The 70948-nt window shown below is 47.7% G+C and overlaps 1 protein-coding gene across 2 annotated transcripts; it reads left to right on the forward strand.

Annotated features, from left to right (window-relative positions):
* Nucleotides 1-16291: 16291 nt before the first annotated feature.
* On the forward strand, nucleotides 16292-39729 carry CD34 (CD34 molecule). 2 transcript variants are annotated; one of them, XM_025878151.2, is made up of 8 exons: nucleotides 16292-16625; nucleotides 26713-26895; nucleotides 27563-27816; nucleotides 29056-29136; nucleotides 36598-36748; nucleotides 36990-37042; nucleotides 37361-37525; nucleotides 38090-38227. In XM_025878151.2, exons 1-8 carry the CDS (start codon nucleotides 16547-16549, stop codon nucleotides 38102-38104), a joined length of 981 nt encoding a protein of 326 aa, XP_025733936.1. In that variant the 5' UTR covers nucleotides 16292-16546; the 3' UTR covers nucleotides 38105-38227. The 2 variants fall into 2 exon arrangements, with proteins under 2 accessions (XP_025733936.1, XP_025733935.1); XM_025878150.2 differs by having other exon boundaries at nucleotides 16293-16625; nucleotides 38224-39729.
* The last annotated feature ends 31219 nt before the right edge of the window (nucleotides 39730-70948 follow it).

Raw genomic sequence — 70948 nt, forward strand, 5'->3', positions numbered from 1 at the left:
AGAGAATTAGTGGAATTAGTTGAATGGTAAAATAGAAATGAAGAAATTATCTGAAATGCAGCTCAAGTATTCAGAGGTAGAAACTATGAATAAGAAATGGAGAGACATAGAGGACAGATTTAGAAGTTCTAATAAGTATTAATCAAAGTTCCAGAAAATAAAGACTGAGGTAGAGGAAATATTTGAAGAGCTAATATCCGAGTCTTCCCCAAAACTTATAAACAGGGGCACCCATGCTGGAGAGCAATTTGTGAATACATCCTAAAGTTGAGTGTGTGCATTTCCCAACAGCCCAGCAATCTTACCCCTAGGTATGTATATACCACCAATAATTTCTTGCACATATGTAAAAGGTAACATGTGTAAGAGTATTCATAGTGTTAGCATTTGTAATTGGAAAATACTGGAAATACTCGTCAATATGAGAGAAGATAAATTATGATATATCCACATAATAGAATACCATGCATCACTAAAAATTAAGAAGCTACGTATGTCAACACAAAGAAATCTTGCAAAGGTACTGAGGGATAAAACCAAGTTAAAGAAAGCATACGGTACGATGCCATTTATTTAAAAGGTACAAATGTGTAATACAATAAATATCACTCAGAGATAAATACAAATGTATTTGTATAAAGTATAAGTATAAAGAAATGCTCAGAAATAAACACCAAACTTGGGATGGTTATTTCCTGTGGACAGAGTGGGGAGAGGCAGAGTTATGACCAGAAAAGGAGAATGTAGGGGTCTTTAATTGTATTGATAACATTCTGTTTCTTAAAGAGAGTAAAAGGCTCACAAGTTCCTTACATCAGTCTTTATAGCCTTTTATATGCCTGAAATATTCCAAAATCTATTTTTAAGCAGCTGAAGGCCTTTGAGATATAACTGAGGATGTCCAAGAAGTGGGGCTATTTTAACTGAAATGTTAATATAAAAGTTTCTAGAGACATCTAAAGATTCATAAAATAACAGTTTATCCATGGGTTATTCTTGACTCTTCATCTTCCTTTCTCCCCTGGAAGACACTGAATTTCCCCTGGACTGGCAATATCATATATCTTCATGGCACGCATGTTCTCCTTTCTCCTCTCTGTGTTCACTGTATCCTCGGCTTATAAACATTCTCAAGCTTCTACTGTCCTTGATAAATAAATAAGGAACTCCTGTCACTTACACCTGCTGTGAACTCCTTGCCTTCTCTCTCACCCAGAGTTCTTGGAGGAGCAGCTTAAACTTCCTACCTCCAGCCCATCACTTTTACTCGCTCTGTAAACCATTCCTATCTGGTTCTTGTCCACTTTGCTGGAAGAGCTCACACTTGGGTTACAACAATCACTTGAAAGTCAAATTCCAAATAACTTTTCAGTTTAATAGACAGCGGCTGCACTTGACATTGCTGATCTCCACCTGCTCCCGAAGCTCTATCGTCCCCTTGGTTCTGCGATCCTCATCGTTCCTTGTTCTCCTCACACCCCTTATTCCCCTTCTGTTTGCTTTAGAATCTCTGAGTTAATCACTTTTGTTATAAATCAGGTGACCCAATGCGCATGGGTGGGTTTCTGAATTCTTTGTTCTGTTCTGTTCACATTCTTGTTCCAGAACCACACGATCCTTTTTTTTTTTAAGATTTATTTAATAGAGAGAGAGAGCGAGTGAGCGAGAGAGAGAGAGCGAGAGAGAGAGAGAGAGAGCGCGCAAGGAGAGTTGAGAGGGGCAGAGGGAGAGAATCTCCACACTTTGCGCTAAGCGGGGGAGCCCAAAGTGGGGCTCGATCTCGCGACCCATGAGATTGTAACCTGAGCTGAAACCAAGAATCAGAGGCTCAACTGACTGAGCCCCCCAGGAGCCCCCAGAGCCAAATGATCTTAATTTACTACATCTTCATAATTGACCTTAATATAGGATAATATAAGATCTCCAGCTTTGTTTCTCTTCAAGATTGTCTTGGTTATCATGAGGCTCTTTGAAATCTTTTTTCCCCTAGATCTGTCCCCAAAATTTTTTGGAAATTTTTGAAATTCTAAAGTCTAAGAATATCTAACTTAGTTATTCTTACTCAAGTTAAGGATTAATTTAAGGGGACAGCGTCTTCAGAAACCTGCTTATCTTCCCACCACATGTGGTTTAAGTTCCCATCTCACATGTACTCATGATTCCCAGGGCACTTTTTTCCTAGAGATATTTTTGAGAATAATAATGATTATTTATGTGCTTATTATAATTTTTATTCAAAATCTCCTGCAACCCCTATGCATCAGATATTATTAATACATCAGAAAACTGACATAGCGAAGAGTAAACCTACTTGCCTTTCACACACCTGGTAAATTTTAAAGTTGGCATTCAAATCCAGGTCTGTCTGATTCCAAGGCCTGGTTTTGTTTTGTTTTTGCTTTCACTAATATACTCTTCCTCTTCCAGGGACACAATATAATAATCACAGAATTTAAACTCAAGTTGTTAGAGGTTTGCTGTTTATTTGTAGGTTATTAACTTTACAGCACATAATATTCAACATCCGTGAGCCTCGTAAGGGCTCACGAGGTTCTCTTATTCTAAATAAAAAATACTGCTTATTTTTGAATTGCTTATTGCTGACTAACAAATCCCCCCAGAACGTACTGACATCAAACAATAAGCGTGTCATCACGTTCGAGAAATCTGTGGGTCAGGGAAAAGCAGGAAGGCCTTGTGGGGCCTCTGCTGGGGACCCTAGAATAGCTGGAGTCTCCTGCATTCATACTTCCAGCACCTGATCTGGGGCTCTGAAAGGCTGGGCTCAGCTGGGGCTGTCAGCCTGAGCGCCTAGATGGGGCCTCTCCGTGTAGCAAGCAACGGCGGGGTTCCAGGAGAGGGAGCACATCCGGAGAGTGAGCATTCCCAGAAAAAGGAGGACACTGCAGGACCCTTTCTGATCTAGGCTCTGAAGGGCCCAGCAGCTCTGGCATCATCTTCTCTTAGTCAAAGCGATCACAAGCCAGCTCAGAATTTTTTTTTAAAGATTTTAGTTATTTATTTGAGAGAGAGAGCATGAGTGGGAGGGGCAGAGAGAGAGGGAGAGGCAGAGAACCTTAAGCAGACTCCGCACCCAGCACGGAGCCCGAGGCAGGGCTCCATCCCACGACCCTGAGATCACGACCTGAGCCAAAACCAAGACTTAGACACTTAACCGACTGGGCCACCCAGGCACCCCAATCCTGCTTAGATTTAAGGGGCAGGAACATAGAACCTGCCTCTCAGTGGTAGGAGTCTCAACAAGTTTGGGACCATATCTTAAAATCACCAAAGTTTATAAAAATATCAAGACTTTAATCATGTTTTTTTCTTTTATTTCTGCTCCCTAGTTTCTCTCTTTATGGCTTGTATCGGGTCTGGGAGTGATGCCTTCACAGTACGCATAGTTCTGTAGCATCTCACAGTGTCCACAGTTAGATATATTCTGCAGGAGGGATGTGACATTTCAATGGGTCCCCATCGCCCTGCACATCAGAAAGATGTGAGGCAGTATTAGACACAAATTCTAAATCTCCCATTCCTCTCTTCTGGAATTTTCCCATTGTCATGAACCATGAAAAAACTGGCATCATATGGTACCCCCAACAAATGTAACAGGGAGAGTTTCCCTGGCTTAAGAAACTTTATTTTAGGGGCGCCTGGGTGGCTCAGTCGTTAAGTGTCTGCCTTCAGCTCAGGTTATGATCCCAGGGTCCTGCGATCGAGCCCCGCATCGGGATCCCTGCTCCACGGGAAGCCTGCTTCTCCCTCACCCACTCCCCCTGCTTGTGTTCCCTCTCTCACTGTGTCTCTCTCTGTCAAATAAATAAAATCTTAAAAAAGAGAAACTTTATTTTAAATTATGAAAATAAGTAACGTATGGGGAGATACTTAAGTGAAAATAAATATTTTAGTATTTCATTTGAATAGTAATAGGGTACATTTATGGAGTACTTAACTCACCACTTGTCAGTACCATGCTCAGCACTTCTTTGATCTTTTAAGATTCTATGTCCTTTCTCCTCAAAGTCCTCAGACCAGCAGCATCCACATCACCTGGGAGCTTGCTAAAAACGCAGAATCCTGGGCCCCAGCCCAGACCTCTTGAATCAGAATCTGCATTTTAAACAAGATCCCCAGGTGATTTGTGCACACTTGAAAGCTTTAACATACTGCTTCATGAAGTAGGCACTATTACCATCTGCCCACCTGCCTGAAGAAACTTGCTGAATGAGCCCAATTTTGAGTTAGCTGAGCCAGAATCCAAATCCAGGTCTGACCGACTCCGAGACCCCTGTGCTCCTGACCACTACTCCCAAAGGCCTCACAGTAAATTCCATCATCCTGTTAGCAAGGGTTTTGCTCTATGGACAACTGCCAGGTGTTTAAAGGGAGGTTGTGAAAGTCTTCCAGGATTCTGAAAACGAGGCTCTAGAACAAGTTTCTCCACCAGAGCAGCATTGCTCCATCACCTCGAGAACTGTTCAGCCCTCTGTTTCCCCTGAATGATTGAGAATACCTTAAAGATGGGACCATTGCCCTGTTTGTTTTCACATCTCCAGAGATTAACACAGAAGCTGGCACATAACTTAGGATCCGCTCCTTACACGCTCATTAATGAATCAACAATAGACCTGTTTGTTCAAGTGATCTGTATAGATTGTGGACAGTTAACTGGAAGCTGATGTTATTTTGCAATAAAAGAAGGTGCAGGGGCTTTCTCTGGCATTTGTTAAGAACCCAGAAGTTCAGCTGCAGAAAACCAAGGAACGAAGCTGCCCTTGGCTCATCAGCGCGGCTTATCTCTCCATGCAGGCGGCCCCCAACCTCAGCCAAGCGATGGAACTTCCTGAGAAACATGCCCGTTTCTGTCTCAGCTCTGGAGCGCAGCTCCTCTGTGGCTATAATTAAGCTCCATCTGATTTATGAAGGACAGCACCTGTGAAATGCTGGGACGCTTGACCCCCACGTTTCTGTGGTCCCACAACGTTTCTCCTTCTCCTTCTTTCTTCTTCTCCTTCTCCTTCTCTTCTCCTTCTTCTTCTTCTTCTTCTTCTTCTTCAGTTAAATCTCATCTCTTCCTACCGAGAAATCTAAGGAGAGGAGAACATGGACATGCAGCAGTGGTTCGTGGTTAGAGCAATCAGACGTCCTGGTTTGCCCAGGATGGACTCTTGTTTATGCTTGCAGTCCTGGCGTAGTTATTAAAAACATCCTCTTTCGCTGTCAGAAGCGTCTCTGTTTGGATGATAAATGAGGTGGTCACCGGAGTCACTGGGACCTAGTGATGGTCCTGAAGTCAGCTCAGGAGCCAGAACAAGGAAAGTCCCTCATGCAGGCATCTGCTTTCTGGATGGGCACTTCATCGGTGGTTGGTTATTTCTCCAAGTGTTGTCCTCAGGCCGCCTGCTACTGTCTCTGCAGAGCTGCCTGGTCCCCACCTCGGCCCTACTCGGTCAGAAGCAGGAGCTTCCTTTCCTCCCTTAGTCTGACACCCTGCTCTCACCTTAGCTTCCCTCAAAGACCCCCTGAGGACCTTCTTTCCCCCCAGCCCACGTCCTCCCTACCCTGGGCACCCAAATTCTTAGTTTTCAGTTGCAAGGCCTCCAGCTTCCCACCATCCTTCAGCAGTGGCCTGAATACCGCCCTTGTCTGCACACCACGGTGCTATTATTAGGGGCTAGCGTCAGAAACTCAAACTGCAATCCCTGGCGGCCCTTTGATCTCCCCCCACCAAGCGGAGGAGAGAATCGCCGGAAGGGACAGCCCAGCCTGAGGTTAGATAGTCCGGTGCTCTTTCGTCTGGGCTCCAGGGTACTGCAGGCCAGCAGGAAGGAGCTGAGCTATTCTTAGCCAAGGTGTGGGAGCCTGGCAGGAGCTGCAGGTGTTGCCCCAAGGGTCAGAGACAGGAACTGGCCACCCACTTTGCCTGCTCCCCCTCCCCCTTGGCTGCCCTTCACACGAGAAAATGACCACCACACTCCCTCAACCCAGCAACAACTAGGGCTCAGTCTCAGGCCACCCCCTCGGTCCCCTCTGCAGCAAGCATGGCTCATCCTCCCTCTCCCCGGTCAGTGTGTAGGTACAGTTAGCCACCATCTCGGTTCCTTCATGGAACCCTATCATTCCACAGATGCCAAGGCTGAGCTCCAGAATGAGGATGTGATTTGTCCGGGCCCCCTGGATATTCTGGGTCTGACCCAGAACTCTAACCAGTGTCCGGCAGGGTCCTACTTTGTGGGAGCCATAGGGTTGGGCTAAGGTTTCCCAATGCCAGTCAGAAGGCGTGGGCTGTCTGTGACAACATCCTCTTAAGCCCTTGGGAAAATGATGAAAAATAAGATAAGATCACCAACTGTACTTTTATAGAAAAGGCTTTCTTTTTAGTTTATGCTCTCCTCAACTTGAGATTGTAAAAAAAAAAAAAAAAGACCTTATTTTTATGAAAAGACTACACTAGTGTATGATAATACGCTAACATGAATACATCTTTGACTGATGTGTGAAGTGAAAATATATCTGTGAACCAATAAAGCAGAGAATACCGACAAGAAAATAAAGCCACAGTTCATTCATTCATTCATTCAGGAACTATTCAGAGGGTCTCCTAACCGGCCTGCATTGCATCAGGGCACAAAATACACATGGTTCTGCCCTCATGCTGCGGACAGCCAAATGGGGATGACAAGTGACAAACCAGTAAATGTGGGACTGGAAAATGTCATAGGTGCTACGAATGAGTTTTTTATTTTTTATTTTTTATTTTTTATTTTTTTAAAGATTTTTATTTATTTATTTGACAGAGGGAGAGATAGCGAGAGCAGGAACACAAGCAGGGGGTGTGGGAGAGGGAGAAGCAGGCTTCCTGCCGAGCAGGGAGCCCGATGTGGGACTCGATCCCAGGACCCTGGGATCATGACCTGAGCCGAAGGCAGACGCTTAACGACTGAGCCACCCAGGCGCCCCGAATGAGTTTTTTAAAGGACCGTGCTGGAAGACAGAATAGAAGGGACTGGGAGGTCTTAGTTTCAATCGGTGGTCAGGGAAGACCGGAAGAGGAGGAGCTTGCTGACAGAAAGTCATCAGGGGAGACGAGCAGTCAGGCAAAGGGACAGCTTGGATGGAAATCTGAGGTTGGAAGAGACCTCGGCAAGATTTAGGAAGCTGAGACAGCCAGTGACGGGGAGAGTGGACCAAGGGGCCAGCCTCAGAGCGGAGGCCGACAGGCAAGGTGAAGCCCAGCCCCTTCAGACCTGATTGGCCAGGGTGAGCAGTTTGGATTTTATTTTAGAGCAAAGGGAAGTCACTGGAAGGTTTTCGGCAGGGGAATGAAATGGCCCAGTTTTCATTTTAAACATCTTATCTCTGCCTGTGGTGTGAAGAATGAACAGGGGAAACTCCAGAATGGTCAGAGGGAGACCAGATCAGAGGCCACTGGAATTCCAAGTGAGAAATGCAGGAAATACAGAGAAGTGGTAGACTTTTCTCAAGATTATGTTCTACTTGTAAGCAAACACACACACACACACACACACACACACACACACACACACACACAGTGAGTCAGATTATTTGGCAAATTCAATAAAGTCATATGTCTGGACACAGATTTTTGGAGACAAGAGCTGAGAACCCTCCAGGACCTTCCCACTCCCTCTTTAGTTCTAATCCTCTGGCTTGACTATGGGGTCTTCACATGGTCGCTGTGCTTGCTCCCCTAGGTCAATACATCCTCAGAGACCCTGTCCCTGCTGTCTCCAACCAGTCCTCCCAAAGTCCCCCAGTTTGGATGTGGCTATCTCTGGAGAAAACACACATCTGGGAAACAGCTTTTCTGGCCACTCTCACAAAATCATCTTCTAATCCAGTTGAAGCTGGAGTGGAGTGAAGGCGTGGAGGACTAAGGAAAAACACGAAACCTGTCCAAGATGGGATCTGGGTAGAGTGTCAGGGGCACCACCCCATCTTTGGAGACATGCCTCCAGGGTAGCCCTTGGGATTTCAACTGGACTTTGTGCTCTGATCCCTGCAAAACCAGATGGGTCCCACAGCTGTGTACCATCTGCTACCCTCCACTCCAGAGGAAGCTACAGTTTGGGGGTTAAGGAAGTGAGGGAAAGACAGTGACTCTTCTTTAGCTCTGGAGGGCGAGTTGTAGGAGCGAGTCTAGACTTCCCACGAAGTAGGCAAGTGGCCTGGAATCCATCTGCACAGTGGCTCCCCCAAAACTCTCTCCTGGCATGGAAAAAATGTTAAAGGAAACTCAGTGTCCTGAGGCTTCCAAACTCCTTTCCTACTGAATGGTTCATAGACTCTGGCTTAGAGACTTCATCTTTCCTGTTCACTCTACTCCCTGCCCCTCCTCCTTCCTGCATACCCCAAGCCCTTGCACCCCAAGTTTCCAAACCTGGATCATTACAAGTCTGACAGCATCTAGTCAGGCTGACATGCAATCCTCCCTAAAGGAAGAGAACTGTACTTCCATCCAGTAGATGATGTTATCAGCCCCCTCCCTGAGCTCAGAAGTTTGGTGCAGCCCAGACACATGGATCTTTTTAGAGACTCATGCAGTTTGGCAACCCTGTTTCACACCCTCCGAGCCCTGCTGTTCTGACACTGCTCTGCTGGGAGTGCACCAAGAGAGGGAATGAGAGGATCTGTGCAGGCTCTGTTATTCTTGTTCTTCTCTGGTCATTTCTCCTGGCAACTCTCTACTCAATCTGGAAAACAAGAATTGTTTCTTTCCTGGTTCAATCTTTGGCTGAAAACAGAAAGGAGCTAAATGAGAGAGAGAGAAAGAAGGAGAGAGGGGCAGAGGGACAGAGAGAGAGATGAGAGAGAGAACACAGAACTACACTGGTCAGTTTTCCGAGACAAAGACTGGGAGCTCCTCGACTAGCTATATACTCTGCCTTGCTCCTCCTCCTCTTCTCCATCTCTGGTCACTCCAGGGAGAGCTATTTGCATCCCCCAAATGTGTGTGATTGGTGCTGCTGGATTGTGCAGTGCACAGTCTGAGCACTATGTACTTCAACCAGGCCTCCTCCATCAGGTAATCCATCATTCCTGAGCCTCTGGTCAGTAAATTCAGCCTTGCTCCATATGTTCTAAAATGATGAAAAATTCTTCTGCGGAGACAAAACGAGGTCTCTGAACCTTTTGCCCCCCTTTCCCAGCTAGACCAAGAGGCTGGCCTGTCTTGGAGGAAAGGGAACTTTCTTGCTGCCCCTAGAAGAAAGAATGACTTCTCTGCTCAGAAAGCAACAGCCCGACCTGCCAAGGAAAGTACTCTGGCGCTCAGAGGTCTTCTCCCAGCGTGAGACCTCTGGTGACGCCCCCCCCAACCAACCAGGGAGTCTGTAAATTTTGAACCCTAAAGGGTGAGGGCATCTTGGATGAAGATGCCAAACTAGGAGGGATCCAAAAATTCACAGGAGTCGGGCCATTCTGGAGCCATTTCCCCACCCTCTGCCTCCCAGGTGGTCTCTTCCGGGCCCACAGAACCAACGCAGATGATGAGAAGCGGGAGAAATGAGAAGTGAAGAATGCCTTGCCTTTTTCTTCTAGAGCCAGGCCTGGACCAACCACCTTATTTTATTTTTGATGGTTTCAAGACAGAAAAGACCTCTACACAAAGCGTAAGAGTCAATAGCTTGGGACAGATGTTTCCTTTCCAGCCACATTTTCCTGCCCTGAGTTAAAAATAGCCACCTTCTTTGCTTTGGCTTCCATAAGATGTATGTTATTAACGCTCTCCAGTTGGGTTTGCAGAGACGAAGATTGATGGGTCCCTGGATTTAAAGCCTATTGGCCTATGAACTAGATGCAATATCGGGTGCAAGATGATCCAGCCCCTGGAGGGGGGTCCTGGACCCTCTTGTGAGGGAAACTGCTTCCCTACACCTACCTTCAAGTAGCACCAGACAGAATTTCTAAGTGAAGAAGGCAGTTTGCTAAGTAGCTCCTCTTTTGTTTCTCTATAAATCCTTCATCTTGGAATTTTCTTGAATCAATTACACATCAACCCCCAGGGTAGTCTGGACCCCCTTTGATACTCCGGCTTTAATGGAAACATAAATGCTATCCACTAGCATTCATGAGCAATGCTGAGATAGGTCTGCACGGTCAGGAAGATTTATTGAAGGCCTAGAACAGACACAAGGGAAATGAGCAGAGACAATACCAGAAGTACAGCCACACTCACAGTCACAAACAATGGATGTCTGACCCATTCTCAGAGCGCTGCTTCCCGGGACTTAAAAGATCCTTATCCAAGTTGGCTTCATCACAGACGTGTTCACCCTTTTGCCAAGCTGTGTTCAGCAATCACAAGGCCGCTCCCAGAAGACACCCCAGATCCTGACAAAGACAAAGGGAAGAACTATAATCATGAATAATTGCCACACCTTTCATCTTCTCAAAACAAAAATAGCTTTGCTTGTTATTTTTGTTTGTAGAAGTAATGCACAGCTATTGTAAACACCAAATGCACAGGCTGCCTACAGAAGTGGAGAAGAAAGTGAAATACAGCCATAACTTCACCATCAGAGACAATCCTTGTGCATGTACAGGATGCATGTTATCATTTCACAAAGTAAAATAACATCACACTGTGACACGCTGTTTTCCCACTTGCATATCACCAGCTCTTAATAGGTGCAGCAATGCACAGAAAAGCTGTGGGTTGTGAGCAAGTCTAGCTGAAATGCCACAGCCTTTCTCTCTGACTCAGGAGCTTGTCCCTTAGGAGCCAAACTGAGATGGTGGCCCTAGGCCAATGCTTGGAGGGGAGGGGGAAATGAGACATTACATTTTATGCTTCTTTTCTAATCATCATTACATTTTTGCCTTTAATGATATCCCAAGGGGCCTGTGAAACGTGCCAACAGATTATCTTGGGCGCCTGCACTGGGTGGTCAGCCCAAGCTCACTCCCATCTAAGGAAGAGCCCCACCCACTCAAATGCAATGAGGGATGTTATCCCAACATATAATTCCTGTATACATACATATACATCCATGAGTAACATGAAAACTCGTATAACTTTAACATTTGTAACAAATTAAGACACAAATTATTCACGAACAAGTAATGATATGGATTAGAAAGGGGACATACTCCAGATAAAGCACAGATTAATGAGACAGAAGGAATTTTATCAATAACAATTTGAAAACTTTGATAAATATTTAATTGCCTAGGAAAATAATAACACTTGCTCAAGGAGAAATTTTTTTAAACTGAGAACTCATAACAACTAATGGAATCAGTATTTTAAAATAGTCTCACACTAAATACTGGGCCCAAATGATTTCATAGGCAAGTTCTAACAAATCTTTAAGGAAGTAATCATCCCAGTCTTATAAAAACTTTTCCTGAGGATAGAGAAAGAAAAAGAAAAGAAATACTCTCCAACTCATTTTATAAGGACTTTATAACCCAATACCAAATCAAACAATGACATTGTGATGAAGAAAAAATACAGGCTCATTTCATTTGTGAATACAGAAGCAAAAATCATAAATAGAAAATTGGGCTCGCAAATTAAACTCTACAGTGTATAAAAATGACAATAAACCATGACAAAGTTGGACTTAATGCAAAGTTGGTTTAATGTTAGAAAATCTATATATGTAATTCACTGTGCTACCATATTAAAGGAAAAAAATATATATCATTTCGATAGATCTAGATAAGACATTTAAAAATCATAGTAAGCTCATTATTAAAGGAAGAAATATTTTAGTAAATGAAGAATAGAAGGGAATGTGTTTAGCATGATACAGAGCACATATAAAAAATAAGCAAACATAATCCTAAGTAGGAAAACATTAGAATATTAGCCTTTAAAACCTGGAATAAGGCAAGGATGTTTAGGATCACCACATTTTTAATCCCTGCAGCAGGTGTTCTTGCCAGGACATTACCTCAAAAAAAAAAAAAATAATTCAGAGGGAGAAGGATGGGAAAGAAGAAACAAAATTATCACTATATGCAGCTGATATGATCATTTACATAGAAAACCCAAGGAATCTACAAACACTTAGGAATAACAGGAGAGTTTCACAAGGGAGCTCAACAGAAGATTAATACAAAACAATGAATTATTGTTTTATACACCAGCACAAAAATAATTAAAAAGAAGATACGATTTACAATAGCATTAGAGGACATCCATCATCTAGGAGTAGATCTAACGAAAGATGAATTACAACCACTGCAGGAAAAATCAGAAACTTTAAGGAAGACCCAAACAATGGAGAGCTATGCCAAATTCACCAAAGGAAAGATTTGGTTCTCTCCGTATCAATCAACAGAGAAGTTCTGATTGAAATCTAAAAGGCTATTTTGGGGAAGAATCTGATAAGCGGATTCTAATACATATGGAAGAGTAAAGAGCAGAGAAGAGCCAGGCCACTTTTCTGAAGAAAAGTAGGGTCTTCACTTGCCCTACCCATATCAGGACTTACCTGAAGCTGCAGTAGATTAGACAACGGTAAAGGCACCGGGGTACACAGGGTGACCAGAGGACAGAGTCCAGGAGCAGGCCCACATTTATACAAAATGTTGGCATATGACAGGATGGCATTTCAGATCAGTAGGGAAAGCAGAGACTACTCAGTAAACAGAGCAGGGAAAATGGTTTTCTGTATGAAAAATATATGACACTGTCTCAGTGCCAGTTATTCACCTTGAGTCCCTCAGTTCCAACCCCACATTTCTAGACTCTTCTCTACAATGCCGGGGATAGTGTGTGTTTGCTCCGTTATGTGAGAATATTCGATTCTTCTACAGAGGCCAAGAAAAGCAAACAGGATGGGCAAAATTCTTCCACTGTATTTGCTATAGACAATAGGTAAACAATCAGCAGAATTCAGATATGCTAAAAAGAGGTAGCAAGTTTTTAATCTGCAAAGACATGAAAAAAATAAAATAAATGGAATATATTGTAAAAAGAATATAACGAACAAGAGTATCACTTATAGGTGGAAAGGGGTAGAAAGATTAAGTCACTACAAGGTAGAGAGCATATCACCTTAGGGCTGACAGGCAGGTCATTATCTACCTAAATTTTCTACCTATTGGTGACACCATTCTGGTCCCTGTATGCTCTGACCCTGAAATGCTGACAAAAGAGATGGTTGCACAGAACACTGACGAGCTGTGTGAGTAGACCTGTGACCAGGCCTACCTGCCCTTGCACCCCCCCCCCCACAGAGCAAGCATTGGTTGCCACGTTGGTTCCAACCACGTTCCATTCCTTACTTAACTTCAATTCTGGTCCTTACAACCTTGCTTGCTCCCTATCCCAAGCAGAATAACCTACCCCAACTCTTTCCTCGTCTTTCTGGCAGTATATTTTAAATAGATTCAATAACCTTTGTAATCCGATCATCATAATTTGGCCTGGGCCTTCTTGCTCTGTGGCCTCTATAGCTTGCCTATGGCATATCTAGAGGCTACTGCTACATGGAGCTCATTTCCTACCAGACACTGGGGCTTGGAATCCACATGCCATATTTCCTAGACCCCTTTTTCAGGGGGTTTCCAGTTAGGTTCTGTCAAGAGAAGGCACTGGACAGAGATTGGGAGGCAGGAAGAGGAAAGAAGGAACTGACTTCTGACTTCAAGGACTCATGGCCTCCCTGTGGCATCCAAACATCTCTGTCGCCAAGGCTCCCTCCCTGCTCAACTGGGATCTGAACCATGAGAGTTTTCAAAGAGCCAAAACAAGTTTGCAACGTGGGAAAATGGTGCTGGTTCTAAAATATGAAATTGGAAAATCAAAATGAACAAAAGTTGTATTTACTGTCTATAAAAGGTAAACTTAGCCAACTTGTAAACCACAATTCAACTCTAACAGTTTTATATAAACATAATAAAGTTTGAATTACAAGAACCAAATGAAGAATACACTTCAAAACTAAAAAATTTTTTAAATCATTTCCCTTTCTTTTCTTACATCAAAGAAGTTATATTTAACATGGGATGAAGGTCTGTTTTAAATTGATCGATATGATGTGTGTGTGTTAGAGCTGAGGTGGGGCGATGTTCCATAGTAAAGATAGTCATAACCTAGAAGATCTATAAAGGGCCTGACAGGGCCTCTCACTCTGGATCTTTCTGTTGCACCCTCCGCTATGTGCCGTGCAGTTACCACCCTTTCTAGCACCAGCTTATGTGATGAGCTGGTGGGGGGGGGGGCAGAGACACCAAGGGGCAGCTAAGAAAGGCTGGAGCTTTGAAGAGACTTAAGAGCTCACCTCTATCTGACTGTGAGGAAACATAAGGTGGGGGCCCCAGGATGGACTCATCTTCAGTGGCCAGACTGAACCTGAGTTTGTGGGTGGTGGGGGCAAGCTTGTGTGTGCTTGAAGTGGTGAGTCTCAATGACTCTGGAAAATAGGAAGGGTAGCCAGTTAACACCTAGTGGCACAGGTGTGGTGCAGACCGGAGAAGAACAGCTCTGGTTTCTCAGAGGAAGAGATGTACCGGTTTCCCATCCCTCCGCTCCTAATTTTCCTCCCTGAAGTCTGCCCTCCACTTTGCACCCAGCGTGTCTTCTTTCTAAACTAGGGCTTCTTGAACTTAGTGTGCATAAGAATCACGGACACTGCCTATGAAAAGTGCAGAGTCCCGGACTCTAACCTTGATTCTGTGTAGACCACATTCTGAGAAGCTCGGCACCAAAGCTAGCTAAGAAATTCAGACAAGCTCTTTCCTGCCTCTTGTGGTCCAGCTAGGGCAGACAAATGGCATTTGAGGTAACCAGAAGAAAAGACAAAGAATGAAGGATGAGCCATGTGAGCCAAATTAGTTTTCCTACCTAGCAAGGATTGGAACCCCACATTTTGTTCATGACCTCTCACTGGCGGTGAAGCAGCCCAAGCTCCTGGAGCGGACAAAGTTGAGGGGGAGCTAAGGAAAGGGGTGGGGGAGGAGCTCCCCTCTTTTCTCTATTAATTGGGAGTCCCAAGGACAAATGCCTGATGTTTAAAATGTATTTTTCAGCCTTTTCTGTCCCCAGCTGCAAGCCTTTGAGATCACAACGTGGTCAGATCCACATCACCATTTACACTTTGAAACAGATTCATTCCATACCATTGTGTTCTATCAGATTTGCCATCTTAAGCCTTTGGTTTTATTGTGTGATGAAAGGCATTGTTTCCTATTTAAAGGAAAGTTAGCCAACAAGATCAGAATAGAGAGCTTCGGATTGTGTTTTTAGACCTGGGCCCACTTCTGTACAAACCAAGTAACAGTAGATCAGAGAAGGACCATAGAGATAAGTCTATTTTCATGATGCTAGGGAGTCTGTAGACAAGTAAATCAGGAAAGATCAGAGGGAGCTGGTCTGACCTTCCTCCCCATTTGGGCTGTGGGTCGCCCACATCATGGAAGACAGCACACTGGGTATTTGTAACCCTGTGATTCCACTGAGGACCTCGGACTGGGCCTTGTCTTATCCCCTCCCTGGTGCCATCATCTATCTGCTCCTGCCCGCCCCTCTCTCCTCCAGCCTCTACCTCCCCCATCTGAACCAATCTGTGACTAGGCTGACCACCCAGCTCAGAGTTTCTGCAGTTCCCTTTATCAACCTCTAGAACAACTAACTAGTGAGGAATAGGGAGCTCCAAGGATCCCTCAGGTAGTAGAGGGTGGGGTCAGGGGCAGTCCTTTTCCTGATGAGAGAGCAAGATAAAGCCTGTAGACTCACAGATCCAGAGCTGGAGAAGGGGTGCCTGGAGAAAGGGCCGCCTAGGTGCCCGGAGAGTCTTTTGTCTTTGTGATGATGGTGATGGGCTCAAACTATGTGGAAAATTAGGGACAGTCACAAGAAAATCCCCTCCAAATTAACACAAATAGATCCTGCAGGGGAAAAAAGTGAAAAGAAAATCGACAAGGATGGTTCCGACGGGTAAAATGAATAATTAGTCATTTATGTGTCCTGCTCACTCTTTATGCTTCATTACCATGCAGCACAGTCTCTGGTGTGACTGTCATGAAATGCATCAGATGGGGCATGTGTTGAGTTTTACCTGATTAGCAAAATGCTCACACTTGTAAACTCGGGTCCTAGAGTCCTTGGGCAAGATTGTTCTTGGCTTAAAGTTAAAAATAAAGAAAAACAAAAAGGAAAGAACACACAGAGAGAGAACTCCGAGGAAACTTGCCCCTCCCTGCCACTGGCCAGGCTGACACAAAGGGGTTAAAAGTTAAGTGGAAGTCGAGCTTGAAGGAGTAAGACGGGGCCTCTATATAAAGTTGAAGGAGTCCTCTGGAGCCCGCACAAACCTCCACCTTTTTTGGCCTCCACGGCGGCAACCCCGGCCCCTGTTAACGTCCTCCGCCTGTGGGACTGAGCGGGGAAGCTCACGGTAGTGGCGGCCAAGGAGAGGGGCCGGCCTTGCCAGGAATAAAGAGGGAGGGGAGGGGAAAAAGCCAGCTCGCCCACCCCGCTCCCGGGCGGAGGGCGGGGGCAGCGCGTCCCGCGGGCCGAGCGCGTCTCGGGCTGAGCGCATCTCTCCGGAGCGGCGCGGGAAGGATGCTGGTCGGCAGGGGCGCGCGCGCGGGGCGCGGGATGCCGCGGGGCTGGACCGCGCTCTGCCTGCTCAGTCTGCTGCGTGAGTACCGGCCGCGCGCCCGGGCGGGCGGGGAGGGTCCCCGCTCTCCCGCGGCCGAGCGCGCAGAGCCCGGGGGCGCGGAGGGAAGGGACCCCGGCCCCCCACCCACGCCCCACGCCCACGGCTGCTCCGGGCTCGGGCGGGACCCGGGCCCTTTGAACCGCGCCCCGCCGAGACCGGCGCAGTCACCTGGGAAGCGGCGGGGCGGACGGGAAGGGCAGGGCGGGCCACCCCGCCGCCAGGGTCAGCCAGCCCAGGTGTCAACCGGGCGGCGCGCCCCGGGCTTTCCGGAGTCAGAGCGTGCGACTCGTTGGAGTTGTCTCTAAAGTAAAGGGCTTCGAAGATGCCAGTCTGTTCGCGTGGCCAGAGGTGCGGAGCGCAAAATCGGAGCCAGAGCCAGGAGAGGGGAGGAGGGAAGCAGGAAAGTTTTGCGCCTGGGGGTTGATGCCGAAAGCCCCGGCCTGAGCCCCTGCTGGGAAAAAAGTGCAGGCGCCCGCCCGACCACCGGGACAGGGCAAGCCCGAATTGGACCTTTAAGGAATGTGAGCGAGGCCAACCTGGGACGGGGCCCGGCTCCGACGCCCAGGAGGCCCAGGAATCCAGCTGAGTTAGGTGACCAGGGGAGTGTGGAATGAAGAAAAGGTCCGTTTTATTTTTTTTTTTATTTTTTATTTTGTATATACTGCAAGTTTATTTGAAAAGGTCCGTTTTAGAAAAGATCCTTGCACTTAGGATCGGAAAGCTAAATTACAACTCCCTCTTCCCACACTCACACCCAGTCCGTGGGAGAGAAGGTGGCGGTAGATGGGGTTTGTTCTGCGCCCTACCTCTCTCTCCCCATCGCCCTACCCCCCCCCCCCCCCGGGCACTAACTCAGACTTGTTACATTTGGGGGATTTCTCCCCTTTCCCCCTCCAAGTTCTGAAACTAGTGAATAGCTTAGCAGGCAAGTGGACGCTCTTCCAGTCACACACACTTGCCCCTACTCCTTAAGATCTTGCTCTCACTTTGGTGAAGAAATAATAGGCGCTCAATAAATATTTATTCTTAATTGCTTTCATTTGGGGATAGCATTCTCCATCTCATCTCATTGCCTTTAGGTTTTAAACATTGTCCGTTGTTCTCCCTTTTGCTCAAGATTCTGCTTCCAGCCCTCTAGGGCACCCAACTCCCTATTCTTACTCCATCCGAAAGGCCGCCCACCATGGTCCCACGGAGTGACCTGGGCCTGCCAGTTAGGCCCCTTTGCTCTCATTGTCCTCTGCTGTCCGCCTCTATGCCCACCCAGTGGGAGAGAGACTCCCGGCTTGAGAAAGCTCTAAGTAAGGCTCTGGTTTGACCACTTTGGCAGCCGTGGATCTGTCCTCTGGGGCAGGGAAAAAGCTGTTACTGAGCTGTCGAAGCGCTAGACGGGGGAACTCCCCTGGGTGCTAGAGGACACCCTCCTAACAGCGGGGAGTTGATGAACAGCTGATCAGATGTTCCACTCTCCTTTGGCTACACAGCTTGTGATGACCTGGTCCCGGGCCGAGTGAGGCCCACCCTTTTTTATTTCCTCAGCTGGCCAGCTTCAGTCTCGCCTTGGCCTGTAGCAGGAGGTGGGGGGAGCAACTGACCTCCTGCAAAATCTGGGCCAGATAGGCTGACAATTCCACTGTTTCAGCTTTGGGGGTGACAGCTGCGGCATGGACTACTTGGGCCAATCTGGAGCTTTACGTCTTCCCTGAGAACTTTCTAGGGTTTGTTTATTTTTTTAATGCTAGGAGTCATTTTCTGTCCTGGTATACATCGTGGGATAAATAAGTGAGTGACCGTATCTTGAAATGCTAACGTAGGGACATTGCAGGAATTCCGTGCTATTACTACAAAATGTAGGGCACCAAGGGTTCGCTGGTTTTCGTGTCATGTACACCGACAGAGAGCTTTGTTCTGGGAAGTTCTTTCTGTCCCCGTGAGAAGTTGGCATAAGGATGGGCACAGCAGCGAACCGAAAGTAGACTCTTCTTACTTCAGATGGGGCTGCTTGGGTGGTGACCAGAGTCAGAGTGGGAGCTGAGAGGCCACCAGGGAGGCCTGCCATGCCACCAACTAGGAGGAGACGCCTTTCAGGTTATTAGGAAACCCCACTTGTCAGGCTCAGGCTATCTGTTCCCTCCAAGACCTCCATGGCCTATCTTTCCTCTCACCATAAGGACACCCCCACCCCCATCCCGCCCCTTCACATTCCTCTTCTTCCTTTGGGTCCTTCGTGCATGCTGACCCCACACCCATATCCTGTCTGGGGCTACATGCAAGGGGGGGAAAAGAAAAGGGAAAAGAATTTTATCAGATATTTTCCAGAGGAGAGAGGACTCCACCCTTTGAATCTCTGCCACATGGCGACTGAGGAGGAGCAGGCTTGGGGACCTCTGACTAACTCAGCGGCCCCCAGTGGTCCCCTTTGTAGGGGCGGTCCAGCTGGCAGCACCTTTGCAAGTGGAAGTCTTCTTCGGCGGCATTCCTGTTTGACTGAGGGAACACGCCTGGGCATCTTTGTTCTTACCCCTTTGGCTCCACCTCCTGGGCCTCCTTGCTCCCTTGTCCTTACCTCTTTCCTTCTCTGAGTCTTCGTCTCCAAAAGCTCAGGGCAAGGAGCACCAAACTGCAGCAGATAAACTCGGGCGCAGAGTCGTACAAAAACAAATAGAAAAAGGAGGAACAAATCCCACTTCACACGGCCTCACTGCCCGATTTCCTTTAGAGGCCGGGCAGGAGGGCCTGGGCTCACTCTCGGAGCGGGAGGGTTGCTCAGCTCCCCGAGGACGCCTGGCCTCCCTCTCTCGGTGGCTTTGCCTGATCTCACCAAATGGCCCCGAGTGTGGAGAACTGAAAATGTGAAGGTGTGGAAAAAGAACAAAAGCACCACCCTCCAAGAGAAAATGCTTGGAGTTGCCAGGGCAGAATTTCCTATTTTTCTGGATTTTGACTTCTCTAATGAGAACATTCTCTTCCCTCCTCAGCTAAGAAATAAAAACACATTATCTATGCTGTTTTGTTCCGACAGCTGCTGACTTTGCTGAGGAGAAAGATGCATGCATCCTGGGGGAGCGAGGTGCACAGGAATAGGGATGGACTGAGGTGTACTGCGTAGCCCCTGTTCTCTGCCCCGCCCCCATCCCTGGATCAATCACTTCCCTTTGGATGTAAAGGAGAAGGCCTTTTGGCTTAATTGGGAAGTCTGCTTCTTCCTGATTTGGGGGAAAAGACTCCAAGAACCCACACCTGATAGCTTGTAGTGGAGCGGCATCTCTAGGTGGCCAGTTGCGTTGTTAAAGAAAATGCCTTAAAGAATCTCTGGGTGAAAAAAACCAGGCCTTGGAGGTGCAGGGGCAGACAGGAGGTTGAATTGCTGAGCATGATAAAGATAAAGTGGAACTTTATATTTGATGGGCCCAAGAGATGCAGGCTGTGGGAATCCAGAGGCCAGAAGGAGGAGAGAGAAAGGAGGGGTGCCTGGAGCAGCATGGAAACAGTGGTGCCTGAGGGTGGAAAAGACCCGGTGAGAAGAAACTCTTCATGGTGTGGCAGGGGTGCTTAGCACAGTGATGTCTAAGTGGTTCAAGCTTATGCCGGTGTCTCTTCTGGGCTGGGCTGTGATCTGGTGCCATGCTCTCAAACCTTTGATAAACACACACTCGCCTGGTATTAGTGTGCTCTGGAAGAAAGGACTGGGTGCTTGGCTGGCCCCCGGTGAATCGGAAGGAGAAAGGCAGCAGCCTGAGGACAGGGAGGCACAGAGCTGCAGAAAAGGGGTCAGTGGCAATGAGGAGAATGAAGGAAGAGGGGACTGGGAGAAACATTGAGCCCCCAGGGGAAGCTCAGGAGCCTGGGGTTCCAGCGTATGTGGATGGGGGCCAAGACCAGCTATTTGCATATTAAAGAGGAGTCCCAGTCCACTGGTAGCCTCGGACCACAGACACTTGGTTTATGCTCACATCACAGCTTAGGTTCAGAGGAACCATCAGAAGGCCAACAAGCCAGTTCTTTGTGCTAGTCCAAGATGCCCAATCTCAGCAAGACGCATAACAAGGACGCTTCCTGAGTGCTCCCAGAAAAGACGGGTGGCTCACCACTTCCCAGAGTAGTTCATTCCTTTAAAAAACAAAACAAAACAAAAACATGTTATTTACAGCTTTTTTTTGTATTACAATGAAGTTAGCTTTCTTGTATCTTCTAATCATTAACTTTAAATTCTATTCTTAATTAGAATCAGTTAATCTTCAGTAACTTCTTTTTTTAAGATTTTATTTATTTATTTGAGAGAGAGAGCACAACCAGGGGGAGGAGCAGAGGGAGAGGGAGAAGCAGGCTCCCCGCTGAGCAGGGAGCCCGAAGTGGGGCTCCATCCTGGGACTCCAGGATCATGACCTGAGCCAAAGGCAGACTCTTAACCAGCTGAGCCACCCAGGCGCTCCAATCTTCAGTAACTTCTAATCTAATTCTATTCTTGGAACTACCACAGAATGAATCTGATATTTCTTCCTGACAATCCTCACTGGATCTGTCTGGTCCCACTAGATTATAAACTCCTTGAGGACAGAGATTTATTTAAGTTGGGACGACACCCACACCACACCGCAGGAAGGAGTCTTCTCTTACTCTGTGCTCCCACAGCACTGAGCATGGTCCTTTGCACATCACTGGTGCTTATGACAAAAAATAAGAGTGAGTAAGTAAGTGAAATGAGTCTTGAATAAAGTTATTTATTCTCCCTCCCCAGATTCTTCTTTTCTGGATCAGAGGTTGGCAAACTTTTTCTGTCAAGAGCCGCATAGTAAATATTGTAGACTCTGGAAGCCATATGTTGTCTCTGATGCATAGTCTACTCTGTTTTATTTTACAACACTTGAAACATGTAAAAGCCCTTCTTAGCTCACTGGCCATACAACAAATGGCCTGTGGGCGGATTGGGTCCACCAGCTGTTCGCCAGCCCCCGATCTAGATGAAATAACTCCAGGCCCTCAACCATATGGGACTTGGTTTCTAGAACTCTCCTGATTCTGGTCATCCTCCCATGGTCGCTCCCTAATTTAATAAATTCCCTCTTAAACTGGAGCCCTGAATGAGACGGCTGTCCGTAGAGGCGGTTGGCGTGCATATGCCTGCCACGGGCGCCATGCAATCTGAGGACTTCTTCCGAGCTCAGATGGTCGTGCTTGGCGCCCTGAGTAGAACAAATGAGAGTCCGAGAGACGCTTCCAACACTAAAGAAATTTATAATGTAAATGAGGCGACAAGACCTATACTCAGGAAACAGCATATATGATTTGTGCCAGATAAGTGGCGGAGAGACGTGTCTGAAGGCCTCTGAGAAGCAGAAGGAAGGGGGCCCTTGACTAAAGATAACCGCTATTTCTTGAGCGTTTACCAAGCAGGGCTAACTGCTTTATGCCCCTTAACTCCTCTATTCCTCAAAAGAACTAGGAGGTAGGGGCGGTTTTTATTCCCATTTCACAGGTAAGGTCTAGAGAATTGAGGAAGCCTCCTCCCAAGCCCTGACAGCGAGAACAAGGTAAAGAAACCTCAGTAAATGTTCTGACTGCGGAGCCCACACTCTTCACATGGAGGCTTCACGGTTTTCTCAGAAACACGGACTGGGGGTTCCCAGCAGAAGCAGCAGGCTGCTTCTTCCCAGTGCTGTCTCCCCGTGGGCTGAGACACCCAAGAATTCCTCCCAGAAACCCCTCTGGGGCTGGCTGCCAGGATTGGAACAGAAGGGTGGGATGGGGCTGTCTGGCCAGGAGATCAGGGAAACACCAGCAAAAAACCCCACTAAACCTAAGAGGGTCTTTGAAAAGCAAGACCAAGGGGTGCCTGGGTGGCTCAGTTGATTAAGCATCTGCCTTCGGCTCAGGTCATGATCTCGGGGTCCTGGGATCGAACCCCAGCATCGTCGTTGGGCTCCCTGCTCGGTGGGGAGCCTGCTTCTCCCTCTCCCTCTGCCCATCCCCCGCTTGTGCACGCTTTCTCTCTCTCTCTAAAATAAATAAATAAAATCTTAAAAAAAAAAAAAAAAGCAAGACCAAGTATAGTCTCCTAAAGCATGGGAATTTAGCTAGTTAGGTAGCAGAGCTTTCTGGATGGGAGGAGCTGTACACCCTCTTTCAAGATGGAAAGATTCTCCATTTTACTAATTGTAGGTAGAAATCTCTTAAAAATATATTACGTTCTGCCCCTGCTTCCTTAGTGTGCCCCTCAAAAAAAGGACTTTAACTTTCATGATTCGGTTGGATCAGGAAGATAATTTGGTTATGGTTCAACTCAGTGACTTTGTTAGTGCTTATTAAGGTGTATGCATTTATTTACTCCTACCATAAATGATGCCAGACTGGTGTGGGTTTTAATACTCATGTCTGTTTTTCTTTTATCTCTGTTTCTTCTTTTTTAAGCTGTTGTTTCTCCTTATTGTTTGCTTCTAGGAGTCTCTAATTTTTAGTTTTAGCTAGGATATCAGATAACCAAACTTTTTAGAACGACGTGGAAGACAAGAATAATCACCTCTGAATAAGTTCCTATAAAGTTAAATGCATTACTTTTACTACAGGACTTTTGTGACCTCTATTTGGCCATTTTGGGTTCTTATCCTCATTTTTGCTAACTTCCTGATACCTTGTCTCCTCCCTTTGCCCCAGGTTCATGAGTTGAGATCAAATAGGTTATCTAGAGTCAAATCGGGTACCTAGGGAGACACAATTAGTAAAGGTAGAATGGGAAGTATACAGCAGGAGATAGCCTTTTGTTTGATTTTAAATTGTACTTTTGTTTGATTTTAATTTGTTTGATTTTAAATTTGAAAATGCTCTGTTGGGTTGGGGCTAAAGGCTATTTGTCTGGAAGGCTCCGGTCTAGAAGGGAATGGAGTGGAGGTTTCACTGATTGTCTCCTAGAATGGAACTGGTAAGCTGCTGTTACTCCCTTACCGAGTTGGAAGAACAGAAACTCAGATAAAGAAGGGTCAGCATTTGATGGTTTAATGCCATGGACGTGTGGGGGAAGATAAGATGAACAGAGACCTGTGGTCAGTCTTTATTCATGTAAATGTTATTCCTGCAAGATGCAGTCTCTTCATGGGAGCTCTAGATAGAATGGGAGCCCTAGAAGCTGTGAAACCACAGGACTCTCTCCCTGCCAGTACCTCTGCAGCAGCCCCTCCGGTTGGATTAGCTTCCAGGGCCCTACCGCCATGTTCCCTTGCTCTACATCAACTCACACGTATCCTGTCACTGAGCCTTGCCTTCCTGGCCTCCCTCTTTGACTGTTTCTCCAGGCTCTCAGCGGGCATCCTTGCCCACTCCAGGCTCAGGGACGTGAATCTGAGGTTGGGCTTTCATTCGCTTTGCAGATGGATCCTGCTACCTTTGCTCAGTGTTTGGCCAGGTGGTGGGCGAGAGGAGGCTGTGGCCGCCGGGAGCCTGACCCTAGTGGGTCAGTAGCTGGCCTGGGTCCAGAGTTGCTTCACTCATCTGGCACAGGCACCCCTGTCCTCAGAACTAGCAGCAGGTCTCCGCTCACATCTGGAAAAGTTCAAAACTGTTTGTCTGGGTGAAGGAGGCCCTGGGGGAGGGGGTTCAAAAACATGACATCACCTCAGTCAGGCCCAGCTTTCTTTGGAAAGAGAAAAAGGCTGGGCCAGGCTGAGCCAGATAGGATTCCCAGGAATTGATGTGTTGGAAGGAAGAAGAGGAAAGGGTGGGAAGGAAGGATGATGTCAAGGGGGAGTTCCAGTGGTGCCTTGGAGTGGTACCCGGAGAGGACGATCCTTCGGTTCAGTGTCCACATGTTCCCACCACCTGCCCCCTTCAGTGAGTTCATACCTTAGGGGCAGATTGCTGATCGCATCCTATCTAGGAGCAGAGGAAGACTGGATATGCTTCCCCATCTACTTTATTATAAGAAGACCACCTCCCACCTGACCCAGATAGGAGCCCATTCTTTTCTCTCCCAGAAGGGTGGAGGATGCATCCTGATCCTTAGCAGTTTACACTCCCTGACCCTCTGGCTCCTTCCACTCAAGTGTCCGCTAAACCTCAGTGGCCCCATTGCTCCCTGCCCCCCATAAACTATGGCCTCCCCTCTTGCCCAAAACCTTGGTGATTCAGGTTTTTATCTCTAAAATGGAGATGGTAATATCACTTCTTCCTCCCGCTCACCTGCACGTAATATCAAGATATGATTATTATCTTCACCATTCATATCAATCTACTTGCGGCAGGTGGGGAGGGAGTCAGGTGTGGGAGAGTGAGACTTGTCACCATTTTTAAAGGCAGCATTCTTGGTCCCAAGTTAATTGCAATGAAACAAAAGCCTAACTTCCCTCTTGATGTCGAGGGAAAGAAGAGGTGTCATTCTACATTGCTATTTACCTGGAAACCCCAAGAGATACAGACCTAGATCTCAATCAGGAAAATTTGAAGACAAACTTTAGGGTGGCCTGGGATCCTCAGGGGTCTTTCCTTAAGGGTGGTAGTGCTGGGCGCTGACTTCTAGGTACCAAGCCCATCCCTAACATTTATAGGGCCCAAGCCAAGAATAGAATAGAGGCCCTCAGTCATATGTCTAAGTACTTCAAAATTACCAATCGGGCCTATTTAAATGAAATATCCTCTATCCTCTTACCTTGAAAAACATACCTTCATGGCCATCTGGAAGGCCAAGTTTGAATTTGGACCCTGTCGGTCTCTGAGCAGGAAGAGATGGCCTTTAGCCCTAGCCCATCCCTCTTCCCTTCTTACTCACAACTCTGGCACACATTGTTGGGGATCTTCTATGCATGCAAGTGACACATCACCCACATGCTAAACGTGCAAACCTTCTCCCTGAAGCAGCCACCTCTTGGCTACTCTCGTGCCTTGGAGGTACATACCCGGTGCTACAGTTCACCCTCAGAAGGATGGGCTGGGAGAAAGGGCCCCATGAAGATTCTCAAGTGAGGAAGGAACCATTTGGGCAAGACGTTCTAGGAGCTCTGGTCCCCACTGTACAACCTAGGAGAGAAGGCACATCTCTGTTGGCCCCATGGACTCCTCACAGTTTGGGGCCGGGCAGAGTAGAAGGAGGAACAGAATACAGATTCTGAAGTTCAGGTCCAGTCAGGAAGCTTCTCTTTCCTGGGTGTAAGGATGGCACTGGTAGGTACCCCAGGAAACATGGAAAGGCAAGGACCCTCATGAAGATCTTCAGAGAATAATTAAATCCAGGAGCATTATACTATACCAATTTAATATTTGTCATTAATTTTCCCAACAATCCATCACTTTAGAGATTGGTAAACTGAGATACACACACAGATATACACACACACGCATTAAACTACATAGTTATTGGCAGAGCCAGAACTAAGCTTTCTTCCCACTACAGTTGATGAGAAACCAGGCCTTATATTCTCTACTCCATCCGCTGGATTCCCAGGTCAGAGCTTCTTGAAAGAAATCTGGTAGGGGGGGCGGGGTGCATACTGAGTTTCTCAACAAAAGACAGGGAGGTTGGGTTTGCAGGCCATAGGGAAAGAATGAAGGGAGTTTGGGAATGGGGAAACCTTAGACAGAAGATTTTTAAGGGGGGGTGTGTGGACATGGCATGGCTCTAGTGATTATTCCAGGAGTATATTACTCTAGTGAATGGAGAGTGACAGAAGAGAGGAAGACACATTAAAAAGGAAATAAAGGTACTTCCTCCCCCATATTTTAGATCTCTGTGATATTTATTGAGATATAATTTGATATTTTAGCGTTTTACTTAACATGTTACAAACATTGCCTTGTATTCTCATGCGGCTTTAGTTTTTCTTACAATTTTTTATTTGTAATGATTATGGTACATGAAGTGCATATAGCATTTATCCTATTGTAATTCATTTAGTTGTTTGCAACTTCTCCCTTCTATAAACAGTACTATATTAGACACTTGGTGCATACCAGCTTTCCCTTCCTTATTTTCTTAGGGCAAATCTAGTAGTGAGAAATTAGTCAGAAGGATAGTCTGATGCCATGATGTCATGAGGCTCCAGGATGATTGAGGTTCTGACTTGTCCTCCTTGTTTCTTTATAGCCTCTGGGTTCACAGATACAGAAAACGTGACTGCTGTCACCACAGAGTCATCCACCCAAGCAATAACTTCAACTGTGTTTGCAAATGTATCCAACCAGGAGGCCACCACCCTAAGTCCTCTTGGAAGTACCACCCTGTACCCTGTCTCTCAGGACAACAGTAGTACCACTGCAACCATCTCAGGTAAAAAGTGCTTGTCTCAGGCCCCAGAGGGACGCTGCTTGTGCCTGGGTAAAGCATTAGGATATTTGCTGACCACCTCCAGGCCTCCTTTCCCCCACAGATGGAAACATACAAGCCCCACGAAATATGGTTTGTGCATCATGCTTTGGGGACCCTGAAGTAAGTTCCTGATAACGTATAGTGATCTATAGTGACAGCTTTCTCAGGCAGCTTTAGCAGCTGATCCTGATCAGTCATTCTCCTTGTACCCTGCTCTCATGCTGAGTTCAGGTTAGTGATGAAATAAGGATCAGATGAGGACTCCCTAGAAATCTCTGATCTCTTCAGGTTCAAACTGCTTTTTGACTTCCTTAGGGTAGACCAGAATCCAGTTCAGTGTCAGAATCCCAAAAGTTCCTCTAATAGCATTCTCAGTTATAGCTGTGGTTCCAACAAGCTGGCTTGAAATGAGTTTGGTAAGGGCTGGGACATGAAGTAGCTCTTAACTCCCCAAATACCCTTTTCTGGTTTGAAGTCCATGCCAATATCATTCTCTATAAGGTTTTAATTCAAGACGGTGAACTGAGGTATGTATAGGTGTGTGTGTGTGTGTGTGTGTGTGTGTGTGTGTGTGTGTGTGTTTATGCAAACATGTGCACATGCATACTTGTGTTTTGGTCTATTTCAGAGACTACAGTCAATATCACATCTACCTCTGAGATCGCCCCAGTGTCCGGGACCATGAGCTCTTCTGTCCAGTCACAGACCTCTTTAGCTATCACAGTAACTTCTATCCCAACGGGCTTTTCAACTTCAAACATGACCTTGAAGCCCAGCCTGCTACCTGGAAATGTTTCGGATCCCCCATACAACAGCACCAGCCTTGTGACATCCCCCACTGAACACTCTACATCATTTTCTCTTACCCCAAGTACCATCAGGGTGGGTGAATTGGGCCAAAAGTGGCAGATTACCCCCTCACTTCATATGTATGCAAACCCCCTCTTCCTTTCAACCTCTCCTCATCCCAACCAGTGAGATTTGGGTCATGTAAGAATTAGCAAGGAAAATATGTAGCTTAGGGGTGCTTGGGTGGCTCAGTGAGTTAAGCGTCTGACTCTTGATTTCAGCTCAGGTCACGACCTTAGGATTGTGGGATCAAGCCCCATGTTGGGCTCCGCGCTCAGTGAGGAGTCTGCTAGAGATTCTCTCTCTCCCTTTGCCCCTCCCCTTCTCATGTGCTCTCTCTCTGTCTCTCTAAATAAATAAATAATATCTTTTTAAAAAAGAAACTATGCAGCTTGAATATTGCTGGAAAGGATAGACAGGGGAAGAGAGGAGTGGAGACAGGTATACCCAATGCTGTGGGTATTTCATTTCTAGGGAGTAGAAAGTAAAGACGGATTCTTGGAGGTCTGCTGTGGTTCTTGCTAGTACCTCTCCGTCTGGGCTTTGACCAGGGCACCGTCTCCCTTCGGGCATATTTGGAAACCATCCTCCATTTAATGGGGCCACTTTTCCAAAAGGGTTTAGGACAACTACCATTTCCTGTATATGAGAAGGTTTGACAATATGCCAGGCATAGAGAAGCCATGAAGAACTGGGCAGCCCACGGATGGTGAGCTCAGCCTTGGGGTCTATGGCTGTCAACAGCTTTTAGCAGGAAAGGGAGAAAATATGAGGGCGTGGAGCCTGGAGGCAGGCGTGAGGAACCTGACTGGTTTCTGTTTTTAAAGGAACTAGAATAGGAATCTGGGGAGTCCAAGGGGCCAAGAGGAAAAAGTGTCACCAGGTTCTGCCCGGCTGCCCCGTTACCTGTTTGCTGATACGACCTTACTTGCAAGTGTATAATCCACTGCAGGGAAAATAGCCCCAGTGGGAAAAGTTCCTCCCTTCTTCCATTTCTGTACCATCCAAGCTAATGTTTACCAAGACTGTAGATGGCTACTTGCTGGCAAGCCTGGCCTCGTAACAAGTTTTGATTATCTGATGGGGATGGGAGTGAGATGGTGGAAGGGAGGAATACCATTGTATAGCTCTAGTCCCCTAACATTTTTAAATTTCCCTTTTCCTAAAACCTCTTAAAAGAGTACCTCACAGAAATCAAAGAGGAAAAGAGGTGGGGGAGGGAATGAGGGGCAAAGGTACTGGCGTATTTACTTTGTTTTTGTTTTAATACAGGGAGAAATCAAATGTTCCCAAGTCAAAGAAGTGAAATTGACCCAAGGTATCTGCCTAGAGCTAAATGAGACCTCCAGCTGTGTAAGTCAAACTCTCCTCCACCTCACCCCCATCCTTTCCTCCTCCCTCTTCTCCTGCAATCCTTTCTGAACATCCTTAAGCCATCTTGGACTGGACCAGACTTTGGTGGAGGTGGGAAGAACTTAGCTTGGTCAGGCACTTCCCAGCCCTGAGCTTTGGGTTTAGGGAGTAAGAGGCCCCACCTGGTGGGCAAAGAAGGCAAAGACAATGTTATTTAAATTTAGTTGTTACTTTTTCCCTCCTCCGTCATACATTGAATATGTATGTACGTTGTCAGATTTAAGTTTGCTTTTGTGTTAAGAAAGTCCTTAGTTAAACATAAACTAGTAACCTAAAATACCAATTAGTTTATTATGACTGACATATAACTCTTTAATCCATATAGAATGTCTTTGTGCTGTAATGCTGTAGTTTCCATATAACCGGTTTTCCTAACATTATTTATTTGAATGATACCTTCCATTGTTGATTGGAATGCTGTTTTTTAGCTTCTATTAAGTTTTTATATGTCCCAGGGCATATTCTTCAGAGACATTTTATTTGTTCGGTTTGTCTTTTTTTGGCCTGTTTTAAATTTGTTTAAATTATTATACTTTTACATTATAGTATTTTAAATATCCAGCCAAGCAGGGCTTTGCTTGCTACACTATAAAAAAATATGTATTTTTGTCTATTCTTTTAGAAAAACTCTAGAAACATCTTGTCAAAATTTAAAAAAAAAACAAAATTTTCATTGGAACTGCTATAAATCCCTCTATACTTTTCTGGTCTTCTCTTGTATTGTTCAGCATATTGTCTTTTTAGTTTTCAAAAACCAAAAGCTAGGTTTTGTTTCCTGTAGGCTTTATGAACTTTTTAAGGTTATTTATAATATAGATTTCCCATTAAATATTCTAATTGATCACTGGTGGTATATTAGTTGAGTTCTGAAATTTATCTTGGGTTTAGCCATTTTCTTTAACTTACTTGTTAATTACAAGAGCTTTATAGTTGATTTTTTTAAGGCAAGCTATCTTGTTACCTACCACAGTACATTGTTTTTCTCCTCCTTTTTAGTAGTTACACCTTGTTTCGGTTTCAAGTCTTATTGCTTTGGTAAGACTCTACAGTACCACATTAACTTTTAATGGTGATAGCAGACGTTCTTGCTTTGTTTCAGCAAATTTTCCTGACAGTTACAATTTCCTTGGCAAAGAATGGAATGACAGGACTCTTCCTATTCACTTGTAGGAAAAAACATTTCCTTACAAGTTGGGAATCCATTTAAGGGAGCCATATATGTGGTGTGTGATTGCATAGATTGGAAAGGACCTGGGTAGACTGTACAGTCTGTAGAAAACATTCGGCTATTTATTTTGTCCATTCTGACTACCCATATTTTACCTGTGATTTTCAGCTGGGTCATTCTGACTCACAGATCTCTTAAAATTATACCTAAGGTCTTTATTTAGCCTAGGACTTTTAAAAACAATGGAAATTGCAAAGATATAAGTTCACACAATAGATAACAAGTGCAATTTGCAAAATGGTGAACTTAAACATGATTATACAATGTACAGGTAATACTCTGTGTTTCTGATACTGACTTTCAACTCTACTTATTTAAAAAAAATTGCCAAACCCTTTGCTAATTATAGCTTTAAAAAAGTGACTTTTTTTTTTTTTTAGTAATATCCTGGTTAAGCACTCATTTTCCTGTGCCAAAATGCTGCTTCTTTGTACCACCGATTTAGAACTAATTGCAGAGCATTCTAAGTGTCTGTCCATTGCTCTTCGAGGTTCACATTTAACTAGGGTCATCGTACAAGACAAGGTGCTGGAAACTTACTGCTACTCCAGAAATAACTCCCCTTACTGTGCTGTGGTTGCTTTCTGTCTGTGGTCTTTATGGTCTCATGTATTCATGCCACAGCTGAGAAGGTCTATACTCCCTTCTGAGGTCTGGGGGAGGATCTGTGAGTAGGGATGTGGAAAAACAGCAAGCCCTCTGGTATCCTGAAGAAGGCTTCTGCGCTGCTCATGATGAATCAGCTCTGTGGTAGCACCAGGTCATGCTACGGTTTTCCTGGCCCCTCTGCCACTCTGGGTCCCCTTTCTTCCTCAGGATTCCTTTGCCCCAGCCCCCAAGCAGCAGTGCCTCCTAAGCCCCCCAAGGTAATTTTTCCCCAGTTAGCAATCCTCGCTCAGAATCTTTAGCCAAAGCTCCCGATTGTGTTTCAGATTCTTTTTCCTTGGGTCCTAAAGCGTGCTTGTCTGATAATCAGTCTGTTCCAAGGGCTATGAGTGGCGTGGTGCCTGCTCATTTTCCTTAGGTTGCCTTTGCACTCTTGGTGTCAGAGGACCTTAAGGCACTGGTTCTAACCGTGGGAAACTCAAGTCCTGCTCACAGCCTGATGAGAAGCATGAAGGATTTGAATTCCCCTAACATCATGTCCTTGAGTACTTGTGTCATGTTGGCATGCTCCTGCATCCAGTGTATTCCCATAACAGAATTACGCTTGACTGTTCTCAGGTATTCAGACACTCACTCTGCACTGGGATGTACTGCATATCTGACCTCGTAGCTCTCACTATGTGGATCATATAGGCCTGTCTTTTGTCCATGTATCTGCAGACATTCATTTCTCAACTACTCTCCTTTTGCTCCCCATCCTTCACCTTTAGACAGAAATCACCTCTGTCAGCTGGGGGAGGGAAGGCAACCCCACGCTCTTCTCAAGCACCTGCTACCCCATCTTAGAGTCCTCATTAGCAGCACCTGTCACTTTGAGTCTGACTTTCACTCTCTTGGCCACAGTGTCAGGGTAATTTAGTTTTTGTGGTTATGGTTTCCCAAAGAGTTTCCAAAATGTGAGATTACTTTATTCTCTTAGGCTATACCCATTTATCCAGGGGAATCCACCAAGAAATTTTTTAATGGTGGTAAAATACACATAACATAAAATGTACCACCTTAACCATTCAGAAGTCCCACAAATAGTTCAGCGGTACTAAGAACATTCGCATTGTTGTGTGGTCTCCAGAACTCTTCATCATCCAGAGCTGAAACTCTACACACATTAAACCACTTCCCATTCCCCCGCCTCCCAGCCCCTGGCCACCACCATTCTACTTTCTGTCTCTGTGAATCTGACTACTCCAGGTACCTCATAGGAGGAGTCATATAGCCTTTATCTTTTTGCGACTAGCTTATATCACTTAGCATAATGTCCTCAAGGTTCATCCATGTTGTAACCTATGTCAGAATTTACTTCCTTTTCAAGGCTGAATAATATTCCATTGTTTGTATAAACCACATTTTATGTATCTCTTCACCCACCAACGAATACTTGGATTGCTTCCACCTTTTACCATGGTGAATAATATTGTTATGAACATGCGTGTACAAATATCTCTTTAATACTCTGATTTCATTTCTTTTGGGTATATACCCAGAAGTAGAGTTGCTGGATTATTTGGTAAATCTATTTTTAAATTTTTGAAGACTCGACATACTGTTTTCCATAGCAGCTGCACCATTTTCCATTCCTACCAACAGAGCACAAGGGTTCCAATATGTCCACACCCTCACCAACATTTGTTATATAACATAACATTTGTTATGTTATATATAGTAACCATCCCAATAGGCATGAAGTGGTATGTCATTGTGCTTTTGATGGGCATTTCCTAATGATTGGTGTTGTTGAACATCTTTTCATGTGCTTGTTGGCCATTTCCATATCCTCTTTGGAGAAATCTCTATTCAAGCCTTTTGTCCACTATTTTGTTTTTGAGAACTACCTTTCTTTTGAACCACATGTGTTTCTATGCAGAGGTTGTATTTACTCAGCTAGTTCACATCACCCTTATTCTGTCACATTGACTTCATCTCAGGCATGCTGCTTCCAACCTCCAGATCGTATCCCCTAGCCCACGCCTTCCTTGCCCTCTGCCCAAACACTAAAGGTCAGTTTCCATGCAGAAAAAAATAACTTACAGATGGAGGACAGACGAAGACAGTGTGTCTCCTGGAGAGAGCCTGAGATCTGGAGACAGCCTAACTCCTTACCCTTGGCCAGCTTCCCCCTTGTTGTGTGACTTGTGGCAGGCCCTTCACTCCAGTCTCTAAATGAAAACAAGGTTTTACCTCCAATATCAAACTCACACCAAAATAGATAAAATGAGAGAGAAAGAGAGAATGAGAATTGATCCTAAAAATCTCAGCACTGAGAAAAACCTTAAGGCTCATTTAGAAAAATACCTGTCCCTCTCTTCCCCACTCCAATGCTTAACATGCTTCTTTAACATGTTAAGAGTGTTTGCAAAGTTTGAGGATGCTACCCAAGAAAGGTTAGATGGTTTTTTTATTGTAGGTATTATTTTTTGCAAAGTAACTTGTGTGAGCAGATGTGGCTAGGGGCTCACAAATCTGATTCTCATGAGCGAAATGGCAAAGGTTGTGGCTTCCTCCTGCCCACTCTCCCATGGTATCTGCCCACAGCCTCTCTTGGGGAAGGATGTTTATTTCAAGCATCCGGAGAAACACTGTGCTTTGTTCAAGATCCACCTGCTCCTCTCCAGTCCCCAACACAATTCACTGATGCCGCTGAACTCCAAAGTGGGAGGCTGGCCACGGTCATTCCCTTGAATTTAGTCCAAGAAGCTAAGCAAAGGGTGGAGGAATCCTGTGTGGAGGCCAAACCAGTTGGGACGTTAAGTTGAACAACAATTCTGTGAGTTCCTTTGTTTGTTTGGTGCTATGCTTAGTGCAGTCTGGGTTCAAAATTACGAAATTATGTAACGTACACCCACTCCCCCAACTAAGGAGTCTTAGAGTCTAGCCAGAGTGAAATGACTATGACAGTAAGGCAGAAGATAATCAAACCTCAAAATGTGGATTCTGGGGGATATGGTGCATAGTATGGTTTGTTTATTAATAGTAACAGTACTAGCTGCCATTTGTCCAGTGCCCGTTAAGTTCCACACACCTTGTTGGGTGCTCTTCATACAACATCTCCTTAGTCACAACTCAGTCTTCAGCTTAGGAACCTCACACTCAAACCAGCTGCATGACTTGCAAAGAACCTAGTAAATAGGAGAGGCAAGACTGATGCCCAGTCTATGGAAGATAGGACCAACTTCTTGGAGGAGGTGGGATTTGAGTGGAGTCTTGAAGGATGGGGAATCCAAGGAAGAAGATGGTGTTCTTCCTTCTTCTTATAGCCAGGGTTGTGAAGGTCACAGGCTCTCACACACTTGGGCTTGCCATGCTGGTAGCACCCCATCTGAAGGCCTTTCCCTACCAGCTTCTCCAGCACACATTCTCTCCATTCTTCAAGACCTACTTTGACATGTTACTGCTAACCCCAAACCTGATGTGCCCTCACCCTCCTTTGAATGTCCATAGCATTTTAGCAGTACCTTTGTCATGGTTCCTACCATGGAACTACCTCTGTCACCTGTCTCTTTGTGCCTCAGTTTCTTCGTCTGTCAAATGGGGAGAATAATAATACCCATCTGAAAGGATTATGCCAAGCCTAAATGAGCCAATATGCATAAAGCACTCAGAACAGTGCCGGAGACATAGTAAGCATCATGTATGTTCTCTGCCATGCATGCAGACAGAGCTGTGACTGTGTGAAGTTCATAGCTACCCCACCCCCACCCCTAGCCCACCACACACTTGATACACATGCAGAGATTTTCACAGTGTCTTACAACTGGGGCTTCATAAATGTCAGAAGAGGTGACTATGGTTGAGGTGCAGCTTCTTAAGTTTCTGTAGTTTGAGCAAGGTGCCATTTTGTGTGGCTTGTTTGGATTATGCAGGAGCCCTGTCCCTCTGCCTCTCTCAGGAAGGAGACGTATCTCAACCAGAGGCACTCCAGAAGCCTAGAGTCATCTGGGTAGGGACTTCCCTCTTCCTCATCCAGAAGGCATGGTGTTTGGGAGGGTGTGGTGTTCACAGGAAAGCAACATAAGGCTCCCCAAAGAGAAAGGAGCCTAGAGAAGAAGCAGACTGTTGACCATATCCAACGGTGTCCAGACTGCCTGCCACAAATGCTCTCTGTTCAAGAACCAGATTTTTCCAGAAACGGAGCCTCTATCCAAGTACTTCCTTAGAGACCTTTCCCTCAGGGGTAAAACAGCAGTGGCTCGAGAATTCGTTATTTCTGTGATCTTGGTTCTTGAGGGCCTTCTGAGGCTACCTCTGGACTCCTCTCTGTGACCTGGAGGTTAGGTAGCCCTGCTCTTCCATCCTCATCTGAGCCCAGTGAGCTCCTCCTGAGCTCCCTTAAATTCCAGCTGAGAGAAGAAAGCTGGGGCCTCGGGCCAATCCCGACTCTGCCTTGTGCAGGAGCAAAGGATCCTGGGCTTTCCTGCCGCGGGCCACAGCCGTAGGAAAATACCCAGGCTGCTTTCCAAGCTGGGAGGGCCCCAAGGAGCAGCGCTGCCCCACAAACAGGAAGCTTTCTCCTCCACGGAGGCTCAGTTCGGATGCCCCTCACACGCCCCAGCAATTTTCCCCGAACAGGAAAGCTGTCGGAGCTGTTCAGGCATTTCCTCCTCACCATCTGCCATCCGGACAGAGGAGAAAGTCTTGGTTTCGGTTCCTTTCCTGTGTGTGTGTGTGTGTGTGTGTGTGTGTGTGTTTGTGTGGCGGGGGGGGGGGGCTCTGATTGGAAGCTGCTGGAACACATCCTGGGACGTGTGAGAAGACCAGGGTGTTGGAAGGGTACAGCCAATGCTTTTGACTCATCCCCGTCCCGGGACTCACTCAACTATCAAAGAATCATGAGGATTTCTCCTCTGGGGGGCTGAGTCCCTGAGTCCTAGAGACCAGCCAGCAACCTGGAGCAATCTGAGAACCTCATGGAAAACTGGGTTCCATGCCGTTAATGAGAAAGAGAGGATGATTAAAAAAAACGCCATTTCAGTTTGAGCCAGGCTCTCTGCGAGCCCCCTTGGGGGGGTAGGAGGGAAGGGCCCGCTGATGCCACTGAGCCTACAGCCAGAGATTTGTGCTCTAGCCTCACTTCCCTTGGCTTTTCCTCCAACATTTGGGGCTATTGTAACCTTGAAACAAAGGATTTTCTGTTTGTCAGTAACACACTGTTCACATTTTCTGGTATCGGCGATTTCTTTTGAATTTAATTTGAAATAGTGTACGTGTGCACGGACAATCCTTAAATAAGATGATGTTCCCTGAATTCGTTCTCGGCCCCTTTCAGTGCTGCCTATCGTACTGATACATATTGTTTTGGTACCGGAAAATTTTGGAGTTTTTTTCTTATTGAGTTTTTGCACATATACAGTTCACAGGATTTTTTTTTTTCCAGTTATAATTTTAGGGGGAGAAAAGGGTAATAGAGAGTAATAGTGTGACTTGAATCAGGATTATTGCCTAAGACTCTGGACCCAGTTTGGGGTACATTAGTAATTTCATCTTCTGCTTGCCATTTCTTTCTGTCTTCCCAGGAGGACTTTAAGAAGAATAATGAAGAGGAACTGACCCACGTCCTGTGTGAGAAGGAGCAGGCTGAGGCTGGGGCTGGGGTGTGCTCCTTGCTTCTGGCCCAGTCTGAGGTGAGGCCTCACTGCCTGCTGCTGGTCTTGGCCAACAGAACAGGTAAGGGGCACATCTGTCTCAGGGTCTAGGAAGGGAGTGGGGCTGAAGTTAGAGGATCCTGGGTAGAAACTCTAGTGTCTGAGCTTAAAGAGCACAGGTGCTAAGGAGAAGAGCCAGGCTAACTTTGGGAGAGACCCTCCTGAGATGGACCACCCTGGCCATCAGAGCATCATCTAGAACATCAGAGGAGAGCACAGCTCTTCCAGCTTCTAGATTCAGCAGTCCCTGTTTCTAATTCTAGAACTTTCCAGTAAGCTCCAACTCCTGAAAAAGCACCAGTCTGACCTGAAAAAGGTAAGTTCTCTAAGATGATGGGAATTCTCAGAGGAAATACTGGGTCAGGGGAATTCACTCGAGTAGGGGAGAAAGTAATTCTCTTTTCTAGACCTGTCCTTCCTCTCTCTCCATCCTTCTCCGACAGTCTTTACCTTTCTGTGCTTGAACCATAACTTTATGGTGCAACTTGATTAAGAGATGTCAGTCTTAAATCCTGTCTAGAAAAATCCCTGAGGTCAAAGTCTTCTCGTGTTTCTCCTCTGTTGGGTCTAGCGTGGGCTCCAGAACTCACATCCCACAAGTGACAGTCTGTCTTTTCTGCGTCTTCCCTTCCAGCTGGGGATCCAAGGCTTCACTGAACAAGATCTTGGGAGCCACCAGAGCTATTCCCGCAAGACCCTGATTGCACTGGTCACCTCAGGGATCCTGTTGGCTGTCTTGGGCACCACTGGCTATTTCCTGATGAACCGCCACAGCTGGAGCCCCACAGGAGAAAGGCTGGTCAGTTTAGGGGTCCAGGGCAGAGAAAATGAGGAAGATAGTGGTCTTCTGGGGAGGTCCATAAGTGTCACGAAGCGGGGAGGAGAAATCCCAGGAACGGTTCTTCTGTGCCCTTATGCATGGACGTGCATACACGCACATTACCATGTCGGTGGACAAGGCTGAATAATATGGAGCAGATTAGGAAGAGGGCACTAACTGGGGTCAGCCCACCTGCTCACTGTGGCAGCAGATGGCTCATATCATCTATTTCTGATTTTGCCAGGGGTAGTTCAGCTGGGTACAACCAGAACAGGCTGCTAAATCAGCCACACTTTGTTGCATGTATATTAAGTGCCCATGGGTCCCATCTACTCACGGGAAGGGGACATATGTGAAGAAAGTCTACTCTTGAAGAGTTCTGGATGTGGGAGGACAAGGCTGGGGTTTGACTCTTGGCCTCTGGCCTGCTCCCTGCCCTGGGGAGGTTATTCCGTCCTGGGGATTGCCTGGTTGCTGGCGGGAGCTGGTTCCTGAGTCTCCGTGGCACGGTGTGGTGCCTCTCCTCTGTCCTTTCTCCTCTAGGAGCTGGAACCCTGACCGCTCTTCAGGAAGAAAGGAGTCTGCACATGCAGCTGCAACCCCCCCTCCTTCCCCCCCCATCACCGCCTCACTCCCCTGCTTACCAGATAATGCTCCTTTATTTATACACTGTCTAGGGCGAAGACCCTTATTACACGGAGAACGGTGGAGGCCAGGGCTATAGCTCAGGCTCTGGGGCCTCCCCTGAGGCTCAGGGAAAGGCCAGTGTGAACCGAGGGGCTCAGGAGAACGGGACCGGCCAGGCCACATCCAGAAACGGCCATTCAGCAAGACAACACGTGGTGGCTGATACAGAATTGTGACTCGGCTGGGTGGGGCAAGGCTGGGCAAGGTCTGGGGAAGGGGCCCCTCCCTGCATCTGACCACAAGCTGCCTCGATGCTGGAGCTACCATCCCTTACCTTCTACCCTTTCCTGCTGCACACACCCTTGGAGGCCGTTCCTGGGGCTTTGCACCCCACCAGGCCGAGGGGTTCTCTCCACCTTGGGGACCGGGAGGTAACCCCTGCCCTTTCCACGTTCAGCTCGCTAAGCTTAGAATCTCGTCTACTTTGAGTGAAGGTATGAGGGGAAAATGCCAAAGTGCAGGGAAGCTACCAGGGTTGGGGGTTGGGGGGGTGATGATCTTGCATCATTCACAAATGGGCTTCTTCCCTCTCCCTCCTCTCCGCCTTATTAAAAGAACTCCCAGGGGAAGCATGGGCTTTTTCTGGGCTACAGTTTCCTCCCAGGAGGCTCTGCCTTTTCCTGTTTCTTCCTCATGTCTGTCTTCTCTACTTTAAGGAAACCAAAGCAACCCAATGTACCTGCTCCTTTGTAATGATAATAACCAGCAAGACTTGTTGTCTTAAACCATCTCCCTTATACCCATGCCAAGTCACTGTGGATTCAGGCATTGGCTTCCCTCAGGTTCCCCTGAGCTCCACACCTTCTCCCCCTACATCTGCGTACAGAAGCCTGCACTGTTTTCTGGCTGAGCCTGGAATGAGGCTCCAAGTTTTGAACAATGTCTTGTGTCTGTGTTTGGGAGACAGGGTAGGGGTGCATGGACACATGCGTTCCTACCTTTGGGGACAAATGAGGGAGAGGGGATGGCCCAGTCTTTGTCTCTCTGGGGCTCACAGAGTCTCATCTTGGGCCCCTGTTTCTCCCTGTGGTTCCGAGTGGACAGGACCATGGGACCAGATCTTTGAGCCAAGCCTCTTGGCCTGTGCACCTCTGAGGAAACCCCTTGCTCAGAGGCTAGGTCCTGGCCTTAACCTCTGATCTCTATAGCTTCCTCCTTCCACCCCCTGACTCCTGGGTTGAGCTGTGGACTCAGTCTCCCAGCAGACTCCTTTCTGTCTCTGCCTCCCGCACCCCAACCCCCTCAATGCTCTGCACCCCCGTGTAGTCAGGGCCCCTCGACATCTCCAGAAGACCTTCATCACAAGCCACCTCCTCTGCAGGTGGCCCAGGTTTTCATTTGCATTTTTGTTTTCTTTCCAGAGGGGTGAGCAGGGATCCTGGTTTCAATGACGGTTGGAAATAGAACTTTCCAGAGATAGGAAGATTGGGTGGATTTTATTTCTGAATACAAAATGGTGTGTGTAAATACTGTAATTAAAGTGATACTGAGACACATCTGTTCTGTGTCGCTGTCCCAGCCAGGTGTGTCTGAATGCCACAGTGGTGTCCCAGTCACACTGGGCTGGACTTCACAATGATATGGAGGGGGGGAGGGGGGAGGGAGAGGGGCAAGCCAGGAAAGAGGTGGGCCCATCTCAGGGGATACAGGCAAAAACCATGGTGCTGCTCTTTGACCAAATCTCCGGCAGTTGGAGGAGGCTCACAGAAAGGCTGGGTGTTCCTAGTCCTAGAAAGAAAGACAGACCAGAGTGCAGCAGAGGCCTTCAGGGTGGAGGGGGGTGTGCGGAGGACGTAGGAGCTGGGGCTTCCGTGAACACCTCTCTGGGGAGTGGCACACTTTGGTCCCTGTATGCAAAATATGTACCAGCAAGAGAAGGAGCCCCATGCACCTTGGATTATCACACCCTCTCCACCCTGAGCCGGGAGCAGAACAGTGGAGGCTGGTGCAGGCAGCTTGTGCTCTAGAGATTGGGCTGCCAACTCCACGCGGGGGTGCTTCTGCCTTCAGCTCTAAGACACCAGCCTCACTGCGAACAGGCCTGCAAGGGCAGCCCCCAGCTCCCAGACCTCCCCCCGTCCCCCGCCGCTGGGATAGGAAGTGGGGGAGGGAGCACTGCCAGACACTGCTCAGTAGCTTCAGGAAACACCCCCAAGTGTGTCAACAGTGGTAGAGGCAGTTGGGGCCAAACAAAGGATCTTTCCATTCTTATCGGGCCAAAGCCAGACCTTTCCCTTTAGAACTACCCCCCACCAACTTCCCCCTTGCTTTTCTCCAACTGCTCTCACCAGGGGTTCCTCCACAGGACTCAGGGGGCAGGGCCAGGGGTGGGGGGCAAGGAATGAGATCTAGAACTTTCCCTAGAAGGTGATGGCTGACCCTGGGCAGTGGCAGGAAGGGGAGATGGTCGTCTGTAAAGAGAAGCTGGGTTGGCCTCCACCTAGTTACATTCCTGCCCTGAGAGTGACCCGATAAGGGTCTGGCAGGTTTCAGATGGCAGGGAGAAGGGGTGTACAGGGTACAGGCTCCTGAGAAACGTGGAAGGAGGAGAAAAAGCACCTGGATCTTTGAAATGTGTCCACCCTAAGGCCCAGCAACTTGCTATTGTATTTTACCCTGAGTCTGTTGGCCAGTGGAGACTTTGGGAGGAAGGTGTGTGTGTGTGTGTGTGTGTGTGTGTGTGTGTGTGTGTGTGTGTGTGTGTGTGTGTGTGTGTGTGTGTCTGTATTTAGAGGGTGCCTTGGCAGCTAGTTCTCTCTGGTGGCTGGACAGCTTGCCCCGAAGGACTCCTTGCGCTCTTAAAAAATCAAACTTTCCCACCTTTGGCTGAGCACCCTGGCGCAGCAATGGCTCCACCTGCTGGCCATGCTGGGCTCCTACCACTCAATTTCAGTTCCCTGGTTTCCGTGTGGCGATTCTCTCCCGGCTGCCCCACCCTTAAACAGCCTGGTCCAGTAGATCTCATATATGAGGCTCATACAACTATAAGAAGTCACCGCTGAAGAGGATTTTAGAGATACACGCAACTTAACTCCCTTATGTCACATTAAAGACAAACTAAGGCCCGGAGAGGAGATGTGGCTGGCTGGCCCAGATGCCCTGGAACTCCGGTGTCCTGCGTCCAAAGCTCTTCCCTTCATTGTACCGTGCCACTCTTCTGCCAGGCTTCAGGGTTCCTCCAGTTGGATGTCATGAGGCTGGCAAGGGCAGGGTCAGAATAGGTTTGGGGCTTCATCTCTAGAGCCTTTCATCAACATGTGCTCCCATGCCTGGCCAGCCAAGCAGGTCCCGGGGTCTTGGGACAAAGGAGAGACTAAAGGCCCCAGGGAAGCTGTGAGGCTCAACTCCCACCGCGGTGCCCACAGTCAGCCCCAGGGAATGAACTAGAGTGTTACATAGTCCGTTGTGGAAAGCATGCCCGGAAGTGTCTTCTGCCTGAGTTGCATCTAGATGGATAAACAGAATTGTCCTCTAAGTCTGTATACGTGGGTCATCCCCATTCCATCCCCTCTAGGTAGATCAACCCCACACTTCCTCTTCACGCAAACCCAGTAGCAGGTAAGCAATTTTGGGCAACAGGTTGCTGCTTCTGTTCCGAAAGCCCCCACCCAAGGAGTTCACGGCCAGCCTTGAGTCATTCCGAAAGTCTTATGGAAAACATCCTGCTGGGTACCCGCACTGGTCTAGTGGCTGGGGACAGAGCAGGCACAAATCCATACAGAGCTTACAGTTCTGGTGGAGAAGAAAGACAATAAGCAAATACATTTACCTAAGTAAATAAAGACCCATGTTTTCAGATTGTATGAAGAGCTATGAAAAACATAAAATGATTGAGAGTGACAGCCGGTACTTTGCATATGGTGGTCACTCCCAAGGAGGTAAGAATTGAGAGCATAGCTCACTTGAATGAAATGAGGGAGAGAGCATGCCACGCAGGGGAGATGGCCAATGCAAAGCTCTGTGGGGCAGACCTCGGCCAAGTTTGAGAAGTCACAGATGAAGGAGAACCAGAAGGCTGCAGAGGTGACAGCAGAGTGAGTGCAGGGTGGGAATCAGCGGGCCAAGTCACAGCAGGCCTTTTAGGCTTCAGTAAGTTAAGTTTTACTCTTATCTGTAGATCGGGAAACCACTGGAAGGTTTTGAGCAGAGAAGTAATATGATCTGATTTATGTTTTTAAAGGGTCAAGCTGGCCGCTGAGTAGAGAATGGGGGTAGAGAGGCGAGAGAGCAGAAGGGTGGAGGGCAGCTGAGATGATCGTACCCAGAGGAAGGGTCACGGCTGGAGCCGGGTGAGAACAGCAGAACCGGAACGGAATTCCAAAGAGGTCTTGAAGGTCCAGCTAACAGGGCTTCGTCCCTCCGTGTATACCTTCAAGTACCAAAATTTAAACAGTGTATTTTATTTAATAATCAGAGAAACCCAAGGAACCAAGTACTATTATCTCAGAAAACAAAACTGAGTTTTCAGAGTAATGCGGGGGGGCTGTGCTAGAGGCTCAGGGGGCAGAAGCAAAGACGAGTAAGGTATGAGTTTATCGGAAACCACAGAGTTTTAGATCTCGAAGAGAATGCCGTAAGTGCATTAAAACAAACAACAACACAACAAAGTGCAAGGCAGGAGGTGAGCATTAACACAAGTGAAGTGTTGTATGTCCAGAGGTGGGCAGACTCCTTCCAGCAGGGAGATCAAGGACCGTGAGTCTTGGGGAGGCGGTATCTGAGTGGGGTGGTAAACGTGGATATAATTTTGGTGGCAAAAATGGGTGAGGACATTTGAGGCTGATAGAAGAGCATCCGTACGTGCATGCAGAGGGATGTAAAAGATCCTTTCAAAACACTGTGTTTGCCAGTATAGCAGAGTAGGAGGATGTATTAAGGGAAGCCACATACCAAAAAGGTGTGTGTCACAGTCTGTGTGGGGCATTGAATCCCGGACCACAGAGCTTAATTGTATTGAAAAGGAAAGAGAGTACCATTGAAAAGTTCCCATTTATTCTTGATTTATTCATTTATTCAACAAATTCTTTTTTTTTTTTGAGTGTTTATTATAAGCCAGGTATTATGCCAGGCACCTGGGATAAGACACAGTTCCTTCTGTCAAGTTTTTACACTGGTGAGCATGGGAGGGACAAATGACAGAACAATTAGCACTGAATCTAAGTGATATGGTGAAGGATACTTTGAATGGAAGGGACACGGATACCATGGAAGGCTTCCAAGAAGAGGTGACATCTGGGACAAGCAGGGAAGAAGACACTAGAGGTCAGTGTTCCAGGAAGAGCGAAGTGAGGGTGGTCATTCCAGAAATGGGAGGGGTTCTTCTAAAGCCCAAGCAAAGAATATGATTCTCCTTTGTGTCTTCTATTTCCGTGCTGAGACTTTCTATTTGTTCTTTTATTTCACGCATGTTACAATTGCTCATTGAAGCATTTCTATGATAGTTTTTTTTTAAATTCTCATCAGATAATTCCAAAATCTCTGTCATCTCAGTATTGGTATCCGTTAATTATCTTTTCTCATTCAAGTTGAGATTTTTCTGGTTCTTGGTATTACGAGTGATTTCAGACTGTATCCTGGACATTTTAGGTACTGTGTTATGAGACTCTAGATCTCACTGCAATCTCCTGTTTTAGCAGTCCCCATGTGATACTGCCCTGCTGGGGTGGCCTCCTTGTTACCACCTGGGGGGTGGGGGTGGAAGTCCAGGTACCCCATTTGGCTGTTTGTACCTATTGGTGTGGGTGCCCCATTATCGTTGGTCCCGAGTGGGAGTTCAGTCTCCCTACTATCTCTCTGCTGATACCACCCTGGTGACATAGCATTCTTTGAGTCCTGAGGGCCCTACTCTTCTTCTCTTTACCTTTCAGAGTCTTCTTATGTTTGTTTTATATATAATATCTGGAGTCTTTAGAAGTACTTAGCCCGAGGAATAGGAAGAGGTGCATCTGCTTCATCTTGTCTGGGACTGGAAGTTCATGCAAACAAACGTGAAGGAGGAGGGGCCAATCACAGGCCGCGAGGCTGGAGTGAGAGGCTGGTTCTAAGCAACTGTCCTCAAAGCCCACTCATGCCATGAAAAGTTATTGACGACTTCAAAGAGCTTTTGATTTTGAGAGTTACATCCATCAATAATCACTATGTCAGAAATTTAAGTGGGGAAATTTTAAAATTATTCAGTAATTCATTTAAAAATGATCATTTTCTCCTTACATGAATATACAAGTAACCTACCCTTTCAGGAAAAACAATGATATTTTCAAGAATAAAAACACTTAGGGGGAAGAGGGGCATTGTTTTACGTGTTGGCACATCTCTTCAGTATCTGGCTTAGTAGAAGACCCCCGACTCTCATATATGTGTCTGTGTTCAATCTGTTGTCATATTTCATGTCATGTGGCTTCTGGAACTCTGCGGTGTCTATACTTCAGAGAGAAGAAAAGTGGAAAATGGCAAATCACATTTTTTAGCATTATTACAAAAATAGTTTTGACCCTAGAGACCCCTTGGAAATGTTCCAAGGGCCCCCAGGGGACCATGGATCCTACCTTGAGAACTGCCGCTCTGGAATTGACCCTTTGTCTGTGGCCGTGGCTGCTGAGCACAGGAGATGTGGCTAGTATGAATGAGGAACAGAACTTCCCATTTTGTTTCATTTTAATCAATTCAAATTTTAAACCAAAGCAGGATGAATTTTTTTTGTTGTTAAATATAATCTTCCTGTTTGGGTAGGAATACATTTCACTTTAACCCTTGAAGACTTAGCATCTGCATTGAGATGTGCAGTATGTATTAAATACACGCCAGAATTTGAAGACTTTGGGGGGAAAAAAAAAGAATGTAAAAGCCATCTTATTAATAATTGTTTTATATTGGGCTTGTGTTGCTATGGTAATATTTTGAATATACTGGGTTAAGTAAAATGTTTTTTCAAGATTAATTTCATTTGTGTGTTTTGGAGTTTTTGTCATTGTTTGGAGGTTTGGTTTGTTTGTTTCACTTTTTTAAATATAGCTGCTATCAATTTAAAGCCACAGGAATAGCTCATATTAGGTTTCTATCTGTCAGTGCTGCTCTAGCTGAACCTGGACGATGAAGGCTTTGTATGCCACGTGAAGTTTATTCTTTATTTTGAAGGCAACATGGAGCCATCGAAAGGTCTCAAGTAGGGCTACGACATCATCAGATTTGCATTGTAGAAAGTTCGCTTTGGCAGCAGCGTGGAGCGTGGATTAAAGGAGGAAGCAGCTAGGAGGTGATCACACTACTGAGGATAAGGGAAATGGGGGCCCGGAAAAAAGTGGCTTCACTGGAGATATATTGGGGAAATCAAATCAACTGGCATTTGTCCCTGGGTGTAATGATGACATATAGGAGAATGTCCTTATTCTTAGGAAATGCCTGCAGAAATGTTTAAGGATGAAGTGTCCTATTACCCACAATCCACTTTTAAATCCTATATATTCACCTGGAAACCTCATACACGTACACACACTGCACATCTGTGAGAGCCTGGGGGTGGAAAGGCGAGTAGCATGTGAGTATTATTATGAAAAATATGTGTATATAGCGAGAGGAGGTGGGGAGAGAAAGCAAATGTGATATAAAATGTGAGTCATGGTGAATCTCGATGAAGGGTTCTACTAAATAGGGGATCATTTTACTCTTCATTTCATCCATCTGTATGTTTGAAATTGTTCAAAATAAAAAGATGAGAGAACATGAAAAAGCAAAAACCCTTAACATGTTGATTGGATGTAAGAGAAAGGGGAAGGAGCAGTCAAGAATGATTTTCTCATTTCTTCCTTGACCATGGAGTGGACGAGCCTGTTCTTCTTGAGATGGAAACACAGTTGGAGAAATAGGACCGAGGTTGAGGATGAGTCCAGGATGGAAAGTGGGCACCTTGGGGACCCAATGGGTGGTGTCCACGTCGAAGTTTCTGAGAGGCAACCGTTCTAGAGATGCAGCCCCGCATGTTCTGGAGTCTAGACAGTAATTGAAAGTATTGGAGAGCACTCTAGTATCAAGAGAGTATGGAGGGAATGAGAAGAGAAAGAGGTGTGAGGACAGACCCTGGGGAACACTGACGTTTAAGGGTCAGCAAAGGAGAAGGCTGTGGTAGACAGCCTCCAGGATACCCCCCAGGACTGCCTTCTCATACTTGTACCAGTCTTTATGACAAGGGCAGAAGTGACGGTGCATCACTGCTGATATCAGATTATAAAAGACACTGTGGCTTTCATCTTGGCCACACGTGCTCATTCTTCTTGGATCACTTGCTCTGGGGAAAGCCATCTGTCATGTCATGAGCAGCACTATGCAGAAGTCCACGTGGTAAAGAATTGAAACTTCCTGCCAACAGCCATGTGAGGCAGCTTAGAAGAGCTGGAAGAAAAGAGTCACAAATGAATGAATGAATGAATGAATGAAAACTGCAATCCCATGAGAGATCTGTAGCTAGAACGACCCAACTAAGCTGTTCCACCCAACTGACCTGCTTCCAAACTCTGATCCTTAAGAAACCGTGTGAGATAATCAATGCTGTGTTAAGTTGCTAAATTTGGGTAATTTGTTATGCAACAACGGACAACCAACTAATACTGATGTCTCAGTGGAAACTTAAAAGGGTGGGCAAAGAGATCTGAGAACGTTGAGACTGGAGTCACAAGAAACCGGGGAAAGAGACTATTTCACAGAGAAAGGTCTGGTATACAGTGTCAAAACTCCGCCAAGTAGAAGAGAAGTGGGATTTTCAACAAAGGGGTGGTTGGCAACCTTGGCGAAAGCAATCAGTAGAGTGTAGGAGGGCAGACACCAGAACATAGACTGCAGACTAAGTAATAATAAAGGCTGTAATTTTTCCATTGTCACACTTAATTGGGGGGGAAAAGCCCTAGTGATAAATATCATAATTCCCATTTCAGGGATGAGAAAGCCAAAGGCACACTGCTACTGTGTGGTAAAATCCGGCCCCCCCTCCACAAGTGGATTGTTAAATAATTCTGTCTAACTATATTCATTAGTCTTTCTGGAAAGAGTTCTGATAAATTCCATTTTGGTAACCTCATCCCATTTGCAGTGATGTTCTTGCATCCTTTATAATTTCGGTGTCCCAGATGGCTGCCCAGTGGGGATAGATGTCCCTTCGTCTAGTTCTGCCTAACTCAGCCTCCCTGCCTTAGGTAAGCCCTTGGGAAAAGAACTGAAAAATTAAAGTGAGTGAAAAGCCATTCTCCCATTCATTCCATAGCTACATTTTGAGCTCTTTTTGTAAGAGCCTCAGCTACCTGGCCAGCCTTCGGAGACATGGATGGGCTGCCAAAGAGATGCTTTAGAATATGAAGTCAGCACTCCACAAGCAAAAGAAAGTCTGCCTTATCTTCCTAAAGAGGGGGCCCCTACCCAAGGTTGAATAAAGCTCCGCATCAACAAACGAAGCAATCAGAGTAATCACTCCGCGGTGATTAATAGCAATAACTCCTGGGTCTCATACATGGAGCTATTTCTAGCTCTCGCTCTGTTCTAATGTCTTTGACCTTCAGTCAATCAGTTTGCTTTCCTGGGACCCACACCGCCTCCCCCACTGAAAGGTTTCCTGAGAAAGGCTTGCCCTGTAAGAAGAACCCACCTCGGACCTGCTTGAGCTTTATTAAGTGACCATGTGGCATTGTGGTCGATCTCCCTAGCTTGGGACCCAGACAGGCCTCCACGGGGAGTCCAGCTCTGGCGTTATCTATGTGATCTTGAGTGGGTTACACTTTTAACTTTTATCATTTCCAGGTTCCTCACCTGGAAAAAAAAGTGGGGATAATATTTACCTCATAGCATCCCCAGAACTATAGCAGGGAGAAAAAACGTGTATGTAAAAATATGACTGCCAAACTTCCTCATTCTAGGGCGGGGCAGGATTCATCCCAGAGATGCTTGGCTCATTTGTTGAGGAAAATGCTTCAGTAAACTTGTGTGGCTAAGAAAAGCAGCTGAGGAGCGCCTGGGTGGCTCCGTTGGTTGAGCGACTGCCTTCGGCTCGGGTCATGATCCTGGAGTCCCGGGATCGAGTCCCGCGTCGGGCTCCCTGCTCAGCAGGAAGTCTGCTTCTCCCTCTGACCCTCCCCCCTCTCATGCTCTCTCTCAAATAAATAAATAAAAATCTTAAAAAAAAAAAAAAGAAAAGAAAAGCAGCTGAGCACCCTCATGTTCACCCATTTCAGTTTCTTCTCTGACCCCAGATTGGGAATAGCCCAGAATGGACACATTTGTTCAAAAGAGCTCAATGTCTTTGTGCAACAAAGTAATAGGAAACTGCTGTTTCCAGGGAGGGGTGGGGAACAGTAGAGAGATGTAAGAGAAGGTATCTTGGTGGGGAAAAATGGCCGTAGGCAGGGCTCTGGACAGCAGGACAGCCACAGGGAGGGCACAAGGTGAAGGAGGTGGGGAGCGTAGGCGTGGGGACTTCTAGCTGTTGCTTGCTCTCAGCGCTGCTACAGCTACCCCATCTAGCTTCTGACCTCCAGTGAAAGTCTTCCACACAAAGTGGCCCCATGTTCTTAGGGTTTTAGGGATAGGAGGAAGGAAGGAAGGTGCTCAGCTTGCTATGAGTAAGAGTGACGGGTCACGAGAATGGCATTGTCACGAGGCAGAGAGAAGAGGCTAAATTCAGCCAGAACAGGAATTCATAAGGAAAAGTGATCATGAAAATGTCAGCCTTGGGCGCCTGGGTGACTCAGTCGGTTAAGCATCTGCCTTCGGCTCAGGTCATGATCCCAGGGTCTTGGGATCAAGAGTCCCACTTCGGGCTCCCTGCTCAGCAGGGAGTTTGCTTCTCCCTCTACCTCTCCCCCCTGTTTATGCCCTCTCTCTCTCATGTTCTCTTTCTCTCTCAAAAAAATAAATAAAATTTTTTTTAAATTACTAAAAAAAATGTCAGCCCATCCCCCAAGAATCCTTGAGAATCTTGGGGAGAACACAGACATCCCACAAAATCTGGTATGGGGACTGGGTCTATTTCAAAAACACATGATCCAGGATGGCTGGTAAAAATCAGGTTACATTAGGATTAAATGAGAGAAGGTACATAAAACATAATTAGCTCAGAGCCCAGCCCGTGATATGCACTGAATTATGGGTAGCTTCTTATTATGATTTAGTGTGCAATTTCCTTTTCACCCTTTCAAACTTCAAGGACTCACAATCTACTTGAAAATGATGATATAATCATTCATTCATTCTACAAACATTTATCAAATTCCTTCTGTGTATCAGGTAAGTTAAAAAATTTCAGGCACTGGTGGTCATCATAGCTAATGCCACTCAGGGCTCAGGATGGGCCACATACTGTGCTCCGTGCCTTACCTGGCTCACCTGGTGTATTTCATTTGATCCTCACAACACTCCTGGGGAGAAACGGTTGCATTCCCACTTTACAAATGACTAGGCTGAGGCACAGTAAAGTTAAGTGACTAGCTCAGACGATACAGCTGGCTGGTGGGGGAGCCAACGTTTCAACACAGGCAGTCGGATTTCAGTGGACTCTTTTTTAAATTTTTAAAAAGATTTTATTTATTTATTTGCAAGAGAGAGAGAGAGCATGCACAAGCGGGGGGGAGGGGCAGAGGAAGAGGGAGAAGCAGACTTCCCGCTGAGTGGGGAGCCCACCAAGGGCCTCAAACCCAAGACCCTGAGATCATGACCTGAGCTGAAGGTAGATGCTTATAACTGACTGAGCCACCCGGGCGTCCCATTCAGTGGACTCTTTTAAGCTCCAGGCTTCGCTGTTTTTGAATGCAACTACTTGTGTGTGAGTTACTGCCTACAGGAGGGGAGGGATCATCAGGGAAGGGTCCTGGGGAGGTAAACCTACAAGCATGGGCAGGATTGTCTTGCTTCCTTTCTCCTCATCTCTCCCACTCCCTTTCTAGTTCTGAGCTCTCAAGATGGGGGTGACATCGGGATCCCAACACTTAACATGTGTTCAGAGCTGCTCATCAGCTGGTTTGAGTTCTCCCATTCTGCCTGTGCCCACCAACAGCAAGGAGAAGGAGGAAAAGAAAGAGAAGGAAAAGACCCATTAGAGCAACCAATAGACAATTAGAAGTTGACTATTTTGCCATAATGCAGCACAACAGCAATAAATAAATCAATCACTTGGGGGGTGGGGAATGACTTTCCTATAATCAGCTATTAAAGTCTTGTACCGCTAATTAGTCTATTAATTAGAACTGCTCTCGTCTTTCCACATGTTATTGGCCTGCCAAGGCTAAGAAAACTCAGCCCCAGGGGCAGAAGATAAGAGAAGTAAGAAATACAGAAGTAGCAGATTCAAACAGCTGGGCATGTGTGTGTTTTAAAAGCAGGGCTCTTAGTGCCCCGGGCAAATCCACCTGGTAGTAGGAAAGGAACATTTATCAAAAACCAAAGGACTGTTGTCTTTGTTGAGCAGAAAAGGAAGAAACGATTTAATCTTTAAAAGAGAAAAACCACCATAACGCCACAAGGGGATCTGTGAAGGGCAGTTCCCCTGGGTGTCCCCCGGGGCACTGGACACAAGGAGAAGCGCACACGTTTAGTGCAAAGGCAGCATTTCAATTGGTTGCGTTTCTACCTGGCACCAGGTATTGAGGATGCTCTGCAGAGCTCCCAGAGCACAGCCCTCTATGTGCTGAGGCTGTAACATGCTCAGCTCAGGGAACCGACACATACTGAGTCCCTACTATGTGCCAGCCACCACCTCTGCTCTTTACGTTGGAAACAGCTTGTTGGATGATTTCACCAGCATTCTTAGGGTGCCCTAGAGTTATTTCTGGGAGTTCTCAAAAAGGAGTCCTCACAGCTGTGGTCATCAAAACATGGTGGCTCAGCTCTTCCTCTCCTGTTCTGACTCTCAGTGGTCCATTGCCCCCTGCCCACCGAGAGCTTGGAAAAGCCTCTCATCATGAAGCCTGACTCAAAGCGCCCAGAAACTCACAAGTCCTTCTCGCTCGAACAGTTCAAACAGCCTCTGAGCTCCACAGCTCTCTCCATGTCCCCAGGAGGGGCACAGCAGGGAGGACTGTGGCCTTCAGACTCCTTCCTTCTCTTTTCCAACGCCTCTGCTCCCCTCCACCCTCCCCTACTTACCAAACTGACATGCCCGTGCACTCAAATGAAAACTAGCAGACACAGAGTGGGGTGTTGGAGGCAGGTGTCTCCACTAGCAACAGCCCACCAGCAGCTGTTAGGTTATCTTGTTTAATCCTTAGAACAACCGTGTGACAGGCTATTATCAATCCCATTTTGCAGAATGGGGGACCCGTGGCTCAGAGAGGTGAAATCATTTGGCCAGTCTTCCACAGGCAGTGATAAAGCACTTAGCAAGAGCTCAGTAAATATTTGCTGATGGACAGAATTGGAAACATGGAGGTAATGGAAGAGCTCCAGTTTGGGGGGACCTCAGAGCTCTCAGGGGTCCAACTATGTGGTAAAAGGGGGCTGTCAAGTGAGATAACCCTCCAAAGTGGCAGAAGAGCCAGAGATAGGGCGTATAGGGTCAGCCTCAAGGTCATTTCTCCCTACCCCACTCCCCCCTGCCCTGATACCTGTTGTTACAGAGTTTGCTTTCTACCAACAAGGCATCACCCCTCCCTCCCAAAGAAACCCGTTCAGAAATGGAAAGTGGTGAAATTTTCTAGCTGCATGATCCTCGGGATGTCAATATGAATGTGTCCCAACACTGCTTTCTACTTTGGGGGTGGGAGGAAAGGGCAGTGGTGATGTATGCCTGGGGAAAGCCTGGACTTGGGAGCCAGTGACCAGTCTCCGTTCCCTGATGACTAACTAGGTGACCTCAGGCAAATTGCTTTGCATTTGCTACCTTCAGTTTCTTCATATGCAAAATGGGAAATGTCAGCTGCCTACCCCCAAATGTTATTGTGAGGATCAAGTGAAGTAATACAACCCTACTATTATATATAGAGAGAGAACTTCACAATTACAAAGTACTTCCATATATATCTCTGGCAACCTTCAGAGACTCAAACCTGAGTATTACTATCCTTATTTTTCAGTTGAGGATCTCAAAGACTCAGAAAGATTGAAATTCACTAAAAACAGTGAGTAGTGCTATTATTCAAAAGCAGGATGCCTGAATCTACCATGCCTCACTTTCAGATAGTGCAGCACCACTGCGTTTGCCCCAGAGTCTCTCAACTGGGGTGTGTGTCACGTTCAAAGCTTTCATTCATTCATTCAATTGGTTGCGTTTCTACCTGGCACCAGATATTGAGGACGCTTTACAGAGCTCCCAGTGTGGTGGAGAAAGCAGACATCATAGAAGTAAAGGACAATACTGTGTGATGAATGTTATAGCACTAGAAGAACAGGTGACATAGGAGGAGACCATAGGGAAATCTGAAGAGTGAGTAGGGCATAGCCTCATAAAAAAATCAGAGAAGGGCATTCTCAGCTCAAGGTGGGAAAGGGCATGGTGTTTTGGATGACTAAAGCATAAAGGGTAAGAGGAAAGTGACCAGAGAGGAGGCCAGCGGGTCAGTCGAGCTCAGATTATAGAGGCCTGGCAAGTGGGTGAAGGAGTTTGGACCTCATCCTTGGTACAATGTGGAGCTACCTAAGGGTTTGGTTTTTTGTTTTGTTTTTTTGTTTTGTTTTGTTTTGTTTTGTTTTGTTTGCAAGCTAAGATTTTAAGCAGGGAAATGACTGAGATCGTTGGAAGATTTTTCTGGCTGCGATGTGGAGACTGGATCTGAGCCTGGCAAGACTGGAGGCAGGTAGAGCAGATAGATGGAGAAAAATACAGAAATTCAGGCAAGAAATAATGGTGATCTGAGCTCCAGATGGGGTCATGGGGATGGAGATGGGGCAATCGTTGAAATAGATTTAGGAAGTAAAACCAAGAAGTGGTGATTGATGGGCAATGTGCATGGAGAGAGGGAAGTGAGAGGGAAGAGTCAAGGATGACATTAGCTCGTGCAACTGCTGGGTGATGGTTTCCCTTATTGGATAAGGGGACTCTGGGGGTAGAATATCTGCTTTCTATCAGGTGTATTCTGCATGAACTTGTATCTCAACTTCGCCAGGGACCTCTAAATTATGGCCATCTTGCCCAGAGGAGGAGGAATGAATGAAAAGACCCTGCTACCTTGAGAATGCCGTTTGCCAGGCACCGAGGTGTGCACGTGGTGGCTATATGTTGGTGGTGCAGCATCAGAGAGGAGGAGAGGCACTGAGTTCCTTTGGAGCAAAAGGATTCATCCCCTGGTCTCCTATGAGCCTGCTGTTGCCTCAATGCAACTTCCTTTTCTTTGGTTTTGAAGAGCTGTTTGTCAAGGGCATACCATATAAGGCACATTAATAGTTGCTGAGGGGGAAACTGATCTTAAAAGAGTTTATTATCTAGAAGGACCAATAAGACAACCAACCAAAAATAATTACAGTTCCATGTGTATAGTGTTAATAGCCATAAATGGCATAAAGAACATGCTCCCAGAAAACTCAGGTTGCAGATGGCACTTCTGAATGGGAAAATCAGAAGGTAGAGACCTCTGGGTGGGTCTTAAAGGAAAGATGGAATTTCTACAGGCAGAAATGTGAGCTTGGGGTACAAAGGAGATCTTCTGAAGGAGGGAACACCATGATCAAAGATGGCAGCGGGTACAGGTAATCACCTGCTCAGCCTCCTCCTGTCTTAGGGCATCTGCAGCCGCAGTTCTTAAACTGGGGTCCATGGAGCTTTGAGAAGTCTGAGAATGCCCGACTATGCAAAACTGTGTTTATGTATGCATGTGGACTTTACTGGAGAGAGGGCCCACGGCTCTCCTCCAATTCTCAGAAGGGTCTGGATCTGAGAAAAGGTTAGCAAACAGCACTCCAGTTCTCCCGAATTAGAATTTACAGGTGGGCTCGAGGCGCGCGCGCATGCGTGTGTGTGTGTGTGTGTGTGTGTGTGTGTGTGTTAAACAAGGTCCGTTGGGAATTGACCGATGCATACCTGGGGTCTTTCTCGATAGGCCCAAGGAGGTCTTGGAATGCTAGCCTCATGAGCTTCCTGACCTTTGCCCACCCTGAGCCCCCACCCCCTCTCTACAAGAGTAGTCACCACCTGCACCACAGTCTCCACTGCCCTGGGAGAAATAAAGGAGGCAAGGTCAGAGGAGCAGGGGGGAAAATCCGGGAATCAAGCAAAAACTCTGTAGCGCCTTTGGAGATAGGGTGGGAGGGGAACCCTTCTGCCCCAAATCTGGAGACGGTCAGTCGGCCCGTCAGGTCCTGCGCCCCACAGTAAGGCTTCGGTCAAATTCTGGGAATTTCCCACTGGGTCGGCAGGGCTGCGGCAGATTTTCCCGGACGCGAGCGTGCCGTGCCCGCCGCGGCCGCTGGGTGGCGCGGCGCGGGGCACCGAGCGTGGGAAGCGCGGGCGCGCGGGCGGGCTGAGCTCACACTCCACGGGAAGCGGCCGCGGCGGAGCCGGGGTCCGCAGCGGCTGCGCATCGCGCGCCTCTCGCGGGGCGCTCGGGGGCTGCGAGGTGGGCTGCGCGGTCCCCCGGGAGGGAGGAGGCCGCCGGAGGTGAGAGCGGGGCACTGGCGGGGTGTCGGGCGTAGGTGGAGGGGGGGCACCGCGGGCCGGGCCTGCGGACGCTCCCTGAGGGCCCCGGGGCGGGGGGGGGGGGGGGGGGGGGGGGGCGGGGGGGGGGGGGCCGGGGGGCTCGTCCGCGCTCCGCTCGCGCCCCACCCCCGCTGCGGTGCGGCCTCCGGGTGCAGCTGCCCTGGCCGCGTGGGTGGGAGCGGATCGTGGCCGGGAGCAGCTCCGGGCGGCCCCCGGGCTCTGGGGCCAGGGCTAGCCGGGTGGGGGAGATGGCAGAGCAGCCCCCCGGCCCCGGCGCGGCAGCCCCTGCCCTCTCCCACCTTGCATTTCTCCGCTCCGCAGTGGGCGTGGTGCCCCTTTGCTGCAGAGGGGGCGCCCGGAGTTGAGGAAGGCAGTGGGGGAGGGAGAGCGCAGAGACAGGTGGTTGAGGGGGCGAGGGCTGGTGCGCGGAGGCTCGTGATATTAATGCGTATTTCTTTCTCCCCCCTTCCTCAGGGGGCGCGGAGGTGCGTGTGGAGGAGGCGGCGGGAAGGCCAGAGGCATGGCTCGGGAGAGGGCAGGCTGCAGATGCCACTGGGCGCTCTCTCTCTCTCTGATCAGTCCCCCCACCCCCAAAATTAATAAAGTGGTAGGGGTGGCGAGGGTGGAGGAGTCTGATGAAGACCTGGCCCAGAACTGCCCCGAACTGCCCCTAGCCGGCCGCCTGGCTCCCGCGTGCATATCCGGAGCCGCATACTCTTGAGCACTCTGCAGAGGCTGGGGGGAGGGGGGGCGTTGAGGGGTGGGGTGGGGGGGCTGTGTGAGAAAGCCCACGGCTAAAGAAGCTTCAGCAACAGAGTCAGCTCCAGAGATAGGGGTGGGGGGGGGGGCTGGCGTGAGGGGGAGTCTCCAGGCCTACAGCTCAAGTTCATAGGTGGTGGGAGGTGGGGTCTGTAGGGAAATAGGGTCATGTCCTTAGGACCCCCTCCTTCCGGCTTTGTTTAGAGCCATAGACCAAAATTTGGGATTTGGCATTTGTCAAATGTGCTTATTTCTTTTTTCTTTCCCTTTCGTTTTGTTTTGTTTTTTTTTTTGTTTTTTTTTTTTTTTTTTTTTTTTTTTTTTTTTTTAGAGGAACTGCAAATGACAGAGCAGAGGGACGGCTGGGCCAACCAATCCTGGAGCCGCTGCAGCACTTGTTCTCCAAACACACACATTCTGGTGCTCTGGTGCAAGGACAGAGAGGAGGGGGCTGCTGGCTCCCAGGCCCTCCCCGGACCCTGGCCCCCTTGCTGCTCCCCGCTGGGGACAGAGGCCGCCATGGGCCAGGGTGGTGATGGTGCTGCAGCCCCTCCCTGCGGCCAGCGTGGGAAGAAGAATGCAGAGCCAGGCAAGTCTCTCTCTGTGTGTCCTCTGGGGTGGAAGGAGCAGGTATAGACAGGGCTGGGGCAGCCGGGGCCTGGTGCTGCTTTGGCATTGGTGGTGAAAGGCCTTTACCTCCAGCCCCTTGGGTTTGGTTCTGCCCCTGGCCTGGCCCTCACCAACTGTGTCTATGTGCTTATCGGTGCCACCATGTTATATAAGGCTTATATAATCTCCCAGGGCGAGCGCTGTGTCTCCGCTCTCAGGTCATGCCGACACTGTGTCCCTGTGGGAGGCAGGATCTGTGGAAGCTTTCGGGTGGACCTTCTCCCCCTTCCTCAGCCTGGCTCCTCCTCCTGATCCTGAGCCTAGAAGGGAGGATGGGCGAACAGGGGCGCATCCACACCAGCTGTCAGGGGTTAAGGAAGAGGAGTTGACTGGGCGGCCTCCTCACCTTCCTGCTTCCCTAGGCCCCCTTGCCCAGTGAACTGTCTGATGGAGTGGATGCCAGCCTTGGGTTTTGAAGCCCACGTTTGTTCCTGGGGCCCCCTGGCATGGCAGATGGGCATGACGAGATGACCCCTAGAATGTTGTAGTGGAAGAATACATGGTACATAGGGTTGGAGGGAGAAGGGCAGAAATTAACTCTGCTTCGAGGTTTTGAGTAGAAGTGACTAGAAGGATGGTGGTGGCATTACGAGACATTTGGAGCAGGCCTCGGAGCTAGGGGATGGTCAGGGAAGGGTGTACAGGGAAGTGGATCAGACAGCAAAGATAAACATGGTGTTCTTTTACTGTACTCTCCACTGGGCTGTCCCTGGTTACCAGGGCAACAGAAGCAGTGATGAAAATCATGCCTTTCGTTCAGTGGAAAAATCTGGCTCCTCCTCCCGCCTCTTCCGTCTCTAATTGCCTGCGACCCATTGGGAGGTTGATGGCTCCAGGGATCAGAGACCCCAGTGTATCCCCATCAGGGCCCCTGTTCCCCAATTTTTTAATCATCTTGCCCCTTCCTGCATCCCTTATCTCCCCCAGAGCTCGGCAGTTGCGCAGGAATTGGAGTGGATGGAGGGGGGAGGGCGCAGACGTCATGGCGGGGCAGGGCGAACAGCGTGGGCCGAGATGTGGTTGCAGGAATGACTGACGCACGAGGAGGGTCAGGCATTGATCAGCTAGATGGCGCTTGTTCCTGGGGTGGTGGGAGCTGGGGGTGGAAAGGGTTGGAGAGGGCCTGCAGAGCCTGGCAGCGTAGGCTTCCCGTAGTAGGGAAGGCCTCGAGGTTTCTTTTGTTGCCCTGGCTCCCGATGAAAGCGGGGGTTCATTCATCCAGCAGATATGGCGTACCTACCGTGTTGAGTAAGGTTCTGGGGGCTGGGAAGACAGGACTGGGCCTCGACCTTGAAGAGGTTGTAGTAGACGGGAGGAAGGTAGGTATATAGGGGAAGATCAGCCTGGCTTTGTTACAAGCCTGGAATCTGGGGCCCCAGGCAGGAGACTGGCGGTATTCCAGACTAGAGGTGATGGGTTAGGATGGAGCCTGTAAGAATGCAGAGGAAGAGTAGTTCAGAGAGCCCCTTCGGCTTATAGATAGGACATGGGGAGCGGTGGGGTGAAGATTTTGGGTCTTAGTGATGGACAGAAACATGAGGATTCAGACTTCTTGAGGGGCATCGTGTTTGATTTTATTTCAGACATACTGCCTGCAAGACCATGGCAGGGTGTCCAAATAGAAATGTTTCTGGTCAGGCAAAATTTGCAATGGAAGTGAATTCTGGGACGAGACTTGTAGGAAATTGTATTACAAAGTCTCGAAGGCGCTAGGTGGCTAAGAGCGTATACTGAGAGAGAGCTCAGGACCCAGGGCATCGGCCTAGATTGGGTGAGGCTGTATGTCTTGTACTCGTTTATGATCCCAGCACCCGCCCAGACGGCTGGACCCATTTCTGCTAAAGAACACACACGTCTGCTACCAAACCACACCCCTTTTTTTTGAAGTTCAGGTTTCTCTTTAAGTTTCCTTCTCCTTAGTAACTATGTCCAAGAGGACATGTCCTGGAAAGATAGATACAGATACTTACTTCTCCAAGCTTTCTCCTTGCCCTTTGCTGTACCGTTCACTTAGAGATTACTGACAGGCCCCAAGATGTACCTGCTAGAGAGGTGAGCCATAGGTCTTTAGCCTCCCCCCAGGAAGGCTATTTGTTCTGGTTCCTTCCCAGTCATCACTCTAGAGAAGTAAGAGTACTGGACAGAGGGTCAGGAGGCCCTTGCCAGCTGTATGAGCTTGGGCGAAGCACTCTCTTTTCTAGGCCTTAGTGCCTAGTCGAAGAGGTCTGGTTTCTTCCATCTCTCAAGCCTTTGGATTTGACATCCAAAGCTTTATCCACCTTTGTCTGGGCTTCTGGTGTGGGCCAGGGTTTCTGAACAAGCCATGCAGATTTCTTCGATACTTCGTGGGAAGGAGTAGCAGGGTGGAGGCCTGGTCTCCAGAGTAGGCCCCTGTCCCCAGAGTGGGTGGGAGCCCATCGATGGGAGTGTGGCCCCTATTCCTCTTGGGAATGTGGAAACGCTGGAAGAGTAGATTTTCCCAGTGACCAAGGATTGGCAAACTGCAACCCATAGGTCAGACGTCTGCTTTTGTAAATAAAGTTTTATTGGAACCCAGACATGCTTGTTGTTTCTGTACGGTCTATGGCTGCCTTCCTCCTGCCTTGGTGTAGCTGAGTAATTGCAACAAAGACCCTCATCCGTAAGCCTGAGGGTACTTGCTGTCCTGCCCTTGAGGAAAAAGTGTGCCATAGACCAGCAAAGTGCTTAGATCTCCACTGGGGATGCTTGCTGTAGCCACGTCAGATTCCTAAGGTGCTTGAAGATTCTGCATTGGGCCTTCCGTTGTTATCCCTTGAGAGGATAATGTGGCGGTTGAGATAAGAGAGCATTGGAGTCAGCCCAAAGATAGCCATCCTGGGTCTGGGAGATCCCTTTCGTTTCCAGCCCTTTCCCTAGAGCCTGCAGGTGCCCCCTCTCCACCCGATGTCTTTGAGCCTGGTGACCTGAATTCCTCCGCAGGGATGGGTTGTGGTCTCACTGTGACAGCCAATGCTCCCTCTCATCTCATTCTGATTTCCTAGGCCGTGCAGAGCAGAATGGACCAATTCAGACCCCATAAGGAGAAGGAGAGGCTGGTTGGTTCTACCAAGTCCTGCAGTGTATTTCCCTTGATATCTTTGCTTTGTCATTTCCAGCCTCACTGCCCCTTTTTAGTGCCAGGGCCCCTGGAGATGCATTTGCCGAGAGCCTGCCACCAAGCAGCATTTGTCTGCCTGAACCTGGCACTCATCCACCCGGTCGGAACAAGGCCCTCCAGCTTGGAGCTTGCGGGGTTTGCGTCTGTGTTGGCTTGGGTCCGGATTCTTGCGGCCAACCTTTACGGTCTCCTCTTGTGTCCAGGCTTCTGCCCTTTGGACCTGGTCCTCATGCCAGAGTTGTCATGAAAACTCCTGGTTAGGAACAGGAGAAGCCACCCCCTGCCCCCCCCCCCGCCCCGTCCCTCCTAGAGGACAGCACTTGTGTCCCGGCTGGTCAAGGCTGGGATGGGAAGTGAAGCACTTTGGTGGCAAGAGGAAACCATGTTCTGGGAACCGCGTTAGGGGTGAGGGTGACTGAGGTTTATTCCCACTGCAGCTGGAAGGGAGGAGGCCGGCAGTGGGAGGAGGGAGCAGACAACCCAGAATAGCAAAGGAGACAGAAGCTAAGCATACTCAGAGCTGCTTTTAGCTGGTGATGGTGAGCCTGGCTCTAGGAGTCTTACTTCACACCTCCCTACACACATTTTCCCCAGAGGCTGCCTCTCTGACTGTTCTCATCCCCCCAAAAAAGAAAAAAAAAAAAGGTCCTCCTCAAAAGTCCTCTAAGTACCTTTCATTTGTAGAACTTAGGGTGACCTCATCCTACCTGGGCTTGACCTGATGTTGACACAAGCGCACTGACCTGGGGAAATATTTGTTTACCGGATATTGATTAAGGGTGTGTTACACGGAGGGCACTGGGTGAAGTTCAGAGGCTGCCGAGGAAAACACGGGATTCACGGTGTGGCCAGGAAGGCGTACGGACAGTTGAACCCATTATCATTTGATCTGCACTAGAACCCAAGCTTCCCGAGAGCAGATCTGTGTCTGTCCCGTCCGTTGCCGTCAGCATGGTGCGGGGTATTTGCTGGGCACGTCGTAGGCGCGCACGTTTAATTGGTTGATGCGTCTGGGTCTGGCGCGTCCTAGAAGTGTGCCGGAGGGATCCGCTAGGCAAGTGGAGGAAGAGGGGAGCTCACGGCAGCAAGTGTGACCAATTCGGGGGAAGATGGGACGTCCCTGGGCATTGTGGTGATGTGAGGGAGAGAGGGTAGGGAAGAGGTAATGCCCCGTGGGCATGGGGATCCTTGGGCATCAGGGGACCACGAGATAGGAGGAGAATGATCTGGCGTGAGGAGGCGGGTCAGCGGCAGCCCACCTCGCTGAAGGAAACAGAGGGCTTGGCGGGGAGGAGGAGAAGCAGCTGGTGGCAGAAGTTAAGACGGGGCAGGGAGAGTAGCAACCAGTGGGAGAGAGAGCACGGTGGAGTCTCCAGGCCCCCGGGGTGAAAGCAGAGCTGAAGCAGGTGAGTCCCAGAGGAAGATGATGGAAGTGACAGAGAAGACAGGTGTCAGCGCTGCTCTCTGGGTCTCAAAAACAACTGTGTGCAGGCACAACCCCCACAGTCACATATTTCCCCGTGGTGGGGCAAGTGGGAGGAAATGAGCGGCCATTTGAGATCATGGTTACTCTTCGGCGTTCTTACTACGGAAGTGTTCCTATGTGTGTGAAGATAGAGTCACTAGAAGAAGATTCCATGTTCTCATCACAGCTTCCGCGTGTAATCCACACGTGGCCCCTCTCATTTCATCTGTACCCCACCCACCTGTTCCTTACTCCTCTCTTGTGTTTTGTTACCGCGAATCCCAGACACCCTATTTCATCCATAAATTCTCCACTACGGATCTCTGAAAGCGTAATAACCCCGTCGCTGTATCATCCCCAAATCTCCCCGGTCACCCACCTGGCCAGTGTTTATGTTTCCCTGCTAGTCTCCATTTTTTAACAGAAATCTGGTTCCAAGCAAGATCCACACATCTCATTGAGTTGATGATTAATCTCACGTTGTCTGTGAATAAAGATTATGGACATGCTTAAAAGAATTTATGTTTTGTGGTTCTGCCTTTTAGATTGACTTAGCTGCCGTCCCACTCCGTCTCCCTTCAGCTCCCCTCAACAGCTTTCCTGAATGCTGTTGAACCATTTTGTGATTCCTGAGCGTACTTCATTATTGCTCTTGTCTTTGTGGTTTAATAGAACTGGTCATTTATTCCTTCCTTCAGTAAGTATTTCTGGAGAGCCTGCTCTGTGCCGGGTGCTGGGCATGCAGCTGTGAAAAGTCATGCAGGTGCCTTACCCCTGTGGAGCTCACCGTCTAACCATGACACAGTGGTTTGGGTCTGTCTGCCTGTTGTCTCTTTCCCCCACATGTTCACCCCAGCTGAGTTGGGCGACTGTTACAGACACTTTGGGCCGTGTCTGCTCGGCTGTGTTCTAGGACTTGGCATTCATGTTCCTGTGCTGTCATTTATGTGGCTGACGAAGGTGCCTCTAGAACCATCTAAAAGGCTGGGTGTGGCTCCTGTGGCGGGCCTCTTTCCGAGGCATGGGATTGGGAGTCTAGCAGTGTTTCCCGACTGACTTGGCATGGATCCATTTTACACTTTTGGCCTTGAGTCTCTATAGCTAAGCAAGTTTAAAATGGAGAGAGCCTCTTTCCCTGGCAGATGGTGGAGAGGCTGAATGAAACATCTGGAAGGTGCTCTGAAATGTTGAAGGGCTCAGCAAACACCAAGTGGTGCAAAGATGTTCTTTGGGCAGTTTGGCCGTTTCTGTGATGTTGTGGATGTCAGGTTGCTTGGGGGCTTTTGTCTATTCTGATTAGGTTACCTGCCTCATTATGCCCACCTTCTCCATTTGCTCTTCTTTGCTGTGCAATAAGTGATTGGCTAGCCAGGCTGCCTCCGCACCAGAATCCGATGGAAGAGTGCAGGTCTGGCTTGCTAATAAAACTATTAACTCACTTGAATTTCTCCTGTAAATAAATAATCAGACTTACGTTTGGACCCCGTGACACTCTGAGAAGAGTCTATGAGTCTTGTATTTTTTTTCCATTTGCGGTTCAGATGCAGATCTATTGCAGTCTGTGGGTTAGTGTCTGAGCCTTTAAAAAAATCTCCATTAATAAAGTAAATGTAGGGGCGCCTGGGTGGCTCAGTCGTTAAGCGTCTGCCTTCAGCTCAGGTCAAGATCCCAGGGTCCTGGGATCGAGCCCCGCATCGGGCTCCCTGCTCCAAGGGAAGCCTGCTTCTCCCTCTCCCACTCCCCCTGCTTGTGTTCCTGCTCTCGCTGTCTCTCTCTCTGTCAAATAAATAAATAAAATCTTTTAAAAAAATAAAGTAAATGTATTCCCAGATATAAAGACTAGTATTCTTGCACCATATTTTATTATGTATTTAAGATAATAACATAAAATGTATTCAATGTGCTGTGATATTTATCTCCTGTCATTGAAGTATTCATAGGTTAGAATTTGAGGATATGTGTTATTTTCTTCCAATTAAGTGGTCTTTGACTGTTTTGATCAGGTAGCTGTATTGGTTAAAATTTTTGAGCAGATCCCTGTGTGTGTGTGTGTGTGTGTGTGTGTGTGTGTATAATTTCTATACAGCATGTTATGCTGATACATTATATACAGTATAAAATACAAAATGAAAAGAATTAAAAGCAGCTGTAGTGCAGTGTATTCTCTGCACCAGTGAACAATTCATGGTCCGGATTGAGGGCAGCCCGTCTGCCTGGCACTCCGCTTCCACCCCCTCTCACACTCAGGACATTGGCACTCCATTATTCCCTCTCCTGCTCCATTATTCTGTCTCCTTCTGACATCACTAGTTTTGCCTTCTCTCTACCGGATCGCTTCCGTGTGCTGTGGTTTCTCTCAGCTTACAATCTTCTTTGACCCCCCCCAACTCTTCCAGCTCTGGCCCCTTTCTCTGCCCCCCAAGGGTCTTCGGTTCCCCAAATCTGCACTTGCTCTCTTGACTCCCTCTGGGCAGGCTTGTCCCCACCCGTCTGGGTGTTGGGGGGCGGGGGGAGCGCTCTCGACCAAGCCAGCCATGCCACTTCTAGCCGTCAAATCGAGCCGTCACTTCTGAGCCTTCATCCCAGTGGCTCTGGCAGTTTGGCACCGCCAGCCATACCCTGTTCTTTGAAGCTCTTTCTTCACTTGGCTTCCAGGACACGTGTTTCTGGTTTCCCTCCTGCCTCGTTGGCTGTTCCTCTGCAGCAGCTCCTCTCCCTGACCTCGAAACATGGTCCTCTCCATCTTCTTTCTTCTCTCTGTGACCCTCTCCCAGCCCATGGCTTTCAGTAGCATCTGTATGAAAGATATCTAGAATTTGCTTCAAAGTGACCCTGGGAGAGAAACGAGGATTGACCGTGAGTGGATGACAGTTGGAGCTGGGTGATGGGTACCTAGGGGTTTATTATAGTGTTCTCTCTGGTTTATGTTTGAAATTTTCCATAATGAAAAGTTAAAAACCTGTATGCTGATGACCCACAATTATTTGTCTGAAGCCCAGCCCCTCTTCTGCAGTACAGAGCTGTGTATCCATCTGCCTACTTAACATTTTAACTTGGATATTAATAGGCATTTCACACTCACATGCCCAAAACTGAACTCCTGTTTTTCCCACGCAAATACATCTTCTGCAGTCTTCCATCTTGGTTATGGGAATGCCATCCTTCCAGTGGCTCATGCAAAATACCTATGGTCATGCTTGACTTCTCTCTTTCTCTTTCAACTCATCAGCAAATCTTGTTGACTCTACCTGCAAATATATGTAGAATATGACTCGTTAGAACTACTTTCACTGTCATCACCCTTGTCCAAGCCACCATCATTTCTCACCTGTTTCTCCTTGGCCCCTTGCAGACGGTGTAACCCTCACAGTAGGCAGAAGGATCCGGTGATAAAGAAGCCAGGTTCAAAACCCTGCAGCAGCTTCTTTTCTCCCTCATTGAAAGTCATGGTTCTTAGTGCGGTCTACGGGACCCTGTAGCTTTGAAACGCCGTCCACCGGAAATATAACATGAGTTACACATGAGAGCCACATATGTAGTTTCACCTTTTTCTGGTAGCTAAACTGAGAAAGGAAAAAGAAATAGGTGAAATTAATCTTAATAATTCATTAATCCAGTATGTCAAAAATACTTTACTTTCTGCTGCACACTGCAGGGTTTTACAAACCAAGTCACACCCATAGCACATCTCAGTTTGGGTTCGCTATACGCATCTTGCTTCCGGAGCCTCCTGGGGCTAGTGGCTCCCTGTTGGAAATGCATGCCTCTGTGATAGGGTCCCGCTTGACTTCTGTGTTCTTTTCTCCTGCGACTCTTCCTCCTTTCCCTTTGTTCTAGCCACACTGGCCTTTTTGCTGCTCCTCCAATAAACTAGGGATTTCCTCTTTTAGGTCCTATTCCCTGTGTTTGGAACGCTTTTTGCCAGATAGCCCCATAGCGGACTCTTACTTTGGGCCTATGCCGGGATAGTACCTTTGCAGTGGCCCACTCCACCCCCACGCGTTTGCTGGCATCTCCTGCATCCCTTCCCTTGCGGCGTTTTTTTCTCCTTAGCACCATCACCCACTTAACATACTGTGTATTTCTCTTATTTCGTATATCTTCCCTCTCTCCCTGCTGGAACATGAGCTCCACGAGAGCAGGGATTTATGTCACTTTTGTTCCTGCTGTATTTCCAGAGCATGGAACAGTGCTTGGCACCTGCAAGATACGTAGATGTCGTTGAAGAATTAAATGGGATGAATTATTAAGAACAATTCCCTTTTAGTTAAGAACCATCCCATCAAATGCACTTTATTGTGTGGTGTCAGTTCTTGCCATGTAGCGGTTTGAAGGTCTAGTTCAAGTCAGGGTATTTTGAAAGAGATCTCTTTATAAAGAGGAGATTCTGGGTTCAATTTATAATATAAGCGGATTCAAGACCCCCGAAACACTGCATTTCATTCATTTCCTCGGGAAATTTTAAACTACATTTGAACATTCTGTTTTAAGTGCGTGCACAGAGACGACATTTTAGAGATGGTGTCTTCATATTGAATGTGGCAACATCGTCACGTGATGGAAACGATTTCCAAATGCCTGTTTTTTAACATGTTCTTGCTGTGACGTAAGTTTCTTTCAAAAAGTAAAGGCTTTCTTACCCATTTTTTAGATTTCACATTTACCTTGAAGGGACAGATTAAATATGTTTAAAAATATTCATCAAGTAGCATTCTACCGACAGGCACTCACTGCAGAAGAGGTCAGCGGATTTTAGAACGATGATGTTTTCTGTTCTAAAAAAAAAATGCATAATTCCTCTTGAAGTTCAGCACCTCGTTTAGGAAGTCTGCCATGAATAATTGGTGTCAGTACGGTCAGATCATTACAGAGGGCTGTCGGTTGTTGTAGGGAAGATGGTACCCCGAGATTTGCTGGGTACTTGTAAACTGTACTAAAGTACACAGACAGTGGGGGTGTCACCGACTGTTCTCGTGTGTGTGCTGGATCTCCTGCTCAGGTACGGGATGCCTCCTGCACCTAAGTGACAGTGACCCCTGGACACAAATGGAAGGAGTCGCAGCAGTGTCAGTTCACATGTGGAATAATAATAAGATTTAGTTGCTTGTTTCCAAATAAAAATAAATACAGACATCCTACTAATTTTTTCTTCATCCCAGTGGATCTCGTACATGCCGCGTCTGAGGTGACTGCTCTAGTTAGTGCTTTTATTGTAACCTCGTCTCTCTCACTTTAATCCAGTTGAGGGTTGGGTCTTCTCTTTTCTGTTACTCCTAGTATCTAACAGGTCTGGGTTGAGCCAATACATATTGGCTGAACAGAGTTGGGGGGGTAGGTTTATTCTCTGACCTCAGGACCTTTGTTGGACAACAGAGCCTGGCAGCCAGATTTCTTTGGTAGCTGCTAGAGCCATTTCTTTAGCAGTATGGAAGGCATGGGTGGCATCAGGGAAAAAGGCATTGCAGTGTTGAGGCTTGGTGAGTCTCGATACCTCCTCTGGATCTGACAGGTAGGAAAGATGGAAGCTGCTTAAGGCCCCCCCCCGCCCCCCCCGCTGTGGAGTAGATGCTTGTGCTTAGCTACTGCTCTGGAAGTTAGCTGGCAGAGGTTGCTGGAAGAGATGGCCAAGGTAGCTTGAGTAGCCAGCACTCTTCTTAAGGAGGCGTGATACATCTTTAAAGCAGTGTGCTGTGTCTTCCATCCGCTCACCTGTATGCTGAAAATGTTTGTGCAAGTATGCTTTTTATCCATTTTGACGGTCTAGGAGGTGTGTCCCCTGGATGTGGACACTGGGAGTTGATTTCTCACTGCTGTGACCGGAAGCACCATTTAAAAGATGCGTGGCTGGAACGAGAGCTGCAGACTGTGTCAAGAAACAGAGGCCCTGGTGTACATTCTGTCATGGAGACTAGCTCCCATGTTCCCCAAACCCTGCATCGATGCGCAAAGCTTGTCCCCCAGTGGGCCACTCTTTGCTACTTAGAAAGCTAACTGATCTATCAGCCTCTGTTCGTTGACACACATTTGTACAGGGCCTCCTGGGTGAAAGATGGAGTGGGGTGGAGATGGGAAAGGAAGGATTATGCCAGTGTGACTGGGACGTGGTCTCTGTCTTCGAGGAGCTAGAGGTTAGCGAGGGTGACAGACCCCCCCCCACTGAAATACAAGACAAAGCTTAAAAGGGATGTGAATGGAGTAGAAGAAGGGGTTATAGGAGCCGAGGGGCCGTTGGGAAGTGGAGGAGAGCTCTTGGAACACGAGCGAGAAGATCTTGTCCATCTTGTTCACAGCTGAATCCTCAGAGGGTAGCACAGTGCTGGTCCCTGTCAGGTGCTCTGTAATTACCTATTTGTTAATAATTGGGTGTTGAAGGAATAGGCCTTCATCCAGAGGTGCAATGCAAAGGCCCAGGGATGAAGGAAGAAATGACTTCTTGGGAGAAAGTAGTTGGTGTGCTCTGAGGGGTGTATGTGGCAAGAGATGGGGCTATATATTGCAGAATTAAGGGCAGTCTTGGGAACGCCTTGACCAACTTTCTAAGAATTTGCTTGTGGTGGTTCTTAACCTCTTCTGCACCAGTACTCATTAGGAATAGCATAGAAACTATAGTCTCTTTCTCCAAAGAGGAAAAAAAAAATCACAACAGCACATGATCTGGCACATAGCATGGGAGGACTCACAGATCCCAAGTTCTAAGACCATGCTGTTAGCCAGGGGAGCTGTCCGTGCTTACTGAAATCTCATAATGGATACGAGACACTTGTTCTTCCCTTGGATTCTTTGGGAATTGACTCCGATGAGTGTGTATGGAGGCGTTCCAACTTTTAAGGGCCCTGATAGGTGGCAGGTACAGTAGTGACCTCGATGAGCTCGGGGAAGCATGGAGAAGAGGGGAGGGGTCTCTGTGTACTGACAGAAATGGGGAGATCCAGTGTTTGTTCCATTTAGCATGGGACAAAAAAGTTTACCTTGGAAGAAAATAGAAAAAAAAATGAACCTTTAAAACTTACTGATTCAGAATATGGGATGCTTATGCTAACTTCTTTCTGTGACATGGTTTCCAACTCAGACACCCGGCCAAGCAGTAATTACAGATTTAGAGAGGCGGTGTTTGCATTTTTTGGGAACAGTGATTGTGGAAAGGAGTCATTAGAGTTTCATGTTACCTTGGTACAGCGATCGAGGAGCTCCTTAGCCGTCCTGATCCATCAGAGGGAGCTGCCTGGAGGTGGGGAGATTTCTCGGGCTGCTTCAAAAAGCAGAAAGCTGGGGCTGAAGGTAGTTTAAAATTGGCTTGTTTTATTCCCGTTGTCATAAAAAAAAGAATTCCTATGAAGAAAGAGTATCTGTGTACCTTCAGTTGAAAAATAAGTTGACCAGACTTCCTGTCTGCCAGGACTTTGTAGTGTACCTCATATACAGATAGGACATTTGGAGATTTGAAAAACCCAGTGTGGGCAGCGCAGTGTTGACTTTCCTGCCTGTGTGTGTCCTACGAAGTTCATCCCGTGGAGGCGCGGTGAAGCAATGCTTCATCCCAGTGAAGGAGGTCGATTGAAGATCAGCCCTGCGTGCAGCCACGCCCCCCCCCCCCCCCACCAGCACCGGAAGGCACCATTGGAGATGGAAGAAGAGCGCCCTTGAGCTCCTGCCCCCGGAGCAAAGCAGGGAGCAGGCTTGGGAACCATTGGGAGCAGCCTGTGCTTGATGCAGGCTCCTTCTCCCCTCTGCGGAGGCTTCCCACTCGTGTACTCAGTGGGATTTTGCTTTGTGAGCTTAGTCTGTGAGTGAGCTTTAAAGGTTTTTTTCAAGGAGAAGAGCCCCTCCTGTTTTCCCTGCAGATGTGTTCGGACTGCAAGTCCAGACACCTTAATAGGGGGTGAAATCAATTTAATGGGTTGAGACCAACATTTTTTTTTAAAAAGAACATAATAGAAAATATTAGACTGCGTAGTATGTGGTGAAGATGAGTATGATTTCATAAAGGCTTGGTTCAATTTTATGTATTTTATATTTATGTATATTTATCTCATCTTGTATGCTTACATGTATCTCTCTTGTATACAAAGTATACATGTATGGGTGTGCACAGGGTCACCTTGTAAACTTTATTTCTTACTGTGAGTCAGGGTCCAAAAAGTTCGAGAAACTGTCTCCGAAGGATTTCTTGGCTCTTGGTGTAGACAGTGGGTTCCAGCCGCCTCCCCAGAGGCCATCTCTGTGGAGACAGATGTGGTGAGAGGGCTTTTTTTTTTTTTAAAGAGCAGCAGAGTCAGGCTCTCACAGCATGATCCAGGCTGTCTGTAGCTGCTTCCCCACTCCTGCCCCCGCTTCCCTGTGCCTGGTGTTCCTGCTGCAGCGTGAGGGGCGGGGCAGGGAAACCTCCCCCGGGGGGGGGGGGGGGGGGGGGGGAGCAGGGGTCCCCTTCCTGTCTGTTTCACCAGGTATGATTCCCTGGAAAGCAGCATGTTCTGCCCTGTGCCTCTTCTTTGTCTCTTGGCTTTTTTAGCGATATCCACACCAAGGTTAGGGCAGAGAGAAGGCCCTCCTAACTTAGTATTTTGCCTTATTGTTCTCCGTTTCTCAGACTCGTTGGGTAGGGATGTCAGAGTTCACATGACCTGGGGGAGATTCTGGCACATGGCCATGAGCCAGCCCCACTCAGTGATTCCCCTTAGATTTGTGATCCTCTGCCTCCATCTTTCCCCCAAAGGGGAGGAGTCTTTCCCGGACGCTAGCTGCCTCTCTTTCCACCAGCTGCGCCCACCAGCCTGCAGAGCGCTGACCCACTTGTCGTACCTCAAATAGAGGTTTAAATTAGGACCTTTAATCTGTAAGAGGCTTACGGCCCGTTGGGTGGCCAGCTCTCTTGACTTCCATGGGGCAGAGCTGGGCTTTGCCTGGCTGTTGTTGTCTTTAAGGAATCACGGGGGTCTGTGGCTTCATGGCAGGAGCGACCAGGCATGCAGACTTGTCGAGAACCAGGAAAACAGGGTCCTGGGGGAGCAGAGTCATGTGCCCGATATTCCTTTTGCGATGGGCACTTACACAGGCCCTGGGAGTGGGTGGGTGGGGTCACCTGGGATGGAATGGGGTGACGGTGTGTCTTTTTAAGGATGGAGTGGAGAGCCTCTAATTCCATGGGTCTCAGGTGCTGGCCTTGCTTCTCCTGGGTACTGAGCCTGGATCCCTGCCGATGTGCAGTTAGTTCTGCTGGGTCAACATCTGTTTTCATTCCACAGATATTTATTAATCAAGAGCTGTGTGCCCAGTGTGGTGCTAGGGGCTGTTGGGGACACACAGAAACGTGAAAATTGGGGCTGCCCCCAGATTGTTCATTGTCTTTTTGAGACCAGACTAGGACCTATTAAAATGTTCATTCATCCCACAGGCAGATACCTATTTGGCTAGCGGCTGTTCAGGGGAGCATATAATCAAGTTCCAAAGTAACCGGCGTGGGGGAGGTATTGTTGGAGACCTGAGAAGGGACAGAGCCCCAGGGTGGTCAGAGCTGGGCCCCGAGTGGTGGGATTGAGCAGGATGGGAGAGGGGAGGACAGCGAAGGTAGTGGAATGGCGCAGACAGGCAGGGAGAGTGGGTGGTCCTCCACCTACGTGCAGTGGCTGTAGGGCGCCCCTACAGCCTTTCTGGACATAGTCCCAGTTTCAGGCCTAGAGAGCCTTACTCTTTGGACAACATAGAGACAGCTCTTGGGTTCTCTCTCTTTTCTCCTCTTTATCATGATAATAAGAATAATGATTCCTAACTTTCATTGAGCCCTTGCTGCGTACCACTGTCCTGGATGCTTTTCCACAGATTTTCTCATGAAGTCGGCACAGCACCACAGTGATAGGTGTCATGTATTATTATGTGCACTTTACAGTTGTTGGCGCTGAGGCGTAGAAAGGTTGAGTAGCTTGCCACGGTCACAGAGCAAGGCATCGGTTGGGTCAGGAGTCCAGCCGGGTCAACCCAGGGCAGAAGCCCGTGCTCTTAACCCGCTGCTTCCTGAACTTGTCTGAGCATTGGAATCACTGGGGCATCTTTTGAAATTTCCAAAGCCCGGGCCAATTACATTACACCTTA

Source organism: Callorhinus ursinus, unplaced genomic scaffold (assembly GCF_003265705.2).
Source record: "Callorhinus ursinus isolate GAN/ISIS: 27379988/994484 unplaced genomic scaffold, GSC_fseal_2.0 scaffold13, whole genome shotgun sequence".
Classification (NCBI taxonomy): Eukaryota; Metazoa; Chordata; class Mammalia; order Carnivora; family Otariidae; genus Callorhinus; species Callorhinus ursinus.

What these genes read in the sequence shown, in the direction of transcription:
- CD34 (XM_025878150.2), top strand. Translation starts at nt 16,547, where the DNA reads ATGCTGGTCGGCAGGGGCGCGCGCGCGGGGCGCGGGATGCCGCGGGGC. An exon ending in TACCACTGCAACCATCTCAG is followed by an intron (nt 26,896 to 27,562) that starts GTAAAAAGTGCT and finishes GGTCTATTTCAG; the next exon opens with AGACTACAGTCAATATCACA. An exon ending in GGTCTTGGCCAACAGAACAG is followed by an intron (nt 36,749 to 36,989) that starts GTAAGGGGCACA and finishes TTCTAATTCTAG; the next exon opens with AACTTTCCAGTAAGCTCCAA.